General features: G+C 35.3%; 5 protein-coding genes and 1 long non-coding RNA gene across 6 annotated transcripts in view; 3 read left to right on the forward strand and 3 right to left on the reverse strand.

The window, feature by feature from the left end:
• Positions 1 to 1,265: 1,265 nt before the first annotated feature.
• On the reverse strand, positions 1,266 to 6,459 carry LOC120336319 (small glutamine-rich tetratricopeptide repeat-containing protein beta-like). Its single transcript, XM_039403980.2, has 7 exons — positions 5,740 to 6,459; positions 4,543 to 4,703; positions 3,491 to 3,595; positions 2,740 to 2,881; positions 2,182 to 2,253; positions 1,871 to 2,019; positions 1,266 to 1,760 (listed from the first exon to the last, which is right to left on the reverse strand). Exons 1-7 carry the CDS (start codon positions 5,941 to 5,943, stop codon positions 1,643 to 1,645), a joined length of 951 nt encoding a protein of 316 aa, XP_039259914.2. The 5' UTR covers positions 5,944 to 6,459; the 3' UTR covers positions 1,266 to 1,642.
• A 14,211-nt stretch (positions 6,460 to 20,670) lies between these two features.
• LOC120336441 (uncharacterized) lies at positions 20,671 to 30,802 on the reverse strand. The gene is made up of 17 exons (XM_039404124.2): positions 30,651 to 30,802; positions 30,174 to 30,365; positions 28,938 to 29,101; positions 28,327 to 28,501; positions 27,378 to 27,767; positions 26,892 to 27,043; positions 26,637 to 26,784; positions 25,833 to 25,952; positions 25,452 to 25,583; positions 24,967 to 25,134; positions 24,349 to 24,533; positions 23,898 to 24,124; positions 23,560 to 23,773; positions 23,260 to 23,395; positions 22,941 to 23,115; positions 22,389 to 22,579; positions 20,671 to 22,060 (listed from the first exon to the last, which is right to left on the reverse strand). Exons 1-17 carry the CDS (start codon positions 30,730 to 30,732, stop codon positions 21,843 to 21,845), a joined length of 3,069 nt encoding a protein of 1,022 aa, XP_039260058.2. The 5' UTR covers positions 30,733 to 30,802; the 3' UTR covers positions 20,671 to 21,842.
• Positions 30,803 to 35,158: 4,356 nt separating this feature from the next.
• Positions 35,159 to 38,272, forward strand: LOC144419927 (uncharacterized). Its single transcript, XR_013474381.1, has 2 exons — positions 35,159 to 36,133; positions 37,581 to 38,272. It is a non-coding gene; the product is annotated as an uncharacterized LOC144419927 (long non-coding RNA).
• A 941-nt stretch (positions 38,273 to 39,213) lies between these two features.
• On the forward strand, positions 39,214 to 45,328 carry LOC120336313 (cell division cycle protein 20 homolog). Its single transcript, XM_039403973.2, has 12 exons — positions 39,214 to 39,394; positions 39,695 to 39,804; positions 40,336 to 40,461; positions 40,982 to 41,142; positions 41,587 to 41,695; positions 42,505 to 42,701; positions 42,850 to 42,944; positions 43,287 to 43,368; positions 43,668 to 43,802; positions 44,148 to 44,273; positions 44,491 to 44,622; positions 44,958 to 45,328. Exons 1-12 carry the CDS (start codon positions 39,258 to 39,260, stop codon positions 45,132 to 45,134), a joined length of 1,587 nt encoding a protein of 528 aa, XP_039259907.2. The 5' UTR covers positions 39,214 to 39,257; the 3' UTR covers positions 45,135 to 45,328.
• Positions 45,329 to 50,562: 5,234 nt separating this feature from the next.
• On the reverse strand, positions 50,563 to 54,265 carry LOC120335582 (calcyphosin-like protein). The gene is made up of 4 exons (XM_039403116.2): positions 54,018 to 54,265; positions 52,282 to 52,459; positions 51,549 to 51,758; positions 50,563 to 51,226 (listed from the first exon to the last, which is right to left on the reverse strand). Exons 1-4 carry the CDS (start codon positions 54,152 to 54,154, stop codon positions 51,125 to 51,127), a joined length of 627 nt encoding a protein of 208 aa, XP_039259050.1. The 5' UTR covers positions 54,155 to 54,265; the 3' UTR covers positions 50,563 to 51,124.
• Positions 54,266 to 56,913: 2,648 nt separating this feature from the next.
• LOC120335309 (EF-hand calcium-binding domain-containing protein 7-like) overlaps positions 56,914 to 72,089 on the forward strand; it is a 21,781-nt gene continuing 6,605 nt past the window's right edge. Inside the window, exons 1-9 of the mRNA XM_078110174.1 lie at positions 56,914 to 58,648; positions 58,906 to 59,071; positions 59,256 to 59,321; positions 61,645 to 61,790; positions 61,896 to 61,982; positions 62,698 to 62,821; positions 65,619 to 65,830; positions 66,515 to 66,659; positions 68,242 to 68,348. Coding sequence (XP_077966300.1) covers positions 58,915 to 59,071; positions 59,256 to 59,321; positions 61,645 to 61,790; positions 61,896 to 61,982; positions 62,698 to 62,821; positions 65,619 to 65,830; positions 66,515 to 66,659; positions 68,242 to 68,348 — 1,044 coding nt within the window. The 5' untranslated portion in view covers positions 56,914 to 58,648; positions 58,906 to 58,914. The remainder of the gene's footprint in view (positions 58,649 to 58,905; positions 59,072 to 59,255; positions 59,322 to 61,644; positions 61,791 to 61,895; positions 61,983 to 62,697; positions 62,822 to 65,618; positions 65,831 to 66,514; positions 66,660 to 68,241; positions 68,349 to 72,089) is intronic.

Raw genomic sequence — 72,089 nt, forward strand, 5'->3', positions numbered from 1 at the left:
TGATCCAGCCTTGATGTAAGCTGCTGATCGTGCTGTCGTTCAGAAGAGATACCAATCTCTGGCGAATTTTTCGGTTGTTTAACCTGTAATGTTTTCCATTTCGTTGTTTTGCCAGAGAAACTTGGCTTGTCATAATCTTTCTAACGTCATCTTCAGTGACATTACAGAGGATAAATAAGTGCTTACTCACCTCTTTGATTTATCCAGAGATAATAGAGACTCCTAGATTCCAATGCAAGAAGAAGTAGAGGTGGTTGAATAGAGATCCTAATCTAATTTTTCTGTTTTTTGTTGTATTATAGATGGTATTTCAAGACGCATTGTCTTTAGTATTGTAGGCTACTCGTATTGAGACTAAATTGAATATATATGTTGTGTTCTGATAAGTTGGATGCTGTAGCAGTACAGGCTGCTTGAAATTCAGTGGGTCTTTCACGCTTTGGGGTACAGGAGGGACATTGCTTGATCTCGAATATGGCATTTAGCATCTCCTTGAGTGCAGTTTTGTGTTATGAACATATGCTAGCTTAGTTGACAGACTCAAACGCAGGTGATTTAACATTCCAACACCAGAGTTTTTATTGCAGGCTATGATATTATTTAACTCTAGTCAGCTGCTGGTGCACTTCTTGAATCAGATTGGGTACAAAAAAAAGTTCAAAACATTCAAAAACTACAATGAACTTTCGGGCGTTACTACTTGAAATTCCAAAAAAGCTTTTTCCATTCTCGCCCGAATGCCAACAACATACCTTTCTGAAACTAGGGTTTTCTACTCCGGTAACAATAACAAGATGGAAATTTAACCAAGGACACATATGCACCAATGATATGGGCATTCGAGTCGAAGCACATTAACCTTATTTTGGGTGTAACGACTTCCGATGTCGACTGAATTTTGTTATCCAATGGTACATTGCGGGGACAAGCGTTTATGCCTTGCGTATTTGCTCTGCTCCTGTCAACAGGTTTTGCATACTGAAATGTATCCCGTTTAATCAGGGATCGCGCAATGTGGCTTCGGCACATTTCGGATAAGCTTGAAGTGACTACATCGACCTATGTTTTTATGAAAAATGGAAGAAAATGAGCGTTTGCGGGCGACTCTTTTTTTGAAAACCCTTCACGATTTTTCCACCTAACTCTAATTCTTGTGCCTCCTAGATTACTTAAACAGAATATTTACTTTTGAAACTTTTCATGGCAGGACATGCGAATTATTGAAATTATTAGACAGACAAATAGAGATGTTTCACATGAAAAAATTATTTTGGAATCCAGGCACATTTAATTGCAGCGTATGATTTGGTGCAGAAATTCAAAACAATCCATGGACGAAAACAACTAATGAAACAATCTGTTAACAATAATCTTTACACAGTAAAAGATCACATTCAAAAATTTATCAACCTAACCAAGGCCAGCCAACTGGTTGACTGATATAACAGGAGAGCATAAAAGGTTCATCCAATGACCTGAGAAAACTTTATCATAAATACTCTTAATTCAAAACAAGTTTGAAGCTTATTCACCATAGAACAAATTTATATTATTACGATTATCCACATTGCCACACTGAAGTAGTCATAGAATAAATCTTGGAAGGCAAGAACCATCAATCTCTGCAAGACAGTCCAGCTCTTCAATTTCCTTCACTCTCGGTATTATCACTAGAACCTGGTGGTCTATTCATTTGATTTCTCAAATTTTCAATCAACTCTGGATGCTGTTGCGAAACTTGGGAAGCAAACTGCTGGCCCCTATAACAATAAATAACAAACTCTTGTTTATGGTTGAATTAAGTCTTAATATTCATCCAATAAATGATTTTATCAGGAGGAGGTTAAGAAATGTTCCGTAATTTACTCACATTTGCAGCATATCTGATATGTCAGGTACTGTCTGAGCTGAATCACCGCTTTGTTGTGGTTCTGCACTCTGTTCTTCACCTTGTCCTCTTCCCATAAAGCCACCCATCATATTCATTGCCATTCGTTGCATGTTTGGATCGCTCATAACCTGAGAGCATAATTTAAAATTAGCTTGTGCACGATATACGACAACTTACTGACTACTAAATGTTGAAATTAACTGATACATGAAGACATTTCAGTACAACACGAGACAAGCAAACAAAAAATAATAGCAGGATAGAGAAAATATCTTGGGTTCATATATTACCTGTTGAGCCATGTTCATCAAAGCAGGATTTTGGAAAATTTGTGATAAATCCGGCATACCAGGTCCAGAAGTCTAGGAAAGAAAACAGATAAACTAAGAGATTTTTTATGTAAATTAAGGGTATCATAAAGAGCAAAACTTTCAATTTGACACCTTGACGATGCCCCCTTTCATCGATAAAATCATATCAAGTAGCACCGTATATTTGAATTCTGTCTGAAAGAAGCTACAGAAGGTTACAACAAGGTCCTTCAATTGCCCCTAAAAAGTATGCAGGTAACTTAATACAATTTTTCATGGCATATGAGAGTGATATTATGCCACAGTACTTGCAACGAAATTTATATTTCCATAATTTTGGTATCAAGTCCAGGAAAATCAAAATTAAATGACAGGACTCTTAAATGAAAAGATTGAAAATTTAAAAACAAGATCAAACTGATAAAATTGCTTTCAATTAGGTGCAGCTGCTGCATTAGCTTAAACTCAGGAATGGTTCAGTATTTGAAACAATTCATATAAATTTTGTGAAATGTTACTTGCCAAACCCATACGTACCATATTTGATTTGATTTCATCTAATTTTTCCTTTGCTATTTGCATATTTTTTCTGTAACCTTCATTTGTGGGATCCAACTTCAATGCCCTTTCATAGCATTCAAGAGCTTGTTCGTAATTTTCCAGTTTAGAATATGTCAGTCTGAAGAGAATTTTGTGTATATAAATCACCTGTAAGATCAGTTGGTCATCCAGAAAAGCTGCCACTCTCGATAGCAGTTATACCAAAAATGAGGCTTCCATAATTTAAGACAATACAAACTTCTCTATTTACTAAGAAATTCTGTGAGGGTTATTTCTCATTTGCAGAAATCCTTCAATTTCCATAAACACCAGCATTTGACATGACGAAGATTCATTTTTTAATCATCTACATGGAAAATTATCTGACTTGAATGAAACATTTGAACTAAAAAGTTTTTCTCATTACTAGTTACTGCATAGGGTGAAATTTATATGGATTGTACTGCTAGAATAAAGGTTACATTCTGTGCAAGTGATGCGTGCAACAATTTTAAGTGAGCCAGCTGCATTTACCTATGTCAAGTTATAACTATGATTAATAATAATTATCAATTTTTAATTATATATTTAAACAAGAGAATACGTTTTTAAGGATAAAAATACAAATGACAATTAGTTTAAATAGCAGGATGATATTCAAAATACATAGCGGAAATAGTACTAACCATCTATAATAGAATACAATTACTCAGAGAATGAATGCATCAATAGATTGAAGAATATTTACCCCATCCGACTGTAAGCTTTGCTGTATTTACTATCAATAATTAGTGCCTTCTTACAATCGTTTAAAGCAGATTCATGGTTTTCTAATCCAGTATATGCAGCTGCCCTGAAAGTATTGAACGCCTTGAATTAGTTAATTAGGCTATTGATTTTCAATATTTCTAATAATATGAAAATAACATTAAAATGCATAAGAAAAAAAATTGTATACTTATATATATATTATACTATCAATCAAAATTTTGGTTTCTGACCCAGTAAACGCAGCTGCTCTGGAAATATTGAATGGCTGGAATTAGTTACCATATTTCCTGGTGAATAAGTCTACCCGGTAAATAAGACTAGGCCCTGCCAATAAGTCGGGGTAGTAAAATCGCATCAACATCGGAATCTCAAATTACCATGCAATGTCTTTTGAGCAGTCGCCGCGTTTGCGCATTGGTTGAACTAGCTTATAATGACGTTTTCTTGTAGCGTAATATTCTATCCATAATAACTACGGAAATTCAAACTGTCTTCAAATTTTAATCTAATTGTGTTCAACTCGCGATTGCGTCCACCATGAAAGAACATTACCTAACACATAATAGGGCAACACCAAAAAAATGAAAATTAAGGTACTCGCCTGATAAGGCGACCCCCCAAAATCAGGTCAAAATTTTGGGTCTAGAAAAGGGACTTATTCGCCGGGAAATACGGTATTTATTGATTTTCAATAAATTTACTAATATGAAAACAACAATTAACATCAATGCACAAGTTGATCATTATCACAAAACTACCATAATACTATTATTCAAAATTTCAAATGTTAGAGTTTCATTAATCATAAGATTCATTTATTTAATTATAACTTTTGTACATAATCATGAATCGGAAGTAGTGAAAAGCAATAACATGACTTAATCATACGACGAATCCTGGCTTCTGTGGAATAGTTTAGCAATTCTTTGCAAGCAATTATTTACTTACAACAGGACTAGTATTATTAGTTAAGTATAACATTAACAAACTAAGTGAAATTTTTTAATAATTTAACAATGTCATTCTGACCTATTGCAGTAATATACTGCATTCATAGAATCAACATCAATTGCTTTGGTGTAACTTGCTACTGCTTCATCAAACATTTCTTTCTTCATAAACTCATTTCCCTGTTGCTTTAATTTTTCTGCTTCAGCTTTTTGTTCTTCAGAGATTGGTTTGATTTCTTCCTGAAAATCAATATCAACTTGAAGCAATTTAGTTATATCTGAAATTCTCCAACATGCACAAGTAATTATACCTATAATTTATGTTCAAATGCAGAAATTAAATGACTTCCAACTACAGCAAGGTTTATAGACTTCATAAGCTCCTTTTCCTGTCTGCAGCAAGAAAGAAAATATAAAATAGCAAAATAAAACCGCAAACTGCACCATGTTATTGTTTTCTGTAAAACTGTATACATTTTATGAAATGGTGTCAAATCGTCAAGACTATTTTCTGAAAATATGAGAGCCATATGCAGATCTCACACAAAATCACTGCATTTGGTGGTAAAGTGCTGATTAGATGCTGCTTCTTGTCGGCTGTATGTCACTGTATAATGTACGTGTTTGTACAATCAACTGGTTGATCATGCTAAAGATGTTAGATAAATGCAAACTATAATCAGGCTTGAATATCAATGAAGAAGCAACAAAATATAAAAGGGTAACAGGGTGGTGTCTTATAAATAATTTATGATTTCATATATTATCACTCTTCTATGAATTCTGAACATAAAAGCATCACAAAACAACTCAATTCTTCAAATCAGTGCTTCCCAACCTTTTTCAGTTCGCGACCCACTTTTATTACCATATTTTTTGTGCCACCCACAATGAGATGTTAATTAATATATAAGAAAAGAGACAAGGTGTCCCCATGCAATTTACTATTATTAAATGCGAAACTTGAGCTGGCATATTGGATTTCATGAGATCAAGTCGAGGCTTGCTATTTTGCTACCTTTTCTTTTGAAAAAATTATCCATTTTGTGGCTTACAAGAATCAAACAAAGTTAGGACGTAAAATAAAGTATATTATTAACCCTGTTTAACTAGTATTTAAATTATATTCTCATTGGCCATAAGATTACCAATTACATGAACCGACATCTTTGCTACTGTCTACATGAATTCAACAAATTACCAAGTTCTAAAGTTGGGAAGCACTGCTTCAAATCATTGTGCTGTCCAAACTCTGTAAGATAATTTTAGCAGTTACCTGTGGGACAGCTTTAATATATATATCGAGAAGACTTGGCTCATCACTGTCTTCCTCTGTAACGTCATAAGCCAATCTTAAACATTGAATAGATACTTCTAAGCTTTCCGCTTGTTCAGGAGTGACTTTATCCAATTCATCTTTTAAAAATCTCAATATTGAGGATACAAGTCGTGTACTACGATTTGATAAGGCAGATGCCATGATACCAGTATATTTTAGACAAAGACGTTGATAATGATTTTATATTAACGTTAGACTATATTCAATTGAATAATTAGGTAACTGTAAAGGGTTTTGTAACCAATGCAGCTGCAATATCATTAATTAAAGAATGGTGAAATTATTGTTTTCCAAACTAGCACCATAAGGGTACGATTATAACATTTCTTGCAAAATTAATTCTGGTTCATACAATTCTAAAAAATCTGTTTGCATGTGTATTCAGAGTAAGAAGTGGTGTAGTTTCGTACCTCAAGTACTTCTAGTGGGCGTAGCATAACAATCCTTACCCCCACCTGACTGTGTCATCCAAAAATTACCCCACTACAACGTCACAGTGACGTAATAAGGTCCTTTAAACTATACAAACTGCCATCCAAGTCGCGAAGACGATCACCCAAAATAGAGCAAGCTATTTCTCTTGTTTTCTCGTTGCAATGATCCCGATGAGAGATCGCTGCCGTTAGTGAGTTCTTTATCGTCGGTGCAAATGCCTTCAGGGCTTTCGGGCAACCGTAGGTATACTTTGGCAAGCTCTGACGTGATTGCGATGTAATTTTTGTAGTCAGGTTGGGTTAAGATTGATGGGGCAAAAATCGTTATGCTGCACCCACTATTAGTACTTGAGGTACAAGAGACCCAGAGTAACTTTGGTGACCATCATGGTCTATATTAAGTAACACAGACAAATACAAAAATAGCACAGAATATAAAAATATCATCAGTAAAATACCACAATGATGTGAATCAAATTCATAGTAAACCTCATAGGACTGAAAAAAGGGTTCCTCATAGCTCACAGGTCCTTTTTATATCAAGAGAACATAAGTGAGAAAGTATGGAATCGGAGATAACCTGTCATAAACAGTATCTGGGAATCGAATGATGATTGTAACAAGATGTTGTTTGAATTTCTACATCTCCTGATAAACAACCACAGATTTTTTTTCCTATTGAGTGCTTCGAATGAGGGAATGTTCCCAGATATCATTCTTTGACGGACATTCTCAGATCTAGAAATGCACTGAATTATGCAAAAGCATTATTGTATGAAATTTTAACTTTTTGTTATAATTATGATCATTGAAAAACTGTGGTAGTAAAACAATTGTAGGGGAATCGAGCTATAAAATAAATTAATTTATATTGACATTTCAGGTCAAGATCATCTTTGAGATCATTGAAAAGAAAAAACCAAGATATTTAGTGGATGCAATGTATACTAATACAGAATTACAAAGTTTGATATCAGGTAGATTAACCGGGTCTAGTGTAGTTTCGTACCTAACGTAATCCTGGTGGTCGTAGCATAACAATTTTTGCAATTTACATAGCAACGGAGTAATAAGGCCCTCAAAACAAAACAAAACAAAAACTGTCATACAATACACGCAGACGATCACCAGATATCGAGCAAGCTATTTCTCTCGCTTTCTCACCGTAACAATCCCGATATAAGAGAGACCGGTGGCGTTAGTGAGTTTGTTACTGTGGGCGCATTTCAGACGATCGTAGCTATAATTTGGCAAGCTCTATGATGTGATTGTGATGTCCTGTTGACATAATTTTTGGATGACATAGTCAGGTGGGGGTTAGGAATAACATGTGCGAAATTCATCATGCTACGCCAACCGGAAGTATTTGTGGTAGCCTATTAAACTATACTAGACCCAACAATTATACACATCGCTCTTTTATTTCCCACTGGATAATATTTAGAAAGTTGAAAAAAAAATATTATCTTCATTATTTGTGGCCCGCGTCACATTCGAAGAGTAATCGAAAAATCGCATTTGGTGTTGTTTCGTCATAAAATAAACCAGAAATATCACTATAATGTCACTGAATTGACTAGTGTCAGAATGTTATGGCTAGCTAAGGCAACTAGCGAAGTTGAATGCTTGACACGTTGACAGTCTAAATTGTTGTCTAGCTTTCTATTTTTTTGGTCGGGAATATATGCTAACAATTTTGGCATCATGGAAAACAAAAAATAGAATGCGAATTCTATTAGCCTAGATTGGCTATGCTTGATGACTAAATATCAATGTTATGGCCTAACAATAAAATTCACGCTGGGTTTTTTTTTTGCGAACAACCTAAACAGTATCAGAGTATTACAAAAAATGCTGCCTATATGTAAGAAAGTTTAGTAATTACCGTACCCTCCTGTACCTCACATTCGGTAATCAATCAATCTGCAGTTATTTTTGTTTTAAGTTATCAACAATAACATGAGTTTGAAAAGAAAGTTGACAATGCAAACAGATTTTCAACTGGATGTGGGAGGGAAAATACCATAATGCTTGTTTGATATGTCGGCAAGTTGTGTCGGTAACAAAAGAATTGAATTTTAAAGAGCCTTTCAAAATCTTGTGTCTAACTGAGTAATGACAGAATGAGCTTAAGTACTGGAATTGGTCTGCTGGTGCTGAAGTAACGGTTAAATACCCCCAAACACAAATATGGTGTGAAAATGAATGCTGTAAGTGCTCAAATAACGCCAAACCAAAATGTGATGTGAAAATACAACCCAAATTTACGCCACTAGTGGTCGAAAATGACCAATTTTAGAGCACGAAACCTCTTTCTATTTCAGGAAAAACGGAAGCATATGGGGAGGTTAAAATAAAGATAGAGCCGTGAAAATTGGAGTGGGAACAACTTATATTCTCTCCTATTCGTCGCCGGAGTAATGAGTCTCTATCTTTATTGCATCGCAGATAATTCCACGTGTGAAAAAGGGCGCTCGCGATTTCCACTTTGGTCACATTTGCGATCAAGTAAAAATGGTGACCGTACATTTGAACCCATGTACATTTGAACCCATGCGTATATCCACAGGTTCAATCTATATGCGGGTGCTAAAACCCATGGGTTAGGGTTAGTATGGGTTTAACTATCCGTGAAACAAAAAAAAATTCCATAGGTGCAATTGTCATGGGTTCAAATGTACGTGGGTTCCAATGTAATGGAACCAGTAAAAATGTATGATCGAGACCCGAGTGAAAGCCCATTTACTTCGAATGGTGTAGACCAGTGATTCCCAAAGTGGGCGATATCGCCCCCCGGTGGGCGAAAACGATACACAAGGGGGCGAAAAAGTTGAAGGGGGCGATTTCGCGTAATCTGTTTTTGTTCTGCGCATCGTGCACTTAATTCTGTACTCTGTGTGCATTCGCACGCTTGAATCACGTGGGCGATTATCACACGCAAAAGGATTGCTGGACTCGTCATCGCAGTAAGGTACGGTAGTTTGCGTATCCCAGTGGTCGGTAAAATGATTTGGCCCGGATGATTCACTGAATAGACCTTTCCCCGACCTTTGACCGCAGAAAATTTTTCGTATACTTTACCATTTTAAAATTTTCGGTGCTTAGTTTAAGAGTGGGTTCGCGAGTTTGGTGCCTGTAAAATGGGGTATTTGTTTCAAACTATCCTCTAATTCATAGGTTCTCAAAGTGCTCCGTACGGAGCCCCAGGGCTCCGCGAGAGAAACCCAGGGGCTCCGCGAGCTATTCGATTACTTTTCAAAATACTGACTAATTTTGTAACTGTTCAAAGAAGCAATAACAGCTTTGATAAAATCTGACAACAATATAGCCTTGAAATATGGCACAGGGGCGGAATTTAAAAATGACATTATTTATAAGCAGGAGCGCAGCCAGGATTCTTAAGAGGGAGGTGGTTGAAAATTAGAATCGAAAATTTCCGCGCAACATTCGCGATTAAAAAACGGATACCGGGATTTCTGTTGCGTAAAATATTCAATCCATGACCGATGCCAGCATTTAAAGTGTCTTGTCGTTATAATGTAATTGTGTTCATTTTTACTCACCTTTGATTCGAAATTACTATTAGGATTACTAAAATGAAAGAATACTATTCTAAAATAACATAAAATATGTGATAAACTGCCAACTATAAATAAATTGGAGTCGTATTTTTGCGATCTTGGGGTTTGTCAAATTTGATTTGTTCTTTCGCACTTGAGATTATATTTAAGCAAGATATCGCCGTTTAAAAAAACACAATGTCTGGGCAAAATACGAACAATTGAAATCTATTTTATTGCATTCGGCTCCATCAGTAGTTTTAGAATGAAAATGGTACATCGCGGATCGCGCGCACAATTGATTGCGTGCGGTTCCGTCGGCAGTTTCAAAATGGGAAAAAAAAAATACATCGCACGCACCATTGACTGTGTTTCGATTTTGCAGTTACTACGATGAAAATCTAACATAACAGCAAATTTTGTGATTTACGATGTCTATGAAAGCGTTTTCAATCTACGGTGAGTCTGCTGAAACCAAACGTGTGATCTTCCATTTTAAGTTTTAGTTTTAATATTTTAGAATGCCGCTTTTCAATCAAGAAATTTGAGTTGCGGAATTACCTCTTAATTAATTATTATTTTTAGCAGTTCGTCGCCGATGACTATAAAATGGTAATATATTTTTCACATTGAACTAATAATTCCCCACGAGAACAAAAAAGCAATTAACGTCGTCATTGTGTAACAATACATGTATATGCCGAGGGAAATTTTTGATTTAGGGAGAATAAACAACGGCGTAAAGATGTAGGTTCAAAAACACGCCGCCATGCTGAGGAAAAAAATCGGCGATTGTAACAAAATGCAATCGCGCACATTATTAGCGGCATTTTGGGTCTTCCAAAAATGTCAAAAGGGAGAAGATTCGACCCCTAATTTATTAGTATGTTTGTCAAGTGTGAAATTTACAGCTTTAGTATATATAATTTATGTTTGAAATTTAGATTTATTTATGACTCGTATTAACCCTATCAAAAAAGGTTCAGCATTTAAATTGAGTAAAGTACTTTTAACTTGCTCAGGAATATTAATCAGGAGGTAACAATTTTAACATTTATTTTGGGGCTCCGTGAATAATAGTCAACAATTTCAAGGGCTCCGCGACACCAAAAGTTTGAGAACCCCTGCTCTAATTCATACCATTCAACAATCTGTTATTTAAAAGTATCGAAAAGAATTCTTGCAATAAGGAAATAAAATTCATATTCTATTCGAGAGATTTATCACTGCTTTATTTTTGTATATCTTTATCAAAATTTCAGAAACCATGCAAAAACATTCACTTCGATGCTTGAAAGTACATATTTGTGCGAACAATTATTTTCAAAAATGAAAATTACAAAGAACAAGCAAAGAACTGGGATTAGTGATGCCCATTTAGAGAATGTTCCAATCTTGGCGTGTAAAGCTATCCAGCGTGATTAGCAACAAGACAGTATCATAATAAATGTCATTGTAATAATTTTTTAATAAGACGACTGAATTGAGTTCACGAATTGTCGCAGCTTTTGCGCTGTCCCGTTTTTAACTTTCAAAATATATATGGGACCCGCAAAAGACTAGCAACTCCAAATTTTTTTTACGAGCACCATTTGTAATTATTTAAATTCATCAGTTTAGGAGTTGACATAGACTACTTGCAGAGCACATTGGGAGTCATCGAAAATATAGGTTTTGCCTCTCATTATATTGAATATCAGACTCATTTGATTACATTAAGTATAAAAACACTACTTCTTGGCATTTGTAAAGCGATAATTTTGAGCGCAGAAATAAATTTGATAATATTGTTATCTGCAATGTAAACATACCGGCTTTCTACCGAAAGATTAAGATTTTTGTACACATCGCCGTGATGGGGTGAAGAGATGTGCGTAATTAATCATATGACAAGACAAGGCTGTTTTTCCAGTCACCCACGGGAATCTGTTCGCCATACTGCAAATGTATACACATGTTGATTGAATACAAACCATCGTCCTAAGTACCTACCTATTGTAATCATTAACAAAAAAAGTAGGGGGATTATTATCGGTTTATCAAATGGACCAAGGTTGAGTCGCTATGCTATTCAATTTTATTTGTCCCGTGTAGAATCAAATACAGTAATCGGGTTGGGTTGGTGAGATTCGGTTGAAAAAAAACGTTTGTAATAAGCTTGTCGGATGACAGTATTCGCGCCAGGCGTCAGCACACCAAAAAGCTGATTTCGCAAACATTTTCCACACCTATGTAGGGTCTAAAACAGGAACGTCGGCGCTCGGATTGGCGAGATTTTTTGTGATCGCAAATATACGTTGTTGATCGCAATTGCCCCACTGACATGGTGAAAGTAGAGGCGGTATAAACGGTTTTCCGGTCACGGTACCGGCATGATTTTAAGGGAAGTGATTGAGATGGATTTGTAGAGTATGTTAATGAAAAAATGAAGTGTTTTCTGTGAATGCAAAGCCTATTAGAAGCATTTTGGTAAAAATGATCGCATAACGGGGAGAGGACTCTATATTATATCTCTGAGCAATATGAAATACTTTCTTATTATTAAAATTATTATGCCAGTATTGTTTTTCATACAATATATGTAATTCTTTTCTTGTAGGAATTTCTTCAAAATAAAAGGGATTGAGAACATCATTTACTACACTATCATAGGAATCTGGTTGCAATAATAACAATTTCCATTCTATTGGTAAAACCACTACTATACACAGTATGACATCGAAAATTCTTCTCTCCTACACATTTTTATCATCAATAGACAATTTGTTCCACTTATCATGACCAATAAAATGCAGCAACATTAACACAATTTTTTTGAAAAATGTCTCCAACATAGATGATATTTCCGTTTATCTAATTGCCTACATGTTCTGGGTGAATAGACAATGGGATAAGAGGATTCCACCATAATATTTTTCATTGACTATTTGTTTTTCATCAAATACAGCTTTCCTTGAAAAGTTCAAACTTTTGAAATGATTCACAATGGTTGTATAAAATTTAGGTAGGCTAGTTTACTATTTTCAACAATTATGAATAGAAAGATGGAGCGATTCTAAATTTGATGTTACCAGTCGTTTATCCTAATTATGTATGAATAGGCTACTCTTGCTCTAGATGCCCATGGGACTCTACTACCTTTTAGTAACCACAATATCCATTGAATTTGAATATTTTTAATTTGTGTTTCCTTATTACCGTACTTACTTCTTAATTACTTTTTTTTATTTTATTATGTGTTAATATAAGAATACAATAAGGTTCATCACATTACACATCATCATCCAATATGATCCCTATCATCCATCATCATTGTATGTTCCATTCATCATTATTATCATCCAATTTTTTCAAATACGTATTATTAATATAATCAAATATTAAGATAGTCTATTTAATTCTCCTTTAATAGTCTTCTTAATTACTTATTATTACTTACTTACCTATTACTTCCGGTATTTCTGTACCTAAAGTCTGAAAGTGGCAGCCCTGACTGCACACCTCAATGCTGGAAACATGGTTAACGTTTATCTACCACATGAATGTTTCCCCGACCTTTGACCCCGGAAAAACTATTTAAGAGTGGTTGGCGTTGCGCGGCTGGTTTATATTTTATTCCAACCATTCAACAACTTTTCATTTTAAATTACCGATAGAAAAGTTTATCCCTAGTTTAACACACCTATTTCTACACAAATTTTTGATTACTGCAATTAAACTCCTAAGAAGACAAAATCACCATCGAGTTATTTGATTCGTACCTAAATTTTCGAAACACAACTAAGAACTAACAAAAAGCATGCCAAAACTCGAAAACAAGGTTATTTTTGCAATCATGCCTGAGTGACAAAAGTGTCTGAGAGGCTTCTAAAACGCGTATTGTCAAATCACATTTTGCATCTCGCTGATTAGCTAATGTTATAGAAGTAAACAATGAAGTCGATGGTCAGGGGAAACGTCCGTGCGCAGTGTATGTATGTATGTTTATTCGTCTCGTAATAGTGATAAATAAATAAATGAACAATTATTATTATTTAAGACGGGATGCATGCACAAGATCGTACTGGCCTAAAACACAAATGTGCGGCATGCACCCTTTTTGACGAATATAAAACAAAAAAAACATTAGATTAAATATGTATGATATGGTTCCTTATATAGACAGTTGTGCAAGGTGGGGCAATGGGTCGTTCGGTGTGGTGAAAGTGGTAAGGGTGGAGTACAATAAACTGTTTATACAGGGTAGTTTATAAGACAAGACAATATATATAAATAGAGACAACACAAAACCAAATAAACATATAGCCTACATAACATAACAATGAAATCAAAATTTAGGCTCAAATACAGCGTCTTTGAGTGGTGAGACCATATAGTATGAATGGGCGAAGTATAAGAGATAAATATGCGGTTCTTGTGCCTATATGGTATGCGTCACTCATGGGTGCTAGTAGAGTCTTTGATAGAATATATCTATTTCAGCAAAAATGTCAACCATACAGATTTTGGTGAAATACTTCAGTTCGTGTGTCAAATTCTTAGGTATTCTTGTTTTATTTATAAAATTGAAGCCGAATGTGGTAAGAATTGAAAGAAAAATAAACTTAATGAAAAGCATTTCGACAAAACCTGTCATGATTGCATTTTTGCCAGAAGAAAATAAATGTATAAATGTAGGCTACTATTTAATTAAGGCTAATATTTTATAAAAAGAAGCATTGTTTCTATGCCATGGATTGCCCTAATTGTATTAGGATCACAATAGAGTAAAATATAGTTTCATGGGGTGAGGGGAGGGAGGAATCTATTTGATTTTGTGCGATGACCTATATGAGAAAGAAAGGGCCCAGCATGCTACTTTGACAACGAGAACTGTTTCTATTGATGGCTGGATTCAAATTTGATGCGTCTTCTGAGTGTTCCGTGGAAAAAGAATCAAAAACACGTCTAAATTGGTCGCCACGGAAATCTAGGGATCGTGAAGTTGTCGCCCAACATCGCGTCACCGTCGGCCTAAAGCGGAATAACTAGGGTAGGGGCAATTTCCTTGACCATCGGCCTAGCTTTTTGACTGTTAAGTTCATTATTAAGTTTACAGCAATCCTTTTGGTTTTGCTATGGGCAAACAAGTAGGTCTAAAGAATAAAGGTAAAAGGTCAACTCTTTTCCTTCCATCTCTGCCTGGTTTTACTTTGAAATGCTGAAAAAATTACTCATGTTCGCTAAACTCGATTCAGCAGATAAATAAACTGCAGGTCTGCAGTTCGCGAAATTGCAGCAAGTACTTACTATCTCAATTAGACGTAACATTACAGGCAAACACTACGTAATGGAAAGTAACGACATAGAAAGGTAAAATGAATTTATTGACATATGCACAGCATTTAAATTTAGAAACAATAAAACATTTATAATAAATGCAATATGTAGAATATTCAATCATATTTTAGGCAAGTTTAACACAATTCTGTTAGTTTTTGCGGCGCATTTGTCAACTCGCCACGACAAACCCATTGGATTACACATTACACTATGTTTCTTTATCAATTTTACTCATTCATTTTTCATTTCAAGTTCCGCTAAGCGAGATAATGATTGTAAGTGTTCCGTGGCCGAAAAAGTTTGGGAAACGCTGCTCTAGTAGCCCATCTTAGTAACCGAATTTCCTAGAAAAAATAAACTCCGAAACAGTAATATGTGCAAAACAAAGATTTTGGTTAATATGATGATAACAAATGTTGCATAAGTTTGGAACAAAATTCTGAGTTTGATTTTGATTTTTTTAATTAATTTTAGTTGCCCGTTGTAGCTAGAGAACATCATGCTGCATAGTTCAAATTTAGCTAAATCCTCAACACGTAGCAGCTTATACTCTTTAAATATGTCATCAACTTTTTTTCGATTCCCTCTATTGGAAACTTTTCTAATAAAACGGTTGCATACACTTTGAGAATTTTTTTGATAATTGAAGTTTGGCGACGAACATAAGTTGAAGCGCAATATCGAATATGGCTTTCTATTAGTGAGTGGTATAGGGATATTAAACAGGATGTATTCAAATTGTTGGCTATTTTTGTAATAGCACCTAGAGATGACCTTGTTTTAGATAGAATCAGGTTTGTGTGCTGTTTCCAACACAATTTGTCATTAATTATTACACCGCGGGTGGTTAACCCTGGTAAAAAGCGCGTCTGGTTAACCCTTTCTATATTTATTCCATTCAATTCCAGATTTTGTTGCGGTGTTGGACACTTTTGCTTTGGCGCGCTAAATACCATATATTTAGTTTTTTTCCAAATTAATAGTGAGTTTGTTCGCAGACAACCAAGCTTGAATATTTTCCAAGTTAGTATTTGCTTTAGTCAAAAGTTCAGGCAAGTCTTTGCCTCGAAGATATGGCGTTGAGTCATCAGTGCGCACTAATTGATCGCGGTGATTGAATTTCGTTGGTTGAAAGTGGAGTAATTTGTTATTGATATTTGAAAGTTCTCCCGGGTTTAATATCATTATATTAAACATTCATAAACATAATATTATTATAATCACATTTCCTATCTTAAAATATTCACAAATAAAATAAGACACAAATTACGTACATTTACGTAATCACGTACAAGTTGCAATTATGAAAATAAACATACTAGGTGAATTGCCTTGATGAATTCCCTTTTCCAATTTGATTTTAAAATTTAAATATATATTCATCTACCAATATTCTAGATTCAAAATTTGTTTATAATTCCCTTATTAAACTTAATTTTTTTTTTCAAATCCAAATTTTTCCAACACTTTATATAGTTAAATCAAATCTACGGAGTCAAAAGCTTTCATGAAGTCCAGTGACAATAACGCATTTTCTCCAATAAAGTTTTTTTGTTGTTGACATACATCTTTAATAATACTGAGTATTTCACTCATTCTTCTTCCTGGTATTACAGCTTGGTTTTTATCTATAGGTAGTGAATTTTGAATCTTATTTACTAAAAGATAGTAATAATTTTGTAGTCTGAATTTAATAAAGGTATCGGTCTATAGTTTTTATTTTTTATTTTATCTCCTGCTCTCTTTTTGTGTATCGGTGTTATATAACCCATTTTCAAAGCAATAGTTATGTGCTCTTTTTCGTATCTTTCTTTTATTACCATCGTGAACTCTTCTTTTAGTATCCCCCGGCATTCTTTTAAAATTCTATTCCCAGGCCATCTGGTCCTGGAGTTTTTCCTTCTTTAAAGCTTTTATTGCTTTGAATTATTTTTTCTGTTTCTATATTTTTCTATATAATTTCATTTTCTTCTTGTTTCAATTTTCACCCTGTTGTTGTTACCCTATTCGAAAATATATTTTGTAACGTCTCATTACAATCAACTTTACTACATAGTTCTTTGTAAAAGTCTGTACCAATATTCATTTTGTCCTCAAATTATATTATATTGCGCCGTTTGTCTTTCAATTTTCTAAATTTTGTTTTCATATGCCTGTTTTCAATTGTTTGAGAAAAGATTAAGTACATTTTTTGTGATTGTCATATTTTTCTGCAGTGTTCTAGATAAAAAGTTGTTTTTTATCTTTTTTTTTGTTTTCTTGAATATTTCACTTTTCTTTTCATTTAACAAGGTCAAAACTCTTTCGCTATTATCCAACTTTTCTTTAAGTTCTTGTTATTTTTCATATGTTTTTATGCTCTTTTTTCTCCGCTCTTGACACATTTACGAAGAATTCAACTACACAGTGTTTTATTTTATATTTAATCTTCATTCACCTTGACGTCTTCAAACAACCATTGTAAAGTTTTCCGGTTCCAGTTTTTACAAGGAGCATATATATGTAAATTAACTAAATGTATTATTTCCCACATGTATTTATATCTGTAAGAGGTACACTTCCCTCCCCATCCCATGAAATATATATTTTCAAATTTATGATGCGTCAATTTTGATTTCAGTAATATTGCTACACCACAAGAATTTGATAGACCAGAATTTCATAATGAATTTCCTTTCCAACCCTTACTCCAATTATTTTCTGGATCATTAGTACTATACGCGTCTCTTGAATAAATATAATGTCTGCATTTTGATTTCCATAATAATTCCATAATAATAAGAATTGCATAATGAATTTCCTTTCCAACCCTTACTCCACTTATTTCTGGATCATTAGTACTACGCGTCTCTTGAATAAATATAATGTCTGCATTTCGATTGGATAATTCCAGAAATTTTTTTTTCTGATCATCGCGTATTTCATTTACGTTTACAGTTAGCATTGTTATGTATATCGCCATAACAGTCTTTTTATGTGATATTTTAATAGTTTGAAGATTTTATCTTGTTTCCATATTTTCATCTGATTCATTCTTTTGTTGTAAGTTCATTATTTGTTCTCCTTGTTTTTGTTCTTTTGATTGTTTTTTTTAACTGGGCTATGAGATAGCCTACATTTTTTGTTTGTCATCTTCTACATTTATATTTTCTTGTCTTAAGTATATTGTAAAAGCTGTATGAATTTTCACAATCTGTTTCTTCATTTTGCTTCAATTGTACTATATCTTTGTTTTGGCTGTCATGGATACTAATATTTGACAAATTTCCAAACATTTGCGCCCTTATGCATATTTTTTTTCCTTTTCTCTTGTGTTTTCATTTTGTGTGTGCTGTCCATCATTAGGTTTCATTTTATCTGGTTTGTGCTCGTTGGTTTCAATAGGATAAATTGGTTTTTCTTTATAACTTGAATTACCGTATTTGGTGGATGATTTAATCACTACATCTTTTTCTTTACTTGCCGAATCAGTGTATTCAGAGGAAGATTCACGCAATACTCCATTTACTGAATTGTTATACTCGGTTGACGATTCGTTTACTACATCATTCTGTATCTTTATCATTCTAAAATTAGCTATCAATACTTTTAAATAGCACGTGGTCGTGATGTTTCCTCTACTTTTGGTCCATAAAAAATTTCGCCTACAATACCTTTGCCCCTAACAAATTTTCAGTTCGTTTTTGATTACGGCAAACTGCCTGTCATGTTTGTTTTATGTCACCTCCATTGTTTTTATTCCTGACAAATAATGGATTTGCTTTGATCTCCTTAGTTAAAAGAGTATGCTAATTTGTCTTACCATTTACTTCTGTGAAGCCAAGTTAAAAAAAAGATTTTGTCCTCTTCCCCATCTAAACTTTTAGATGTATTATGTTCTAAATACCAGAGAATAGGATACAAAATTGAAACTGGCAGATCAGTTAACATTGGTATCATTGCGGACCGGTAAAATTAAAAAATGCACCCGCCAGCAAAATATTAAAAAGAAGTTAACATAAAGCGTTCTTTACTAAAGATTTTCAGCGTCACAGGTCCATGTAAACCTTAACGGATACGATTATTCGCAATTTCGTGAAATTCAATTATCGACTTATGATCGCCGAGAATTTCATGCTTAAACTAGCGTTCGTTTTGGACAACTACGACCATTTGAACCAGCAATATAAGTAAAAATTTTATTGAACAAGTGAGTATTATTGAATACATATTATAAACTGAAACAACAAAAATAGTTGCAACAACTTACGATGTTTTCAGAGTCATCAATGATGGCGCCAACGACATTACAAAAAATCTTAACAATCAAATTTTATCACTCCGTAATCTCTCTATTCGTAGCAGATTGGGTGTTTCAGATGAACATTGAACGAGAAATCAATCGAGTGTTGAACTATTCAACCGTACCTACTCTGAGCTAAATCCAAGATTATAATAGCCTACACACGTACGGACAACACCTAGACCAGGGGTGGGCACCCCTGGCACGCGTGCGGAACTAGGCAAGCGAGCCCATTTATTCGGCACGCGAGCGAGTCCTCGGAAACGCGTTCACTCTCCTTCTGATAAAAGGTTTCAAGACTCTGAATTAACTGATGAAACTCGGTGTTCGTTTATTCATTATCGTTTAACAAAACGGTATTTATTTAAACCCTTGTTGTCCTTTCATGACATATGGCTACAAAAATACATTACGAAGTAACAAAGTTCATATGGCTACATTCTTACATAGGCTAAATATTGTTCGTCTGTGTCATCCTTTCCTTCAATTATGCTTTTGAAGTTGTGAATGTTGGTTAGAATTACTTGCTAATTTACGGTTAAAAATTAATTTCGAAAAAAATATAAGCGATTAGGGAAGGGAATACAAGAAAGGAGTGCAAAAAACGAACTATTGCGTGATTGGGATGTCAGTCCTGAAAATTTTTCCATCTCCTAAAAACTTTGCAACTGCATTACCCTCCAGTAGGGCTGGAAATGGATATTCGACTTCAAAAATGATTACGTCATCTCAAATTTATCTCCTGTGGCGTTTAATTCAGAAAAATATCACTAACTGTATCTATGAGGACACAATAATTGTAAAAAATAATTGAAGTATCAAGATTGCCGATTATGAAAATCGACAATGATGAATTCAGAATCAGTTTTTCTTTATGATATATATCTCAAAGCAGAATCTGCACATCGAGCACTGAAAATTTGAAACATAAATGACATTTAATGACGGGATCGGGTTTTAATAACTACTTCCATGGGTCCGAACCAGTAGAGCGATCATGAAACTACCTCGATTCGGGAAGAAGTTCGAGCAATACCGAAATAAAATCACGCGAAGAACTTTGGAACCATTGTGACGTAACAAGAATAAATTACAAATTATTGCATGGAACGTTAAGCTGCGGTTAACCGGTTAATTTTACCCGGTCTACGGTTAAAGTGTTTTCCCTGAAATTCCTAGCCCTACCCTCCACGTTTTCATCTACATATGCTTGTGAATCTCGGCTATCAGTTATGAACTTTATGAAGTCTCGTAATAGTAGCCCAAAAGATGGAATCGGTAAATCGTGTGTTTTTTCGAAAGTTACAAAATATAAACCTAATGTAAAATCTTTATCAGCGCCAATGCAGCAGCAGAAGTCTCACTTATATAGAATAAGAAAAGTAATCAAATACATATTTGTCGAACTCATATTTTTCCGAATAGTGGATAGGATAGGATAGGATTTACATATTTATCCTGGGGGAGAGGAAAGCCGATAAGACGGCGTATCCATACGGCGAACCACGGCCTCTCGTCCGGTTACCATTCCAAGTCGGGTATGGGATTAGTTAGTTATACTGTATTGTTTGTTTTCGGAAGCATGGACTTGGTGGTGGAGGAAGCCGTAACCGACCAGCGGTTACGTGAACCACCCAACGACGACGAGGAGTCCAGCAATCCTCTCGCACATAACCATCCCTGCATGGGAATCGAACCTGCGAACCCACACAGAGTAATTAGAGGTGCGGTGGCGAGCGTATTCCTAACGCTTAACCCGTTGAGCCACACCGCCGCGACCTGTGAAGTGAATCTGTCTGCACATATTTAAAAGGTTTGGTATATATTGTGTATCTTTGCTTTGAAAGTAACAAAGAATTGTTTTGGATTTAATTGGCACGCGGAAGAATCTTGTTGCTAAATTTAGCCGATTTTGACACGCGAGTCGAAAAAGGTTGCCCACCGCTGACCTAGACACAATAAAAGCATCAGAATAAGATAATATTGGACAGTTTCACGGTTCATAGACGGCTTCCCGATAGACTAACAAACACTGCTTGAATTAACCCAGGTTAGAGATATCAATTCATGTTAGGAAATTCAGGTTTACCGCTACACACAGGATATAAGAAATTAAGTGAAATAGAAAGTTCTTTTTCCCTCAAAATATACATATTATCTTCCTGGGCTAAAAGTTGACGCTAACATGAAAAAGTGACATCTTTTCTTTGCTCTGTAAAAAAACTGATGACAGCTCCGACCGACAGAGTATAACCACTTTCTTATATATAATAATAAATATTTTTGTATTTTCATAAATTTCAAGACATAATTAAACACATTTCCATATAAAACTTTTATCAACAATTACTATTGTTTTGAATGTCACGCTAACGTACGGAAATGACAAGAATTCGATCGTTCAGTGACAAAATTAATGTTAAGACTAATGTCCTGCAGTTATTACTGCAATTTTCGCGCAGCCCATCTGGCCTTGATGCATTTTTTGCTACGCCGAGGGCGGCATTGTTGTTTTTTGTTCAAATTCTTAGAAAGTACTATTTTGATCTTTGAGGATTTTAATTTCAACTCGGGGGTAGAAAGCTTGCTCGTTGCTTCTGCAGTCGTTGGTGGCTCCGTTGTTGATAGCAGTCGATTTTTCATCGCAAAATGTTTCAATCCTATGAATATAATATGACAAATATATACAATCAGCTGAAAATAGCTATGCACGCTGAATAGTTATATAGCCTATACATTAAAAGGTAATAACTATATTTCGCTTCAGATAAACAATGTGAAGCAGCGGGTGGAATAAAGCGCTGTGAATACCTTTATGTATTATATATATATACTTGGTAAAGTAATAAATACATGATAGTGAAATATGGTTTATTTCTCGTGTCCACCATCCCAACCGCACAAGTCAACGACGGGAATCAGTTGAATATTGTGTAAAATCGATACCACACGTATCTTTCTTCTATCATAAAATAGTTTAATACATACCTGCTATTGCTGACTGATAGCCGGCATTGTAATCACACGCAACTTCAGTCTCTTCATAAACTCCTCTATTATCACCGTACACGCCTTTCTCATTTGGACCGCCGACGATTGCGCCATACAAAACATAGTGATTAGGTTTTGGAGAATGATACGTCGTCCAGTCACATCTTTCAGGATATGGCGGGCAGTTACTAATAAGCAAAAAAAAATAAAAAATAGATTAGCACCTGTCCACCTCTGCATTTTCCTTTTCAATGTCGAAATGATTAGGATGGCGTGATTTAGATACGGATAAAAGTCAGTGAAAATAATATTGTGCAACAATAAGTCACTGGTTTCCATCATCGATTGAAACTATTAATATTATTTTGCTGGAGGTTGTGTAAAAAACGTTGATGGCAGTCAGTTTCAACTGCCTGTTAAAATATGCCGCATCATTTGGTGTCAAATCTGCTCGTAATATCACACAAACACAAATAATGATTTCCAGAATGCCACGATCATAAAATTCGGTTTGTCGTAGATCATGCGTTTTTTTTTAACATATCCTACCTGGACGAATGATGAGCCCTCTTAGGTGGATTTACTCCGAATCCTACGACATAACTTCTTCCATCGTCACCCAGTATCAATCCTATTTGCTTTTTTGCCCAATTGAGATATGTCTTATGACGAGGAAGTGGAGGGTCCAGGTTTGCGCCCATTATTGCCAATAGAGCCTCATTTGCTGCAAAATAACATATCATTCTTATATCTTGTTCAAACCACCAAAACTTATTGAACCAAACGTGAATATTATTCGAAATATTAAAAGAGTTTTCAAGGAATACCCTTCTGAAGCATTGTTTGTTTAACGTAAATGGAAACATACCGGCATGTCTATTAGTTCCCCATTCGGATAAATATACTAGTCCCTGTGGCGTTCGTTTCTCTCTTTGCATCTTTTCTAAATGCTTTGAAAGTGGGATTCTAAAATCTGCTTTTCCAGTAAGTTTCGCTAACAAAGCCTGAATGAAAGAATTATTGAAACAAAATTACAATATGTTTTCGGTAAATGTTTCGTACCAAATAGCATCACACAACAGTCATCATCATTGTAACATTTTACAGGCATCGTTTATAAAAAAAAATGTCAAATACCGTATTTTCAATACCAATCTAAAAGTGTTACCTGCGCTCCAGGAAGTTTGTTATCCCACGAAAACATTGGAGCCGTCGCATGTTTCCCTCCCATTCTGTCATGAAATTTAATTGCTGCATGGAGATAACTGGTATCATTTGTAGCCTTATATAACCAAGCTGCTGCCCATACTAATTCATCCTGATATCCGGAATATGATTTATAATATCTTGAAACGTCGGGTATAGACAAGTGATAAGTTCCTCTGTAAACATATTTAATTATTTTGCATTCGCGTAAATAGTAATGTGAAGAAAATAAATACGCCAACTATGTATCCCAATGGATTAAATGTTGTTCAAACAACTAATCATAACTAGTGAACCTACCGATACTTGTTACCAAATTCATAAATTTCTTTGGAGTGTTGTAGGGCTTCATTGGAAATGTCGGGATGAGTTGGTCGTAAAAATACAGAGGCTGCTGCGAGACCCGCTGCCACTTCAGCAGCAAGTTCGGTGCCAGGGTTTTTATCCGAAATGATGTATGTTGGTCTTTTTATGTTCATTTGTTCAGATCTTCCCCAATAATTATGGTCTGTCTGTCCGTGTCCTATCTAAGAAAAAGAGATGTTATCAAGGTTTATTCTAGAACTATTCGGGTAAACGGATTTTCTGTGGTTGAATGATAAATATACGAGATGACACAAAAACCGAACCCATAAATTTTCTAATACTTTCAGTTTCAGTAATCTAGAATTCATTTTCCATAAGCTGAGTGAAATATTTTGAAATTGTCCCTATTTAAATATTGACGAAGTTTAGAGATTTTGCTCTTTACCTGTCCGACCAATTCATATTTTGAGATATGAGTTTTAATAAAGTATTTGGTTGGCCATAATATTGCGTTGATCATATTCTCCAGTTCTCCGGCATCTTCGTATGCGTCTCGAAATTCTATTCCTCCCCATGCCAGCACAGTCAACGAATATGCCATTGGAAAGTTGAACTTCACGTAGTCACCAGCTAATATATACGGAATATATATGTGTTTTTTATATAATTATCCATCTTCCTGCTAGAGCATCGGGTTAAGCAGAGTATTTAATTTAACTATGTACGAACTATCTTTCTGTTTAAGGTCATAAAGTTTTTATGGTAATATATGATTTTGATCATCCGAGTGACAAGAAATCTAACATAGCGCCATTTAAATTTTGTCTTTGTTTTTATCTCACGATGACGTAAAATCATTATTGGGTTTATTAAAATGATCTCAGCCATATTGCAATCAACCGCAAATATTCAAGCTGGTCCAGAACCGAGAGAGAAAATTGCATGCAAAAGTCATACGAATACAGTATTAAAAGTATCATATATTTTTGTTCGGCCTCAAATTCTAGAACATTTTCTTCGCAAAGTATCTATCTGATGAACCATTGATATTACTTCTACTTACCATCATACCATCCACCAGTAAGATCTACACCAATATCGCATCCATCTTTCAGGGCTGAATCGCCACGCCACGGTATTCTGTTTCTATCTGGAAGCTCACCAGATCGCTGTGCTTCGTAAAACAATATCGACTTGTGAAGGAGCTCGTTGTAATTGTACTTTGTTTCATCTGGCAAAAATAATAAAGGCAAAAACTGATGATATGGGGCTAAAACAGTGAGTCAGTTTCTTTGTCAGCAAAATCGAAGACATGCATATTGAATAAAATTTACTTGAAGCCTGCACTATTAAGCCCAACTAAGGCCAATGATCACCCGGAGCCACTCGCCTTTAAAGCGATGTGCGGTGATTCACATTCAAATAACACATATATAGCCTACCCCGTTTAAATGCGTATGACAGACATATATATATTATATAAATATACTTTAAATATCATCTTTCAAACAAGGGTATAATATTTTACACCGCGAGTTGATGCATTACCATTGTTTTCTTTGAAATTCAGTCTAATTTGCTCTGCCCTCTTAACCGGGCGACCATTTGGAGAACTGGGAGAGCATCTTGCTGATGGACGTGTTGCTGCAGTCGTCTCGGTAGTTGTCGTCATCGAAGAAACTATAATTAGGAGGTAAAGCATTATTAATGCAGCATTATTCACGTAATTATAAAAAAGTGATTTAGAAGCTCATTCTGCAGATAATGGTTTTCGCGTGTCGTCTCAGATGAGCGATAAGGACACCTTTGGTGACAATCGACCGTTATTTTTACATTTGTCAACTAAAAGAATAGACAACTAATGGCTAGCCATATCAGTTAGGCTACAGCAAAAAGAGCAGAAGAGGAATAAGTTGACTAGTTTCTTACGTGTTATAAATGGACTACGCGTAGTTTCTTCCATATGAACTTCTGCAGCAGGCTTTTTGTTGGGACTTGACATCACAGCATCGCCAGATGTAAACGTGTTTGAACAGAGGTAAACTTGGGCTATAAATACAGAAACAAAATTCATATGTGCGTTACAAAGTTACAAATATGCAGGATTACCATCTCTCTTGAGCCAAAAATAAACACGGGTGTCAGAAGGTTATTTTTTGTGGGTAACAACGGCAGAAACACTGAATAAAAATGAGAAAGAAATTATAGTCTATATTATAGTCTACCACTTATAATTATAGTCAAATACGAGTCACTTCCGCACCCCCAATTTTTTATTCATTCATGTTTTTTTTTATTAGAAGTCGCTTCGAATAAGGTTGTATGTAGCATGGAAATTGGAAAAAGCCATGGAAAGTCACAGCCACGCGCAACTTCTAAAACAGTGGTTCCCAACCTTGGGCCCGTGGCTCACCACGAGGATTTCACATGAAACTCTCCGTTCTTCTTAGGTCCATTACTTGATAAGGTTATTTCACAGGGTATTTTCACTTTGTTGAGCATAAAGTGTTTGAACACAATGGGATTAGGAATCTATCAATCAAAGTAACTCTCTAATTACCACTGGAATGATGCCCAAGGGGGCCATGAGTGTTAAAATCCTCCAGAAGGGGGCCACAATGATCTTAAGTCTCATCTTAAGTGAGTATTAATCCTCAGATGAATGGATTACAATTCGGTGAAACAATGGGGAGTATACATTATATGTATATATATATATATATAATAACATACCGTTTGGATTATCAACCGTGGAATACGCCTGTGTAGCAATAAATCTGATATCGCTTTCTCCCCCATATAACTTTGTATTCCATGGATGTGGCCCAAAGGTCCAAATGAAACCATCTTCAGAATTATCTAGAACACGACATGCCCAGGTCTGAATAAGTAAGATTCGAATCGCATCAATTAAAAGAGTATTTGTTGTCAAACTAACTATTTTAACGCATTTTTAATTGGCCATCGTTAGTTAAGTGTAACGCTAACCTCAATTTTATCCACAACCTCCTCGAAAACAACCACCATAGACCAGTCATCTAAATCGCTAGGAGATCGAAGAGCAACGTTTCCACTGAAGTAGTTTTTCCCACCGTCTTCCCAACTATCGTCGGTGATGTAACAGGTATCGTGAGTTTGTACTGAAAAAAAAAATATGATGAAATTAACAGAATATTTCGAATGGTAATTATTAATTCGAATAGCTTATAGGCCTATAATAGCTTAAACAAGATCAAAAATGTCCATTGTCTTAAAACGAAGGCGCAAATAGTACTTCTACAAACGTTTCAAGCACCAGTGACACGATAAGAGTTATAGGCTACTCAAGTTGCAGAAAAGAATTCATTAGATTAGAGAACAGACAACTAGGTTTAGCAGCCTTGCCCGTGATCTTTGAAATATTTATCTGCAAACCGCGCAAGGTTCATATCATTAATGTTGATTGCATACGTTTATATCACACAAAATACTTACAAACGCAAAAATCCCCAACAGGAATTTTAACTGTGGTGATAACAGGAACATTTGTCGATTGAGTAGTTTTAGACGTTAAGTCCGAGCTGACATGTGTAGTTTCTTCATTGGTGGCAATAATAGCCGCCTTCGTCATTTGATTTTCGGGTTTTTGAGTTGTTTTGGATGTTACTTCAAAATTTGGCTTGGCGGTTGTAGATTTCTCGATTGCATTTGGTGTTGACAGTGGAGTATGCTTGGTGGAGACGACTGACTTGGTTGCTGTTGACTGTTCTATTTTTACAGGTTTATTATAAGCTATTGCACTATCGATTCGCTGTATTTGCGGCATTTTTGACGCAGCGAGGCAAGTTGCATCTTTCACTCGTTTCTGATACATTCCAACGTAGGCTGCCAATTAATTAAGAAAAATTCATAAGGGGGAGTAAATGGGTAGTAGTTGTCATATAGAAACACGCAAAGCGTAAATTAATTTTTTCTCATAAATCGATACAGTAGATATTGCAACATTCTTTATTCTCCTTCCATAAATAAATATAAATATTAAAACAATGGCTGAAACATTAAGTCAAAGGCTTTCTATACACACGTTGCCGAACTTTGTCAAAGCCACTGAAGTCTGCAAGAGGCTCTAACGATGCATTCTGCAGACTGTGTTGGGTAGAAAAATTGTCGAAGAAAATATTTATTCAGCCAATGAAATTCTATTATTATATAAACTATGGACTTTTCGATAATAGTGCAGCATTTAAAATATGTTTTTTAACTAACCGATGCTCAATACCTTCATTACTGACGTATCAAAGAGTTTTTGATTTTAAGGCACTAAATTAGCGTTATGCTTACATCTGAAAATTTTGAACCTCATTAAAACTTGATACGTCTTGTCTTGTGTTTCTATAGTAATATAAGTGATGCATCACATTCTAATGAAAAAATCTTTACTGACCTGCTTTGGGGATGTTGCCTATCACTTTTTGTACAACGATAAGAGCTGACAAACGATTATCTTTTGTGACAAAGCTTGATAGCTTAGTATTATGTTTCGCGTTTACAAAAGTGAATGCTTGACCGTCATATGACGCAGATGTCTGCTCGAAATTCCATGTCATCACGGTCGCTGTCTGCAAAATGAGAGAGGAAATCATTGAGAAAAATGGTTGTTTGAAAACAGTGAATTTTTTTAAGAGGATGCAACACTAAAATTTGCCTATCTATAACTGACTTCTAAATGTAAATAAAGCATCGTTCGTTAAAAATTTGTAATGCATTAGTGTTCTCGCTCTATCGTTATTCTGTCTGTTACCTCTGAGAATGTCAACAAAAATATATCAACTTTTACTTCCGCTAGATTTGAAAAGTCATGAAAATTCATTGTATCAAATGCCTTTAATGTTTCTATTACTTATTATATTTATTTTCTGCCAATTTCTATCAAAGCATATCTATGTCATATCATATTAAGAGCATTGTAGATGGTTGATTGGAAACCGGAAGTGCATTAGCAAGTTTTATGTCCTCTAAACTAAAATTCATTAAATGACGCTAGAACACATATACCTCTCCAAGTGGTTTATCAAATATGACAACAACCGACCAACCAAATTCAGAATCTGGAGTTGAAGAAATATTGTTGAATTGTATTAAACTAGCAAATCCATCATCCCAAATATCAATAAAATTCATGAATCCCGTATCATCATCAGGAACTTGACATGCCGTTCCTGAGAATAAGACAACAAACAAAAATTCTAACTATAACAAATAAGGTTAGCGCCAAATTCCTCCAAGTAATGAAATTGCATTTATATACTTTTGTGCTTATGTATGGTGGCTCATCGTTGTCACGCGTAAAATTGGGAAAAAAATAATAAAAAATAAAATAAAAAACTTAAAATAAAAGTAAAACAAAAAATAGTTGTGAAAAAACATAAAAAAAAATTTGAAAAAAAAATGCAAAAAAAGAAAAACGAAAATAAAATAAAAACGGAATAAAAAAAAGCAAAAAAAGAAATTGAAAAAACAAAACAAAAACGTGAATAAAAAGAAAATGAAAAGGTTGTCACGCGTTTCTATTTTGAGAAAATTTTTCCTTGAACGTAATCCAAATGATAAATTAACTCTAACAGTCGAACGACGTCAATCAGTGTTCATAAAACTTAAGACTTCTTAAAAAACTCACCGCAACACCACACGATTGATACTTATTTCATTTTGGGAATTGAAAGTGACGCGGCGATAAAGTCGAATTGTGGAAAAACAAGTTCCGTGGCCACTTGTGTAATGATAATTCGTTATTACATGATAAAACACGTTGAAGTAGAATTGAATAGATTACGGTCCTTTTTATGACCTCCCGAACTCAGTAACTGGACACAATAAATGTACTGGACACAATCTATGTACTGTACTCAAATACAGCTTCTCAATTTAACCTGAGCAATGGGGGATCTTGGTATACGACGGAGAATTTATTTGAAATTGAGTCGCTTTTTGAGCAATTCTACGCAGACAAACTTATCTGATTAGATGTGGTAATATATAGAATTAGTTGAGAAATCAGATATATATATATAACTTTAAAAGTAACTTGAAAATATGCGCCAAATGCGTTCTTAATTAACGTTTATAACAAAATATAAAAATCGTTTTCCTTCCATTAAATTAAACTAAACAATTCAAGAAAATGATAATCTTTCCAAGTGCAAACAAAAATTACTTAGATTATTTTTTGATTAAATGAGTCACATTCTGTAAGTCGTTTATCTTTCCTATTAATGTCCAGTAACCACTTACGTTCACAAGAAGCTCTTTTTCCTGTCCACTTGCAATTTCTATTTTTACACCAACACATCATGCGCGATGGCCCTTTTAATTTGTATCCTGGTTTACATTTTGTTTCACAAATTGATTTATGATACATTTCATTTGAGCAGTCAGAGAATGCATAGCGTCCTGGATCGTGTGTTGTACATTTGGCCGAAACACCTACATTGAAAAGACAAAACAAATGACTTATTATTTTATATATATATATTTTTGGGTACTCCTGAAGTATGCGCACCAAGATGTCGCACAACTGAATCCTAACCTGGTACACAACCTGAGTTCAGGTTGCGCGCATACTTCAGGAGGTCCTATTTTTGTAACTTACTTTCATTTAAAAACAAACGCGTATTACGAAAACATTACAAAAATTAACATCTCAGATTTCTCTTATTGTACATACAATGTGCAAGATAAGAGATACCTTAAAAACGAAACAAGACAAACCTTCAGAAAACGTAAAAAACGTTGTTTCTATGACAATGGCAGCTATAAAAATGAACTCGAGGAGCCCTGGCGTCGTCTTCATGTCGGCTGACCTGTCGCAAAGCTGTGACTGCTAGAACTGATACACTAAACGCAATAATCGACGTCGAATAAAATGAAAACACAAAGCACGCGTTTGGCCTGAGGGGAACAAGAGCATTCGCAATGACGACTTCTAATTAAACTTGATAATTTGTGATGAAAAGGATGATGCGCTGATAACTCACTATGAACTCGTAGGCGTAAATTTGCATTAGGTTGAAAGGCAATTGACGCGTTCTGGTTCTGATTCTGAACAGTAGGCTATGCTGGTTCTATTCACAAATATATATACCGTCTTTCCCGGCGAATAAGTCGCTTTACTAGACCCAAATTTTTGGCCTGATTTTTTTTGGGTGGAGGGTCCTCTTATTAGGCGAGTATGATAAATTTCATTTTTTCGGTGTCGCCTTATTATTAAATCCGGACAATAAAATATCTTCGGCGATAGGCAATAGCATATCCCCCGCATCAGGTTAGTTTAAATAAATCGACATTCTCTCGATGTGAATCTGGAATTTCAATGCTGTGATTATAATATTTGAAGTTGCTGCATTTGTGTTGCTATTACCGATACACGTGGGCTTGCAATTTGTGGAAATCGTCAATTGTTTGTGTCATCGTGATGTCTTATTTGAGCCGTAAACATCTTTCATTTCAGCATTTATTCTCCCTAAGTCAGAAATTTGCAGCGAGGACAACGATAATTACTTAATTGCTCTCAAGCAACCATGTTACTTGTGTGTTGTGAGATACGAAATATCACATAATCATGTGTGACAAGATGCTAAGATGAATAAAGGAGTGAATATGTGACCCAAATTTTCTTTATTACATTATCATGTGTGACAGCAGGCTAAGATAAATAAGAAGTGAATACATATCTCAAATTTTCTTGATTTAAAAGCTGCATTATAAAATACTAAAAATAAAACGGAAACACCATTTAAATTTTATTTTGGAATGGCCCGTGACAGATTACAGAGGATTTTTATGCACTGCAAATCATAAAAACATTTTTTGTTCTACAATTACCGACAGAGCCAGACGCAGATGCAGTCCGCAGATTGTCGTGTTATATTAGATCGGTAATGTTCTTGTATGGCGGACGCAATCGCGAGTTGAACATAATTAGATTGAAATTGAAAGACAGTTTGAATTCCCGTAGTTGTTATGGATTGAATATTAGGCTACAAGAAAAGTCATCATAGGCTATTTTACCCAATGCGCAAAAGCGGCGACCGCTCAAAAGGCATTGCAGGGTAATTTAAGATCCCGATGTTGATGCGATTTTACTACCCCGACGTATTGGCCGGGTATTATGCATTAACCCATTTTTTCAGGCTTAAAAACGGGCCTCGTCTTATTCGCCGGGTAGACTTATTCGTCGGGAAATACGGTATATATATATCGAATCGCATGCGGGGACAGTTATGTGCGAGAGGATTGCTGGACTCCTCACCGCGGTTAGGGTGGTTCATGTAACTGCTGGCTCGGCGGTGTAGCGCATCGTGCTAAGCGTTAGGAATACGCTCGCCACCGCACCTCTGATTAACTCTGAATCCCCAGAACGATGCTACTCTCTCACCCTGTCCTCCCACGGCGTAGCATCGATTTGACGCGTTAAAAAATTGTAATATCCTTAATTTCAAATCAAAATAACTTCTTAACCATTAGATATCAGATGATCTGTAATATGTCAAATAAAAGCTTATCTAGTCTTTTATTTTTAACTGCCATTATTTTTCACGAGATGTTTTGATGAGATGTGTAAGCCTATTTTTAGCCCCATCTACTATTTGTTTGTATTTTGGTAATATTTAATACATTTTTTAGAAATGTATCATCAATATAAGTAAAATTTTGAAAGGTATACAAAATTACCTTTCGGAGAATATACGGATGACTTTCTTAACATACGCATAACTCATTTTATTGCAGAATTTGTACTATCGATTCAAATGGTTTGCGAACAAAATTGATCAACTATTTTGACGCCAAGTTTGCTTAACGACGCAAAGGGCGACGACGACATGGTCGTGATTACGTTCAAGCGACATTTCGTGCGTAACGCTTTGCGTGAGGTAGATTGCGCAACTGCACATCTGGTCGTTCACAGCTTGAGTTCAGATTGTATCATCATTGCATCAGTATCATATCCACGGCCGCAGATAAAACCCTTATATTCAGACGAATCTTGATCGAACATAGTAAAATTGCTAGAATATAAAGGCCATTTTATATACGTTTATTATTTGAACATGGAACGAAAATAAATGGACAAAGTGTAATATTTGATCCTTATGCATTTATGAGGTTCCGCCGGAAACATCAAGGCTAATTATTCACCGTTGGATATCATGAAAATTGAATAAAAAAAAACTGATAACGGGAACGCGGAAGACATGGTGGCACCAGTAGCTCACCTGGTCAGTGTTTTAAATTTTGCGGCCTCATTAGATTTTCGAAATTACTGCATATACGCTACATTCTTGATATCTCTATATTTACTATGGATTTTAAACGAAAGCTTTGTCCAGATGAAATATTGGATAGTATTAATCTATCGGAGAAGAAAATATGGCACAATAAATCTCAGCAATGGCGCTAAACAATGCATTCATCGATATGTTCCATCATTCCGTTTTAGAAATCCTTATTTTTGCTATTCGTATTTTTCATATCTTTATGCAATTAAAACGGCAATAACACTGTGTATTGTGTGTTTTAATCGAACAGATTTTGGTGCTGGATGTAATGCGTAAATTTCCCCGTGTATCGTTTACAAGTCGTTCGGTTAAGGTCGTTTTTAAGGTGAATTCAACACTGAAAAGGAGAACCTTACATGATTTTGATTGGACAACTATCAGGAACCGGTCGAAATCTTCAGTCGCCATAGAACAGATGGCAACTTCAATAACTCCACAGGATTCCTCTACCCGGATTCAACATGAAACAATGGACTGATTCAATAACTAGCACACCATTCTAATTTCATCACCATGCTTAAATAATCAGACAAAGAAACAAAATTTAAATGTAGCAAACAATAGGGACAATGATCACTGTTAAAGTAGCATGTTGCTTTATTCAACTTCATTCCATTATTCTCGCCCAGCACCAAATTAAACAATCTCAATCCTTTCTTTATTCTAGGATATCATATTATTCAATTATATTATTGTTTTTATTTTATTATCAGCACTAAATCGAACAATCCTAACCCTTTCTTCATCACAGGATATCATATTTTATTATTATTTTAATTCAATTTGGAAATTCCATGACATGGCAAAATGATATTCTTTATAATTTATTGTTCTCTATTTCAATATACTTTTATACCTTTGAATTGTCTGGCTGAAATGTGATCATGATAGGTTTTATGGAAATGCAACCTGAATATCCTTTTTTTGAATCCTGATCTTTTTTAGCGGTATTCAGAACTATAAAATACAAAGTTCCTTAAAAAGCGTATAACTTGACAGAACTTATTACATTGCATTTCCCCAAGCCTGGAAGGAACGCATTTTTGCTAGATTAGTTATTTATTACTTAAGACACTCACCCTTGAGTGGTACTTACCATATATGCACATTCTCCTATAAAGTTGACTATTTCTCCCATTTATAGTATGTGGTATCATTATTCGAGGGTGCTATATGTCCAAATTTTATTCTAATGTATATATATATATATATTATGTATTATATTTCATGTTGTATTGTCTCTATTTATTGATGTTGTCTTGTCCTACCAACTTCTTTGTACAAACAGTTGGGCATACTCCACCGTTACCCATGTTGCCTAATCCACCCTCCTCGCACAACTGTCTGTATGAAGGACCATATTATACTTATTCGATTTATTGCATTTTATGCTTATCATAAGGGGTGTATGCCGCACGTTCATGTGTTTTAGGCCAGTATGGTCTTGTGTATACATCCCGTCTTCAATGTTGATATTTACTAACTCCTGTGTTTTTGCTTTTACGAGACGAATAAACATACATACATACATACATACATACAGTCGCTTCACGAGTACGAACTTAATTAAGTAAATGACGTTACGAGCATGCGAGGAAAAGTGTTTCTCGTATGAAACGTAAACGTGCTACGTGCCAACGTAATTGCTTAACGTCGCTGCGTAACGGCGTAAATGTGTTAAGTCGTTATTTACGTCACCTTGACGTCGCCTCGATCTTGCGACAAACAAAATCACGAATAAATATGCTTCTAAAATTTGAATGGTGCAACATAAATTCAATCTAATGGTATCACTGGAAAGCTACCTTCAAACTCTACAAATTTTGTCGATAATGTACCAGGTTTAATCAAAAACAAATTGAAGCTAAAGCGGCTTTCAGCGTCAGAAGACTTTCTCGGGAAAGCCGCTATAGCGGCTTTCAGGGTTCAAAGAGTTAAGTGCAAGATGATTGCTGGACTCCTTGCCGCCGTTGGGTGGTTTACGTAACCGCTTGTCGGCTACGACTTTCTCCGTCATCAAGTCCATGATTCCGAAAACAAATAACTGGCCAACTAATCCCATACCCGACATGGACTGGTAACCGGACGAGAAACCGTGGTTCGCCATATGATTAAGACGGCTTATCGGCTTTTCTCTCCCCTGGGATAAATAAGTAAATCCTATCCCATCCTAATTTATGCCGCCGCTCAGACACTTCTTTCGCTCAAACAGATATTCTAGCGTGGTTGTAAACATTGCCTCTTTTTAGTAGTTTTGCGTGTTATTTGTCAGTTTTTAGTTGTGTTTCCAAAAAATAGTTGTAAATCAAATAAATTATTTGTTGATGTGTTTTCTGAGGACCTTTAGCTTAGTCACAATAATAAAAAATTGATACCGCAAATTCTGCGATAGACTAGCATAAAAGTTAGCTATCAGTACCTATAAGCGGCACGTGGTTTATTGTTTTTAATAAAATAGATAGTTTTCAACATTTGAGCCAGTTTCTAAGCGCTAAATCGACAAAACACTTAAAATCAGCGTTGAAAATTTTGCAATGATGAAGTATAATGGGAATTTTTCATGGGTCAAAGGTCGGGGAAACGTCCATCCCAAAGCTATCACGGGGATCTGCTCAATGAACCTAATCGTCAGATTTAAGCAACCAATCATCGACGGTCAAGAGGCCCTTTAAAATTTAAGCCATGTGAAACCAAAGTGACTATAAACTGTAGTCACTTTGTGTCAAACATAGCGGATCGGTCCGCATTTTGCCTATTCAGCTACCGGTATTGTAGAATTGCTAAACTGCCGTAAGACTTCGATCATGTTCAATATCTGAATACCGAATACCAGAACCGGTACGGTACCAGTAGTCCACAGTACGGTGTGTTAGATGCAGTAGATGGGGTGTTCTGTTAAGTCTGTACTGCTGTACGGTAAGTTATAATTTCCATTGTCAAAAAAACTTGCGGAAAATATCAGATTTGAAGGTCAAAAAATGCTCTATACCGATACTGCTACGATGTAGCCTATACACATTTATATTATGGGATACCATCACTCAAGAGTTTTGTATTTATGTCCAAATGCTAAATTTTAGTATTATTTATACATGCAGTTTATTTCGTGTTGTGTTATGTTTTATTTATGCATGTTGTCTTGTCTTACAAATTCCCTTGTACAAACAGCTTTGTATACTCCACCCTTACGGTACCCCTGTTACCACACTCACCCACTCCTTGCACAACTGTCTGTCTGTATAAGGGACCATATTATATGTATTAGATTTATTTTTAACGTTATATAAAACTTTTCAAAAGGGGGGCATGCCGCACGTTTGTGTTTTAGGCCTGTATGGTCTTGTGCATACATCCCGTCTTCAGTAGGGTGGCTTACCCACTTTGCGGCCATGACCTATCTGCGACCATCACCTTCATCGATTAAATTAATGCCGAAAAAATTAACGAACCGCGCCGATATTTCTCACACGTTATTATCCACTTATCCCTCGTAGCTCTACGAAATTACACTAAAATGCGGCCACAAATAAAAAAGTTACGATCGAAAACCTGACCGAAGAAAAAAAAAAAGGACCATTTTACCATGTCGCCAACTACCCATTGTTCCTTCAAAAAAGGTTGAAAATCCATACAAATATAAGAGATAAAGAGATGAAACTTGGCAAGTGGGTAGAGTTGTGTTTCTTTTAACCATCTTTAAAGTTTCGCGTCTCTACCTTCAAAGGAGGGGGAGTAGGGGAATGCGCATTTCCAATACGTCAATAATATCTTTGTCAACTAATTTGCGACCACCGTGTTTTTGTCTGTTTAATTGCTGTGATGCGGTGTTTGTTTATCATTTGAAGAATATTGTTTGAAATAATCGTGTTTTTAAAATATATGACGGTCAGAAATGCAATTAGAAGCCCATTTTTTCACGCATGGCTGCGTATGCCCTAGTCTCGACGCAGCAGAAACGATGTTCAAGGCTCGAAATCCGTGGTCGCACACTGGTCGTTCGGTCGCAAATACGTCTTCAGAGTGTCGTACTTTGGTGGTTTGTATAGCTTTAACCCCTGGTCGTAGAAAGTTAATTCGAAGTTCAGCGTGTAGAATAAATGCCAAAGCACCTACGGTGAAAAAATTAACGGGTTAGAAATATTGGTTTTTGTTTTATAGCGGTTTGAATGAAATCGTCCGCAGACTGGCTACACCACCCTATTGATAATCTATCTACGCTTTTGTTGCTTTTTACGAGACGAATATACATACATACCCTGATACTGTGATATGGTACCTGTATACCAGGTACCGTAGGTAACGTCTTACCCTATATATTTTCCTGACTCTTTGGATTTTGTTTTACATTTGACTTGGAAGTTAGTTAACCTTGCAAAGCCAAAAAGGTGTCACCACGATATGAGGCAAACGCTCGCACAGGAGATAAAAAACAATCAAAGTGGAAATCGATGGAAGATTTTCTTATAAAACGAAACACCTCGTTAACAGCGAAAAGTACCGGTACCGTATTCTGTTCGGAATTATTCGAAACCCAGCCGAAAAGGTATTCGAACACATTGATTTTCGAATACATTCGATTCTTTTTTGACAACCCTGTTTCCTGTTTGACATGCAGTGACGGTTTTTGCCAGCCCTATTTTGACATGCAGTATTTGTATTTTGCCAGCCCTATTTTGACATTGACAATATTTCGCCAACAGGCATGACAGGCATTGACCTTATTTTCATAGTCCTAATTTGCAAGTAGTGGCCGTATTTCGTCAGCCCTATTTTGACTCAACGATCCTATTTCTCCAGACCTTATTTGACATGCAATAACCGTATTTTGCCAACCTTATTATGAATTTTATGCTACCATCTCTATAGCAGTACAGCACACTATCCAAATTCCAAGAATTTCCCTCCATTTGCTGATTTGACTCTATAAAACAAACACTCTATGTGACTCACAAACGAGGGGCGTCTGGGACCACGTCAGATGCGTTATATCACACCATGCTTGTCTCAATAATAATCTAAGTTAATCGCGGCCGTCACATGACCAAAATTGCTGTTTTTTGCTAAAAACTCTCAAATGCTATGGTAAAATTTTTTTTCCTTTGGTAAATCGGATTATTTTCTTCATTATACTGTATTATTACCGATATTGAGGGACAACAATGTACAGACGTAGGCCTATCCCAAAGGAGGGGTGTCCGATCATCTGTAATAAGAGTTTCTCTGAAACGGGACAATGTCACTCAATTTGTATAGTGTGCCGTACTGTATAGCCAGATTGCTGTATCCCATACCTACATGCCTGGTTTTTGCATACTCGAGGGAAGCCAGAAGGTGCATGTTCTCTGTAATCAGTCAGTTTCAATGTTAGAATTTTCGGTCTTAATAGAGACTTTTCGGTCTTTCAGTCTTAATTGACACATTGGCTATGTCATTGCCAAACCATATAAGCTCGAAAGCTTTTATACAGCAACATACTGTCGCTCCTTCCATCTACACATTGTCTTTTATTCTTCATTCACCATTACAAAAGTTTGGTTTTTTACTCTTATTCTCTCTTTATAATGTTAAAACTTACATTGAGATAATTATTCACGAAATAGAAGAGCTATATAACTCCCGTATATTTGTAATTTTACTTAGTCTCATTTCAATATATTTTTTCTTCTTGTAAAAAAATAGCAGTAGCACCAGTACAAAGATGTCACATTTGGTTTGAAACTAATTAGGAAGAAATTTGGCAGATGGCCTTCAACTTTATGCATACTGAACAACTTTATCAATGGCAGAATTTTATTCTAATTTAATAATACCATTGGGTTTCCGCTGTAAAAATATACAATACAGATTTTCATATTCAATCTCACTATTCACTGCCACCATTTGAGAATTTGTATTCAATGGAAAATGTGTGGAATATAAAAAAATATACTTACCGTATGGCGTTTACATGCTAACATTTGTATATCTGAATTTGTTTAAATTTTGATATCACTAACAGGTTTCGTTGTTATTATTTCACTTTAATTTATCTTCGAATGTGATGACCTCACAATACGACTTTGAAAATGAAGTCAATAGCTTGCTCAGGCTGGATGCTCCAATTAAAAGTGGACCAATGCCGAGGTGGCAAAGAAAAAATTTGAATGTGCCAGGTTGCAACTCCAGTGGCAATACAAGGTGAATAATATTTATGTTTACAAAACCAACCAAATGTTATATGTTATTGCACTGCATTATACTACGGTACTTATTCTGCATTATTTGTAATATACAACTAATATTTTTGTGTGCAATTATAAATATTCACTTCCAAATTTGACCAGAAACTTAGTTGGCGAATCATCAAATCAGCAGAACTTTGTAAATTCATTGATTGAAAATGTGAATTCCCTGTGGTCATTTTATTACTATGGATGTATGGCTAAGAATTTTCTTATACTTGTCTTAAAATTTTTACTTATTAATAAATTAATACAGCATTCCCCTCAGTCCACTGAAGATTTCCAATCATTCGCTGAGTAAAAGCATCATCAATTCTCCAAGTTCATTTCTCACACCTAGTTCTGCAAAATGTAAAACTCCTAGAGGTGAAGTATTTTTATTCATATTTTTTGCAGCATATAATGTAAGTTTAGATTGAGAGCATCAGCATTAGAACAACATTTTTCTTGCCATGAAAACATAATAAACGAACAATCACAACTTGTGTTAGGAGATTTTGAATTAATAAGAACAGTCTGGAATATCCATAGTTTGCTCAAATTTCAAAGTGTCTCAAGCAAGGTAGGCCTGCTTGAAATTGACAACTTTTATTAAATCAAGTAATACTTGATAGCAGCTTTTTTAAATGCCATATTTCATTTATGCTTGGGCATGTCATCGGTCAGTTTCCAAATTAATTTGAAATGAGTTTGCTCTACTTGTTATAATTTACAAATTCTGAATTGCTGTATGATTAATAATATAAATGTTGATTCAACATGGATATTTATGGGAGATATGTAGCATAGTTTCAGTAGCAGTATTTGTATATACTGCAAATGTACATGTAGAGAAGATGAATTGGCAGAATTGTTTTGATACTCGCAGATCTTTTTATGAGGTTAATTTCCTTACAGCAAAATCGAAAACTCCGACCAGGGGTTTGAGCCTGAATAAAACTCCGAGTCGGGGAGATCGATATATCCCTAACAGACAAGCAACAAATTTTGAACTTGGTCAATACAAACTTACATCCGAAAATGGTATGTTGAATTCTATAAATCAAAATTTTGTAATATTGTAAAGTACTGCTTAAAACCAAAACAGTATTGTATTTTTTTCTGATACCAATTACCAATCCAATATCAACAACAATTCCTATATTGATTTTTTTTGGCGTATCTATTTGCTGGTGTTACTGATTTGAAATGGAAAATTGTCGCATAAATGAGAAATTCTAACGGAAATTGCCACATATGTGAAAAATTCGAACACAAATTTATTTTATTTCTAGTACTCACAAAAATTTATCATCAAGCCCTCTAGAACATTTTCAAGGTTTGGGCTGAGTGTGCATGACTGCTTCTATATAACCTATTTAACATATTTCAACTGATGTGCATCACTGAAACAACATATGAAACAGATCAGCTGTATGTATAGTTTTTTGAATTAAAATAGGTTCCTGAGACTGTAGTTTCCTGACCCTATATTTTAGATGTATAACATTTTGTTCCATTCAACATTACATTATAATTGATGTGTTCAATATTTCTGTGTCAGATATACCCAGTAATCATGCTGATACTTCAATCTCTGAAGAATATAAGAAATTATTAAAAGAAAATTTGAAACAATTACACCAAAGCAGTGCAAATGAAGATAAAATTTTTGCATTCAAAGATAAGCCAATGCACGCGGAAGGTTATCAAAATTCGAGCAAGGTTGGTTATTTCTACATTGTAAGAACGATATGTCATATTCTAAAGTGAAATTTTATAATATATATAATCAAATCAGAGTATGGCCCTCATTTGTTTGAATGGTTTAATGTAGCTTCAATTTAGAATTTTTAAAAATATTATGTCCGAGTTTTGTGCGGATTAGGGCATTTATAGGGTAAAATGGGTTCCTACCTATGAAATTTTCAATCAAAATTCTTTAGGAGCTGGTATTAATTAGGAAATGGGAAGGCTTTGTCAGATTATGCTATTTTTTCATCTACTCATAAATGTCTAACCATAGCAGCAATGTCTGTTGTTATCCTTTTCTGTATTCGTGTATACATGTATAAATGTAGGTTTTTTCGCATTCAACATAACTTCCTTAACTTGTTTTCTTTGCAAAACTCCATTTTATTATTCATAAAATTACTCTTCAACTTTTAGGTGTTATACAGTTCAACCAAGAAAAATCCAACAAGTAGAAAAAAAAATAGATACATTCCTTCAACATCAGAACAAGTTCTTGATGCTCCTCAGTTGTTGGATGATTATTGTATGTTTTTAATTGTTTTATTATGTATTACAAAGTTGAAATTTAAATGATATTCATAAGTCGTTTATTCGAGACTGTTTCATCATATCAGAAGGAAAATAGAGAAAAGCAATAGACACTCAATTGATTCATTCTAATTAGAGATCCTGATAAATTCTGATAAACAACCAATAACATCAGTCACCATCGGTACAATGATTGGTTATCTGGAATCAAGAAAATCTCAGAACTTTTTTCAAACTAGGGATGTCTGTATTCAAATAGTAAACGTATCTGGAATTTTCCTGGAAAAACATTTCGAATATCGTTTAAACTAGATTAACAAAGTCAAAACATTGCTGCTTTAGTGTTTGAATCACTTCATTTCGTAATTCGTACCGTGAGTTGAAGGAAAACATGACGTGATACACATACAATTTTGACAGTGCGAGGCCCCCCTCCTTAGGCTTAAAGAGCTAAAAATTGTGCAACGCTTGGAGCAAAATACTGCTAATAAATTAAGTTTGGGCATTGTGTATTGCTCACCTCACACAAATGAGTTCCGAAATGAAGCGTGAACGGGATGGAATAGTGACAGTCTTATAATATAGATACAGGGCCCTCCTCTTCTTATGTCTGTTATAAAAAACTGTGAATGGCATCATTCATTCCTCAAGTTCCATTCAATAAAAGAAAATGAGACTTGAAACTGTTACCATTATTTTTTTTCACCAAGTTTGACTTACTGAAGCCCGTGCTGAAATTGGAAGAGAGTACTGATGACTGATGAGGTATTGTTCTTTAGAATACTAACTTAATTCTGTCAACAGATTTAAATCTCATCGATTGGAGTTCAACAAATATACTTGCTGTGGCTTTGGGTGAAAGTGTTTATCTATTCAACACAAATACTGGTGACATCCAATTGCTATTAACAATGAATAATCCAGAAGATTACATATGCTCGTTGAGTTGGGCCACAGATGGACGACACATTGCAGTTGGAACAAGCAATGCTGAAGTTCAGGTACATGCATGTATGATTCCAAATTGTTTAATTTCTAGTTTGCTGTGTTTTAGTAATTGCTATCAATGTAGTTACATGTGTTTGCTTGAAGTTATATCTAATGTAAGAGTATTTATCCTCTTATTAATAACTTATTCTTTTTATTCAGCTCTGGGATGTCACTGCTACTAAGCGTCTCCGTAACATGACAGGTCATGCTGCCCGTGTTGGATCTCTCGCTTGGAATGAAGCAATATTAGCCAGGTATCAGTGTTGATTTTGTAAAAATAGTAAGTGACCAAAAATCAATTACCTTAAACTTTCTGAGAAATTAAAGTCTAATAAGCTAATTTTTTTGAATTTGTTTTCTAGTTTTGATTAGATTCTTACAACAGTCGAGGAAAATTGATCGGAGTTCAGTTGTTTTTCTAATATTAGTGACTAGTAATTAAAATTCAGTATTTAATTCAGGATTGATTTGTCACAAACTTTGGTGATATTCTTGCGTATAGCAAACTGATAGTGATATAAATAATAGATATTTGATGCATGTTATTTACACATTAGTGAAGATAAATTTCCTTGTTTGCATTTTCATTTCTCTAGTGGTTCAAGAGATGGATTCATTCATTTTCATGATGTTCGAATTGCAAATCATTTGGTTCATAGTAATCAGGGTCATGCACAGGTAATAAAAAAGTGCTTCATGTATGTAATTTTTTGCATAGGCAGTGGTTTGCACCATGACCTTAATGTCATATTTGGTCATGGTGTTCTTGACCAAATTGTTCAATTGTTGAACGAGTTGTTTATTTTTTAATCAATGAATGTCAAACTTCAAGTGAAACCTTAACTGCAATATATTCTGGCTTATGTCATTAAAATCCTGCTTTGAGCAAAATATTGGTTTGTTGTGCAAAAGAAGGAAAGTATATCCTATAATATTGTGGCCTTGCGGAATTGTCATGGTATTCCACCTTTATACAGGAAGTGTGTGGGTTGGAATGGTCACCTGACCAAAAATATCTTGCTAGTGGAGGAAATGACAATATGGTTAATGTTTGGGATGAAAGAGCTATACAACCTCTATATTCATTTTCGGAACACCAGTCTGCTGTGAAGGTTCGTTGTAATTTAAAACTTTTGTCAAATGTGTGGGTGTGGTTCTCGTTTACCTAGCAAACTACGGCCCGCGATGCTTCACTGAATTATAGTACCAAAACAGCTGTTTCGACGATTATATTCTTTACATAACAGAATTTATTTGAGTGAGTACCCCATGCAGGCAGTATTTGAATTATCATGATTTCTTACCCAATACTTTGACAAAAGGCATAATAAATTAGAAAAGAGCGGCTAATTTCATGCTAAAATAGTGGATCATACATGCTGCCATGAACAAAAACTAGTCAAATTTATTACAAGTCGTGAAATATATGTAAATTATGATTTACATAATTTTAACAGGCTATTGCATGGTGCCCGTGGCAATCCCATATATTGGCAAGTGGGGGAGGAAGTGCTGATAGGCACATCAGATTCTGGAATTCATATACTGGATCAATGATAAATGCAATTGACACAAAGTCACAGGTATTGAGAGTATATTATGAAATTGTATACAAATGGGAAATAAGATTCCATAGGCTGGACAGAAAATTGTGTGCCATGCACCATACCTCCCGTCAGTCATACTAGGAACAAGTTGATGAGTTGCAGTCTTATAAAATGTACAGTTTTTAAGAGACTCTTCAAATCTTTGTTATGGAGGTCTTTCTGGTTTTGGTTAATTATACTATATTTTATTCAGGTATGTGCATTGAAATGGTCATCAAACTACAAAGAACTAGTTTCATCCCACGGCTACTCACAGAACCAAATCACAATATGGTCATATCCCTCAATGCGACGTGTGCAAGATTTATTGGGTCATAAAGAGCGGGTAATTCCTTTTATACATTTCAACTAATCTATTACCATTGAAATAGTAATGTGAAGTTCTCGTAATTAAAGATTCATAGTAACCCCAAGTACAGACCACCCAATTCTTCGTTATTGTGAAATTCATTTAACGATTCACAATACCGGCAGTACAATTCCGTCATAATTTTTCTGCTCTTCTCTACTTCATTGTTTCTTCTACAATTCTAGCTTATATAGATTTTAACATCTCATTGGTAGCTTCATTTCTCTTTCCACATGCTTAAATAGGTTTTCTTGCAATCTTGCAGAGAAAAATTATGTGAACAAATATATATATTTATTAAAAAATTTCAGGTTTTGTATCTTGCTATGAGTCCTGATGAAACGACTGTATGTTCTGGTGCAGCGGATGAGAGTTTGCGAATGTGGAAATGCTTTGCTCCTGAGGAGAAATCAAATAAAAAGTCAGTTTTGGAACCAAGTTCAACAAAAGGGAGCAGCAGAGTTGCCGCCTGCATGTCTATTCGTTGATTGGTCGATCACCATTGCTCACCTGACTACCATGGTTTTAATGGCAACTACATGTTTTTATCATTGTTATATACTCGATCAAGTCACTGGGTAGTTTCAACGCAGAAATGAATAACAAACTAATATTAACTCTTATATGTTACAGACATTTTGGTGTTTTATGTACAGTTTTGCAAGAAATAACCAGAGTGTGATTGTGTAGTGATTAATTCCATTGCTTCCATTTCTGTGGGGTGTTCAGTTTTCATTCTCAGATGGAGTGGTATTTGAAATGTAGATTGTCAAGCTTATAAAACAGGTATGAGGTATAAAACGCCTTTCGCAGTACTGATGGCCAGTCTTCTTTTATGACTTTACTTAACGGAATGAAAGTTGAGCATCTTTTTCACATAAGACTGACGGTCGCTATATGATGGATAATAGTTTGTAAATCAATAAGTATGATTTCAATTTTAGTTTCATTGTTGGTATTATATTGTATGGTAACCTGGCTTTTACAAAGATATAATGCACGTGGGTATTGTGCTAAAATACTGTATTCGAAGCATTTGCAGAATCTGGATGTCGCTGTTTGGGCTAAAATGGGGAGTAAAGAACTCATGTACTTTGACAAAAGGCGCGGTGTTTGTTCATTCCTGAAAATCTAAGTTTTCAACCTGCGGTAATTCGTTTAATTGATTTGATATCCAGTAGTGCAGGGATGGCGAACCTTTTTTTTTATCAATGGGTCAAAAATTATATTTTCATCACCGCACAGTAGAGAGGGGTTTTATTTTTTCGTCAACCAAAATAAAATAACCTCCTTGGTAATAATAATAAATTAGTTGGGTATAGACAGGTGGAGTGATACGACCAGACTGTCATCAAAGTTAACTCCATAAAAAAGCCTGCGGACCCATATGTTTTCGATCAATGAGAAACTTGTTGCGTCTTGTCATCGTTGCTTGGTATTTTGTAGTTGGAACTTTATATATGCCGCAATATAGGGAATGAGGCGGTTTCCGGTACTCGATTTTATGAAATTAGTTTGCTCAAGCACTTTTCCGGGTGCATATAAATTACGGAAAAACGTTCATGATGCTAGGGCAAATTCTTTTTTTTACTGATTCCATGAGTTTGGAATGGGATGCATGTCTAGGCTAACTATTTTTTGATCGGATCTGCAAAGCTGCTTCAGATTTCTGTTTCGTTAATTAATATACATTACACACTACTCCGGAAGAGAACCTGTAGCAAGAGGTAGCTAGAAATGAACGGATCTATTGCATTGTTATGTAATATCACAACACTCGGTAAAATAGCTTGCAGTATTCCTCGTATTCAATGTACGAAATCTTTAAGAATTTAATTCTTGTAGTCAATTTCCGCAGATTCACAGAATTCCTTTAGCTGGGTAGTAGTAGTAGCCTTTCTAAACCTTTTTAATTAGAGCTTATTTGTAAAAAGAATCTATTGACCGTACTGTTAGCTTACTTTGCCCTACTACAATACTCTACAGAATCTCAAGTTCTAGATTATTTTCAGCATAATATGACTCAAACAAAATCGAATGAAAGTTATTATGCCTTCTCCAACTCCAAGCATACCTAAAATGGCTTCTAATGCAGCAATTGCTGTAGTTTCATGGAAGTCGATAGAATAATGACGCAATGAAAGTCACTCATTATTCCCTAACTGAAGAATTTCTCAAGCTGTGCGCGATATTTTACTCAACCTGATAAGCTAAAAAAATTAAGATATTAAAACAAGCTTCGAGTTAAAGCAAAGTTGATTTTGAAAATTTCACTAAAGTAAAATTCTGTCCCGGTTAGACCGTGACGTATGGTAGGTCCATCTATATGAGACTTGGTGTAAAAAATATCACTTCAGCGATCCATACCCTATCTCCATCCTTTCACACCGGAACCTGGGATATGGACGTACAATAAACTGACTATTGTACATATCGCCGTTGTGCCGTACCTTTTTGTCTGTGTAAGGTTTTAAACATGTCTCCCGTATCCTCTGTTTTACTGTTTAATTATTATGCAGATACTGTTACAATTTTGACGCAAATAAACATAACACCAATAAGGTCTCACTAATTGAAATCATTATCTCGGACTCGTGAAGAACTTAGTCGGACATAGTAGATTTATTCTTGTATCATAATACTTCCCCCCAGTGGCGGCGCGTGGTCATTTTGACAACCGGGGCAAGCTACTGCGGGACCAAGTCACCCCCATCTACGGGGACAGGTTGAGCGCTGTAAGTTCTTTCATCATTTTATGAGTATAAAAACCATTCCATCGGTAACAACCAATCGGCAAAAGCGACAATTTTTAACGATAAGAAAGTGTCTTTAAAACCGGTCCAAGTCGAGGGATTAATAAATATAGACATAGTTTATTTTGAAACCTCTTTCAAAAGGAAAGGCAATATTTACCCAGATAAATACAATTTCGGGAAAGCAGACAAAACCTAAAATAAGATTTAAAACGTTACTATGAAGAAAGGAAAGTTAATGCAAAGATAAGGACATGCGTCGCTCACTCATAGATATATATGCTGCTAGACTTCTACTGCTTGAACATATATGCAACACGCCGCGGTTTCTTGGAAGCAAAATGCTCAATAACGCGCTGATTAAAGTCATGCATCCCAGAAATAACGTATCTGTGAATGGATAAAACAGCCAAAGAATTTAATCTATCTTGCTTCAATGTGTTTCTGAGATACGTTTTAATACGCTTCAGCGTGCTGAATGTTCGCTCTGCGTCGGCGGAAGAAATAGGCGTCGTCAAAATGATGTCCAGAAATTTTGCAGACGCCGCAAAGGTAGTTACTAGAGTGTTATCTATGAGGAACCCATAGAGCGCGCAAGTTGATGTGATGTTCAAAAAAGTTTGATTGGTGTATATACATCGCAATTCATTTTCCAATTTACCCACGTTTATCATGGGGTAAAATTTGGAGACAGTAGCCAACAAATGGATGGGAAATTGACGTGCAAATTTTAAAAAAATTTTGGGGTTCATCAAAGAGGAAGGTGTTCAGTGCGCAGACGATCGCCTATTTGATTCACCAGAATGTCACCAGCATTCCTTTGCAGACAAAATCAAACGCTGCATTGTTTGCCCGCGGCGTAAAGAAGCACTCCATGTGTCGTCGTATTTTATTGTTTCCCGGATACGAGATACAGCATTGCAGAAGTCTGAAATACACGACTGCACAGACGCTCCATCCATTAGCCTTGACTGCAATGCGCCGTATAATACATCCACGTGATAGAATATTGTGGAGAAAAAATGAAAACTCACCATCTTCTAGCAGACGCTTTAGACCTGCCGCCTCCCTCACAGAGCGTTCGTCCCAAACCGGAGAGCTCTGAATGCCATTGAAACACTCAATGAGCTCAGACCTAATTTCGGACACGCCCTGCACCACGCGTGATTGGAAGTTCCAACGTGTTGGTGCACAAGCTGGGAGACGGCGGCTACACATCTGGCGAATGGGGGTTAGAGCGCTTCGGCGAAACGGAAATAAATGAAGAAAACCCCGAAACATTTGCAAAAAATATACGGACGAGAGGGGTATCAAGACACATATTTTTAATAACGAGGTTAAATTGGTGTGCATAACAATGTAAAAAATGCGCATGAGGAAAATCTTCTTTTATATAAACTTGAACACCATGTTTCGACCCACTCATGACTGCCGCGCCGTCATAAGTTTGAGCTATCAATTTTGACTTCGCGTTGTAAGGCTGTAACACTTCTTTCAGTACAGCCGATATCCCCCAAGCCGTGCGATCAACGATTGGTACAAAGCTGTGAAATCTCTCGGTAGGTTTACCATCTTTCACAAACCGAAAAATCACAGCCAGTTGGGAAACGCACGTGATGTCAGTTGTCTCGTCTGACTGAATCGAAAGGAACTGGCAATTCTCAATTTCCAGAGCCAAATGTTGTAAATAAATTTTATACATTGAGTCGAGCAAATCATTTTGGATATCCTTAGATGTCCCTTTCGAAACAGTTGCGGCATCAAGATGATCTCTCAATACTGTATCTGGGGATGCGGTGTATTCCACCATATCCAAAAATACCCCTCTATTAGAAGAGGCAGCCCGTTCATCGTGCCCACGGAGGGACAGCTCGTGACAACCAATGAACTTCAAAACATCTATCAATCGACCGAGAACATGGCGGGTTTTCTCGACGATTTGGTTGTGCCGACGAATAGAAACCGCGAGTCCTTCATCCAACTGTGCTGCAATATTAACATTTCCGAATGTTCGGTATTTTACTGCATTGTCCAGATGCTCCATAGAAGATTGATGATCCCTGGCACGCTCGGAAAGATGTTTAAGATCTCTAAAACCAAATTTACACCAACGTGAGTCACGGGCGGTAGCAAAAAGTAGGCAATAAAAACAAAAAAGTGCATTTTTGTCCTCGTTGTAACACAACCATTCGTGTTTTTTATACCAAGTTTCTGCGCAGAATGTACGCCGACGCTTTCCTCCGTCATGGGATTGTTCCAGTGAACAATTTTTTGGTTGATAAGGCCCAAGACGTTGTACCTCTAATTTTTGTTCCAGCGGCAGCTGCGAAAACGGAGTGCGAAGTAATGCATCAACCTTATTCATTATGAGGTCTAAGGCTAAGAAATGCGAAGCCGGAAAGAAGTGAGGAGCTAAAAAGGAATGTGGAAAATCGAAAGCAAATGGACTAAAGGTCTCTAACTGATTCAAATAGTGAAACAAGCGACAAAAACGAAGGCGAGGTAACTATAAACTCTTCAAGCAACCAACGAACGAGAAGGAATGCGTGAATATGTCAACACGTTGTTGTAAGAAACGTCTGCATTGTGTCGTCATAATTTCGGGGGTAGCCCCGATGATTTAGTAAAAGAAACAGGAAACAAACGCGGCGAGTGGAAGATAAAAGAGAGAATACGATATACAATGAGCAACCGGGGCAAAATCGGCGTCGCCCCGTCGACGTTCGGCGAAGGCTTTGCTAGCGAAAAATGAACCATGTCGGGAGAATATGGCTAGTGTAGACAGTCTGTGCAACCGATATTGAGGTATTTTTCGAATATTTTTTATTATACCGAAAAAACAACCGGGGCATTGAATGAGTCACGTCAGGGTAGATGTTTCATTTATTGAAAGTTACACTAATAATAAATAAGCTAAGTAATCATAGGTTGTAATTTCGTCAATATGCAAATGCACGTACAACAGGCATATTTACCACTGATATATTCATTCTATCGGTTAAGTTAAATTATAACAAAGGATATATGACGCATTATTCCAAATCCTGCTTCATGTCCTAGGATGGTGATCAACTGAAATTGGTAAAATTAACAACAATTGCCTACATATTAGTGCTTAGCAACACTAAAAATTGTTGTGTGATATATAATTGAAGTATAGAAGTTTTGACTATTTCCATATTTAATTAAGAAATTAATTGATTTTCTGAATCAAGTTGCCGTTTATTATCAAGTAATGAGTTTTAATAACTCAAAAAAGAAAGTAGAACATATATTGTGGTAATTAGATAGCTATCAGACTACTCTAATTTATTTAATTATAACATAATTAAAACTGTTAACATTTACAAAGTGGAAAAAAATAAAAAAGGCATATCACACTCAAAGTATATATACATTTTGTAGTTTTAATCAAGCAGTCCTATGATGAACCGAAGAGCAGCAAAATCTTTTTTTTTATTACGCTAAGGTTTTATTGTAATAGTTGCAAATATACATGGAAAGTTATTGAAAGTAAAAATGGAAAGTGCAAAATAGTCAATTTCAATATCATATACCGGTATATAAAATCACTTGAGACAAGTTTGTCACAGTTTTCAAATCTATATAAAAACTTTGAATAACGTGATACATTAGGTAAGATATTCCTACGAATGATTCCGTCCTGATTTTTATCTCCGCCTTTTTGAAACTAATCTTCCATTATGTACTTTCTTAATTATTCGTTACAATTTCCATGCTTTCCGCATCATTACGTCAAAGTAGGCATCATGGTCAATTGAAGCACTCACACCAACATAGTAATTGAAGAATTCATCGTATGTCACCTGAGAAGGCAGGGAAGTATTATTTTGTTTTAAAGGGTTGCTTCAGTGAACCAGTTCATGTTAGCTTGTGTGAAAAGTAATTTCTTAATGTTTTGGAATCAAGGATTTCAGGATCACCTTTAAAAAATCTATGTGAAAATGCTTCTACGCATGAATAAAACGTTTTACTTATTTGCATTCAACACAACAAAATTGCACAAATATAAGCAATTGATCCAAAATCGAACTTTTACACAGGCCGATCCACATTACACAACCTTACAATGTACAAAGGTGACTAACCTATCAACCACAACAAAATTATTAGGAATAGCACAGCTACCTCGCCATCGGCATCCCCTGGTGTGTCAAAACTATCGAGAAATGTTCTAAACACTTGATCTTCAGTCCATTCACCATTTTGGTATTTCGGATGATGCGATGCATTATAAACGCCACGCAAATCTTCTACAGTGATAACTCCATCACCTGTTTTATCTAGTTTTCGAAAAGCTTTCTGTATGAGATTTTTCCTCGCTTTCGAAATAGGTGGCTGAATACAGATGTATGGGTACATAGAAAATCATATACATTTTTTCTGCTACTCATAACATGTTAAAGTGCATTTTTACATTTACTATACAAAATTGATAAAAATGTGCTACTTTGAAATTGAATGCTGTGTCCCCTAATGGACATTTTTTTTTAAAAAGATATGATTTTGATTGAAACATTTTCATACAAATCTCTCCAGGAGTGGTAATTAATCACTTCTAACAACTCAATGTACTTAGATTGCAGAACTTTTTGACTATTCCCATATCAAGAAATATTACCAACATATTGACACCTTAAGTGTAATGTTTTTTATTCAATTATTGAAAACATTTTTCCATGACAGCATGTAGGCTACACATGTGTTAATAAATCATTTTTATTTTTATTACAGTAAGGTATTAATTTGTATTTGTATATTTGATATGAACCTTAACTTAAGTAATACACAAATTGAATTGAAGCCCGCATATCATTTTGATTTCAGTTAGGACATTTTATTAGATATTCCATATACTTACCCTCAAACTCACTAAAAACTCATCGAAATCGATTGACCCAGACCCATCTCTGTCAAAAGCATTGTACATTTCCTGAACTTCCTCTGGTTCAATATCAACTCCATAATCTCGTAAACCCTTCTTAAACTCCTTGAAATCTATCTTCTTGTTACCATCATCATCCATTATCCGGAATGTTCTAATGAGCAAGCAAAAACAATTCAAATGCAAATATTTTTTCAAACAGAAAAATATTTGCATTATGTGTGCACTAGACTAGACTGCATTATAGATAACGATTCAGTGTTGATGAAGTATTCCAATACTTCATAAATAACTATTATACAGAAACAACAACGATACATGTATTTGGAAATGATAGTTCTATACTAGAAGCAAAGAAGTAGTAAGAACACTCAAAATAATAAACATTGCCTGTAAACTACAATGGTTGCAGCTGTTTCAACATACATGTTTACCATTAATATAAATGTTTTATGCTATTGAAAACTGTATCAAGCAATTAACTATCATACGTTCCTAAATAAAATTTTGTATATGATATTATGAAGATTTATGATAGGTGAAATCCAAAATTAAAGTTTAAATAAAAATGTTGAGTTTTAAGAATAAAGATTCGGCTTATGTTGGGGAGAGTCGGGTCCTTGACTCCACTGAAATGACAACACTCAGACTTGACTTGACGATAATTTACAGCCGGTCCAGCAATAAAATTTAGTGAAAGATGATTTATGATGCTGTATTGAAAAGTGAAAAATTCACTAGAATGTTGCAACAGTAAGTAAAAGTAGCCAGATGAATAATATTGATATGTGCTAAAACAGTTTGAAGATCAGAAAATTGTGGTATAACACAAGATGGAAGTAACAACTCTGACTCAATATTGAAATGGTTTAATGTTGTTTATCAAATCTACTTTGACTAAAATTATAACTCGAAACATCGAATAAAATTGGCTTGTGACTTAAGTGTGTGAATTGACTAAAAATAAATTAAGACTCATACTGACCCAATACACAGTTGGCCTGAGACTCGAATAATAATGCTTTCATACAACCCAGAGAAGCTTGTCAAACAGTTTTCAAATAAATAATTTCTATCTCAGCTACATTTCTACAAATCACAACATTGCTCGCGATATATAATCATATCATTTCAAATTAATGATTATAATTAATGTATAAAATTTTCACAGCCTCTAATTCTGACAGTGTACGGTGTGGCAACAAGAAAAAAGATTGCTTGAAGATCAGAAAAGTTCGACGAGGCTATGACTCTTGAAAAATAAGCCAACATCAATAAGATGATAACAGAAATAATGCAGATCTTTATGAAATATAACATAAATTTGGATGAGACCTATCTATCAACAACCGGGATCCTGATCACAATTGCCATAAATATATATATTCAAGGGTTTTATTATATTAGAAAAATTTAGAACAATTCAAAACAACATCTTATCAACAGCTCCCGTTGATTGTTTTCTCCGGAAAAATAACTACCATAAGGCCTTGACTATTTTTGTCAAGTGCTACAAGCAATGATTTTAATTAAAAATTTTTCTTGATCTTAATTCACACTTATGTCATGTGCTTGTACAAAATGTTCTCCCCAAATTTTAAAATCAAACCATTTACCTATGATAAAAGCTTTATATTCTGGTGATTATTGCATCACTGTAAAAGACTGACTACAATTGCTTCTATTTACAAACGATATATATGAAAAGTCACCTTCCCAGTCCTTTGATTCCACTTGATCCACGAGAAAGACACTGAAACCTCAACTTTTCAATGGGATTATTTGTAGTTTTCAGCTGCTGTTCAGCTTTAACCTTCATTTCCCGATCATGCCTAGCAGTTCCAGCCATCTATCAATTTTCTCCTACACCTCTTATAAACTGCATGAAAATATGTTAAACAAGCTTTCATATTAATATTATCATATTATTCTATTCACATGCAGGGTTGCACATGGGGCAAAAATATATTTCAATATAAGAGGTGCAATGATAAGCGCATTTAGGTAGTCTGGTAGTAGCTAGCCAATTGCTAATGAACACATACCGTACTGTCTTTCAGTCTTTGTATATAATTTAATAAGAATAAGTTATTTTCGGACATGTTAAATTCAAAGTAGTCAAATTGAGTTTAAAAATATCTGGTATAGTATAGTAATACAATTATCACATGACAAGAAAATGAGAGCGTTTGACTTTACATGTCATAGGTTGATGCATCTGCGTGTTTTGAACAACGGTCTGTATATTTTGGCCAGCGTTATTATAATGTGGCATAACTTTTGAATGCCATTCTCAGATGAGGGTTAGGAATACATGACATATTATTAAATTGCTGAGCCATGCCCACTAGAAGTAATTGTGGTTCTAACTAATACCATACTACCCACTGTATAGTACCCCAATTTTTACTTATATTATACTTCAACTGTTACCAGTAGTATTTAATAATTGATGTAATCTGGACTACAATTCGGCAATATTTTGGCATGTCCTTGGTGATTAGCCTTCCTTTTCGTGCTCTCAACTTTGGTTAAGCAATTTGGGATTTGATAATCAGCTTGGTGAAATAATTTTTTTGTCCTTATATTAAATACTGTTCACTCTTGTTTGAGAATTTTTATAGAATTATTAAAATGGTGTGGCAATAATTTCTATTATTTATCACATTTCTTATCTTTTATTCTAATTTCCTATTTACGTATTTATTTTTTGCTACCATATACCAATAATTTATCTAAAGCTTCTCTCTTTTTTCCAATTCTATCAATGCCCTATGGGTGCGTGTGTATGCGAGTGTGTATGATTTAATTTAATAGTTTTAGGTGAGTGAACACTTACCACTTCACTACTGGTACACTTTTTGGCAATACATTCCATCTTATATTCTGTACAATTAAAGCCTTATCCAAGATTTTGTTTACTCTCCTGATTTCATTACAGTATCAGTTTTCATTTATTTATTTTTATCAACCGTTCGGGTCTAGTATAGTTTAGTACCACAAGTACTTCCAGTTGGCATATCAAAACGAATTTTGCTTGTTGTATTCCTAACCCTCATCTGACTATGCCATCCGAAAATTCAGGTCATAGGGCTTGCCAAAGTATAATTACGATCGCCCGAAATAGCATTTGAGCCGCCGATAACGAACTCGCTATTGCTGGCGATCTCTCTCCTATCGTGACGGGAAAACGAGAGAAATAGCTTGCTCGATTTCGGGTGATCATCTGCGGGTTTTGGACAACTATCCGCATACTTTGGTGGGCCTTATTACGCCAATGTGACGTAGTCAGGTGGGGGTTAGGATTGGCATATGCAAAAATTGTTGAGCCAGGCCAACTAGAAGTGCATGTGGTACTAAACTACACCAGACCCAACCGTTCTATCGTCGTTTTTGTTGATTATGGAGTCGAAATAAACTTGTCTTATTTATTTTAACTGTCAGACTGCTAAACTGTATTTGTTTCGGCGAGCCTACTTATCGGTACCGGTACTTACAGACTTATTTCACAGTGCAGCAGTGACTTCTGGACTTACAGACCGACAGACGGTATCTGTACTTTTCAGTTGACATAGTGGGGGACGGGCAAGAATGACATATTTGAAATTGTTGAGCCACGCCCTATAATAGACTATCAGGTAAAAAATTATGGTACCGGTATAATATGTACTCAGTCAGTCAGTGGGGCGTGGACTACCGGTACGTACCGGTACCGGTAAAGAATCTGCCTATTTTTATAACCCTATTCATAAAGTACCCGTACCGGTAGCCTACGCTACCGACAATCCCTTTTATTTTTGAATAGTCCAACGTAACCTGATTCTTAAGCGTTGATCTTTCGCTTATCAGACTAGCAAAGAAGTCAGCAATAACCCTTAATCTGTTGATCGTGCTGGACACTGATTCCACGACTGTGCGCATTTTGCATGGCAACAGCTTTGTTTACATTTAGTGCTAAACCATGCGTAGAGAATTACGGTACGTCTTCGTTAACGGCATCGCTGATTACTCGAGCGTATCGAGTTGCTAATGGAGATGATCATCACTCCTGACCGAAACGTTGGCAGAAGATATAACGTGAGGTCGAAATTCACACGAAAAATACGGTACCGGTACAGGTACCATAGCAGTTCGAGATTGATATAAAAAAGGGAAAAGCCGTATTAAATGACGCAAAGACAGAAGTGATTTCATTAGTTCAAATGAAAGATATAATCATAAACCCAAGAATGAAAAACCTCACTTACACCCTTTGTAACCAATTTATTTCCACATCCTACTTTACTTAATTATAGTAATTTTACTGTTACCGGTAACTTAATTACTTATTACAATCTGGACTATAATTTGGCAATAATAGGCTCTAATTTGGGGAATGAAATGGTCTCGCCCACCTCTTCATGCACCCAATTCTGGCAACTTTGGTTGGGCAACTTGGCATTTGACTCCAACTATAATCAGCTTGGCAATATGTTTTCAATAGAATCTTCCTTTTATATACCTAATCAACGATTAGAAGATTGATCAATTTGGCAATGGCAACCATTACAAAAATATCAATATGGTGTGGCAGATAATTTTCTTTTCTAGTATTTGTTTATTTATTTTTTTTGTTTACTGTATAGTATATCCTAAATTTATCGCGTTTCATTCTTACTTAAATAACTTCTCAGTGGTTGTGTGTGTGTGTGGCTGGTGGGTGCATGTGAGCGTGTGTGAAATAACTTGATAATTTTAGGTGAGTAAACACGTACCACTTCCTCTTGGCAAAACCTTTCATCTTATATTTTGTACGTTATAAACCTTATCTAAGGTTTTGTTTGCTCCCCTGATTTCATAATCAGATTTTATTTATTTGTTTTTATCTGTCAAATGTATTGTTATGCTGATTATGGAGTCGAAATAAACTTATACTTATAAGCTGTAAAGATTGTGAGTAAAGACGAATGAATTTCAACAAAATTTTAGAATTAACGTTACGGTACCGTACCGGCAGGTAGTCCATGTCAATTTTTCGATTTAATTTTGGTATTTTGGCGCAAGAATGGCGTAACACGTACCGGTATACAGGTATAGGGCGATTTTTTGACTTCCGAGTTTTGAACGACCGTCAGTACACTTTCTGACTTTAGAGGTCTTTATTTCGCCACTGCAGTCTGCAGCACTGTGATGTCGTAGTGACGTAATTTTTGGTGATATACCGTAGTCAGGTGGGGGTTAGGAATAACATATGCAAAGATTGTTGGTGCAAAAAAATCAAGAGCTTGAAGTTGCATACCGGTATGAAGATATTGGGCGTCTTTTAGGGCTCTTTCTGATAAAAAGAGTAGTCTACCGAATGATATCACAGGTGCTTCTGATGATTGCAACTTTACTTTGGTCATTTATGATAACCATTGTTGTTGCACCATCCTAACCCTATCCCGCAAGTTTATGCAAATTCACTCCCATGTCAGAGAAGTGGGCCAGCGTTCCAGTGGTATTACCAAAGTATACAATAACAGACTGACAGAACGATATCTTTTAAATATTTATTTTGGGTGTCACTATGTATGAATAATTTTTTATATTTTCACTTGTATTGAATGAACACATGCAGACATGTCTGCTTGTAATTACCTACCATGAGCTGAATGGCTACATGTCCTGTACAGCCTTTAAATGTTTGTATGTTGTTTACTTTAATGAGCCATAATTAACAGTACACTTGCCGGTAATTTTTTGATTCTGTTTACATCTCATTCTGTTTCATACTGCAGTCGGGCTTGATCATCAGTGACCATCAACACCAATTTTCTATTACAGTGTTCCATTCCACATCCATAATTTGAGTTTCATGATTTATTCCAGTTCAGCAGTATTTCCAGTTCAGTGGTTTGTTCTGGTTTTTGTTTTTTATTGTGCTGTTTTTCAATTCTTAGTACCTACCGTAATTTTAATACAACCATGTACTCCAATCTATACTTAATCCAACCAAATTCTCCAATTTATATAAATATGTTCACCCTAATTTGTATTATATAATAAACAGCACACATTTTATGTCATATATTATCCTGAATTTCTAAAGTGTCCTTAATGCTGTAAAGTGATATGATAAATTGATTTATGTGGTTTTTATATGCATATTGATATACATTATCCCATATGGCTAAAACTTTTATATGTGAATTTGAATGTTACTAACTTTAGATTCAATTAAATAATCTATAACAACACGTACGTAACTTGCACATAATCTTTTTTATGTATAATATGTATATAATTGATTTTATTCGAATATATATTTAGTAAAAATAGAGGTAAAACTGACTCAGCCAAATGTGTGGAAGTCAAGTAACAGGTAAAATCAGAATGTAAAGTAGAAGTAATTTTTGTGGATATAATTGATTCCTATTTTACCACAGATAATAGGGGTATGACAGGGAGGGCAAAATCAAATAATATTTTTTTTGCTAAAATCGCCAACATTTCTTTATTGAATGTTTCCTAATATCCTTAATTGATTCAAATTGGATATATGCAATGGGCTAGCATACATTCATATATATGTTCAAACATGTGTTTTTAAAGAACTCTTTGCATTTGTATTTTCTCAAGATTCAAATCATGTTTCGGAGTCAAAGCTCAGTTTATAATATATCAAACAAGCAACATCATTCTGATGCGGATGAAGAATTATTCAAATCAGAATGTGAAGCAGCTTATCTTAGTGTAATAGACAGTACAAAAATTCCTATTGATTCTAAAAAGCTATTGAAAAGAGGTATGGTTCCACTTTTATTAATTAACAAATTTGGATGATAAAACAACATAATATAAAACAATTGTTAGTCTATGACTCTATACCAATGTCTACCTGATTGTTCGCATTCATCTGTTAATAATTTTTGCATTATCTTTTTGCACCTTCATTCAATCAATTTTAAGCTTTGTTTTTTATATTTCAGTGTTACAGCAGGCTGGCAGAAATCCTTCGGAAAAACAGATAAGCAAAATATGGACATCAAAAACAGGTTCATGCATTTGTGTTGTTTTAGTTGTAAATATAACTGGAAATTCCCTTAGCAATACTGTTGGTAAATGGTGGGTCTTACTACTTACTGAATACAGCGCGAAACACCGCAAAGAGCGCGAAACAGCGCAAACGAGCTCGAAACAGCGCAAAATAGCGCGAAACAGCGCAAAATAGCGCAAAACAGCGCGAAACAGAAGGAAACCAGCGTAAAACAGGACACCCCCTTCCACGAAGGAACGACGGCGCCTCTCGCCATGATTTTATGGCGCTATTTCCGGTATATTTACAAGGTTATGTACCGGATTATAGGTCATCATGCGAAATTTTATCTACCTTTTTGGTGCTCCAGAAGAATGTGCAGCAATATGTCGCACAACCTGAATCCGCTACACACACACACACATACTATTTTCAGGTAGTGCGCCATCTTGGTGCACATACTTCTGGAGGTCCCTTTTTACCTAACCCTAACCCTAAAGCCAACCATATCCATATGGAAAATGTTCTAAATTATGGTACCCAAAATGTGTCACCAGCAGGGGCAGACCTGCCATTACAGCATTACTGATACGTTGGTTTGTGTTTTTAATTTGCTGCCGTGGTACTCCAACTTAAAACAAGGTGCCCCGAATTTATTGCAAAATTTTTTTCTGCTTCACACTGTTTCCCTCTGTTTTGCGCTCTTTCGCGCTGTTTCCCCACTGTTTTGCGCTGTTTCCCTCTGTTTTGCGCTGTTTTGCGCTCTTTGCGGTGTTTCGCGCTGTATTCATTAAGTAGTAAGACGGGTAAATGGTTAGTAACAATAAAAAATTCAAAGAAAAGTGTAGTGAATAAAGAGTGTTTTTTTACGCGGTTGGCTCATTATGCTAAGCATTAGCAATGTATTTACCAGTAATTGTCTTGTTTCAAATCCTGTAGCAGATAATTATGAGCGAGACTTGTGAAATATTTTCACAGTTTTAGAAGCAGTTTCGCTCACTTTTGTTCGACTACTCAAAATGTTGAGAAGTTTCACAAATATATCAATAAATAAACTCTCCTTCAATAAAGTACTAGTTATAGCATCATTATTATAAAATTCTCTCATAAACATTTCTCTTTTTTAAAATCATCAGTTTATTTATTATTTAGTTCATTAACATTATTTATTCACAATTTACCCAGTATTTATTCCCTAATTTAATAAAAGTTAATGATAATATGGCGTACTAAATAGAATCAGATTTGGAAATATTCGAATCTGAACATTCTAATTTGAGATTCGATTCAAACTTTCCTATTTTTATCAGATCAACTTCTGGTAAGTTCATTTGGCTGTGACGTAGAGATTAGAGGGTAATTTGCATTTTTAAATAACATGCTATGTAGCATGATCTTTAAAAATAGTATGTTGGCATATACCAGAGGTGACGAACCTGTGGCCCGCAAAGACATTTCGTGCGGCCTGCGAAGAATTCAGGCGATTCAGTGTATGTTTGTCGTGATAAACCTTTAGGATATGTACAGAGGAAATGGGAGCGCCAAGGTTATTTATATCCTGGCAACGATAGGCTACATCTATTTTTAACAATGGATCAAAATGACCATTGTCTTATTAGCATAGTTACGCTGTCTTATCGGCAAACCGATAATCGCGACAAGATGGATTCGTTTATAATTTCTGTATCCGAAGGCTTGGGAAATACGGATCTTACGTACAAGCCCACACCACTAATGCAAAAATGTGAAATTTGAGAAAGACACCGCGTCTTGAAATAACAACTTATCGATACTAATTATAGAGTTGTGGTTCGGGTTCGGAACGATTTGGGGATTTGAATTTATTTTTAATTTTTTTTTTACGTTGAGTGGAGGCAGTGGTGTATTTTATGACAGGGGCTTTGTATAATAGATCCCGATATTTCAAGATATCAACGTCAGAGAACTCACTAGATCTGCGATGAAATATCTCAGAACTAAGACTACAATTTCTTCAATTTAGTACAATAAAATTATACGGCACAGTGTACCCAGGTAGTCGACCAAAAAATTAGTGTTAAAAATTCTGCAATATTCGAACGAAATACGGATCTCGATCATTCGGGCCAAGCGGAGCTCGCAGTCGAGTGAGATGACGCCGCACTCAAAACTGGATTTGGTCGTTATAGGTCGAGACTGACAGACGAAAATCTTAGTATGCAGTTGAAAGTTTTCAAATCGCAAGTTCGTCCTAATATAAAGCGCTTAGTGAAGCAAACAATAAGCAAAATATTCATTGAATGAAATTTGAATTTATTGAAAGTAGATGTACATGCTGATTGTTTTACTTTTTAACATCATAGATACTGTAACATATGCTGAGTATTGTGACATACTCAATGAGATGAAATCTCCATCCAGGGACGATCTTTTGAGCGCATTCAAAAAAATTGATTCAAATCGTGATGGCTTCATTTCTCACTCAGAATTACATGAAGTTTTGACCTCGGTGAGGTTTGAGTTTAAATCATGTTTATTTCAGTGTGGTATAGATTAATACAATAGTATCAAATTGATTAGATTTTGAGTTTTTTTCTATATCATCAATTTTTAGCAAGGTGAAAAAATGACAGAAATGGAAGTGAGAAAAATAATAGATGATGCAGATGTAAACAGAGATGGGAAGTTGGACTATGAAGAGGTATTTTGGTTTATAGTAACCAACCTACTTTTTAACAATCAGAGCTTATATCTAGTTTACGCATAGAGCTGTGGAGTTGAGGTAATTTGCAATCGACTCCAACCATGATTTGTCTCTGACTCACTATTAGAGCACTTTTTTTCAAAAACTGCGAGGCAACTTCCCAGTGATTTTTATAGTCTACAAAATCGCCATTTTTTTCATTTTTAGAAGCGAAAAATTTTAAAGTTGACAAATAATTTGCATGCGAGTATAAAGTTGACAAATTAACTGTGCACGAGTAATTTTGTAACCTAATTTTGCATTGCATATTGATATTTGTGGAAATTATAAGCTATGTGGTGCAGATATGGGAGATAAAGCTATCTGAGATTTTGCAATAACGTCAATGTTTATAGTATGGTGTTTTATACAAGCACTTCGATTCCACTTCTCCTGCAAAAATGCATGATGGCATCGGCCTGAATTAGAATGTGACGCCGCATGTTTATATGAACGAGAGTGTTCATGTGACTTAAGTGCACGATTTCCTAGTGCAAAAATATCTGACTAAAATACACAAATAAAAAGCAAAAGTTTTTCAGGTACTCGTTTTTTTTAAATGCTGTGTGATTCGCGGGCATCTATATAATTAAAACTGCCATATTGATACAACGAGGTACTGGGTTTATTTAACATTGCATATTCCATAGTCAATTTGGTTTGGTATTTTTAGTTTTGTACTCTGATGTTGTCTACAAGTCATCGCTGCCAACAAGCAAACTTCAAGCAATTGAAGCAGAAAAAAGCTGATTCTAATCTGAGACCGATTTCAGCAAGTAGTTTTGGAGGAGGAAGAAGTATGTTTATTATGTTATTTTCAACTTAAACTGCATTAGAAATAGAAGTTGCCAAATTTTTTTGTAATTGAATTTATTAACACAAATTTTTGAGTGAAAAATTTACAATTTAATTTTGTATATTAACCCTTTCCATGCGATTTTTATTTTTTATTAAATAATCGTATTTGCTACGCCGATTTTATGCATTTGTACCCCCGCAACTAATCGATCGACTTACGAAAAACTAATGATCCTCTGCTGCCCACTGACGGCTCGTTGGAAAGCTTATTTAAATTTTAAAGAGCTTGCAATTGGCGATTAAAAAAAGTTTTTTCAAAAGTGGTGGTCTGAGTCACAAACCGGATAGAAAAAAGGCATTTTTTTTTCTTGGGAGTTGAAACTTCAAACCGTGATAAAAAATAGAAATATTTGCTAAATCCTTTACTGTTACCGCTTCGTGGTTGGCAAACAATAGCATAATATTGCTGTATCAATTTCGTGATCCAACTCAAAATACTTTGGTAGATGGAAGAGATAATATGTCTTCTATTACCACCCAAAAAACACCGAAATTTGCATAAATTTCAAACACACTCCCTCGTTCCGCCGCAAATAAAATTCCCGTCATAAACGAAAGCGAGATTTATCGTCGCTTATGTTAATCTCGAAGAAGACTTCTTATCAATAAACTAAAACCGGGAAAAACTAGATCAACAGTTTGCGACCGATTGCTAAATAAAACAGTGGAGTACATCAATGTACCCGCCGCAAGCCCGCAATCTAGCGACTTTTGTCGTGGGTACGTATACGTGCCCACCGCACGGAAAGGGTTAGACCAATATATTAATTTCAATGAATTTTATAAAATTAAGTGATACACAAAATCACACAATGGATGGTTGCTCCAGATACCATAGCTAGAGATTCAACTTAACAAGCATTCAAGTACTCTACTCTACTAGCTCTTGCATTGTGGAAATTGAGTATTAGTGTTACGTTTTGGCACAGAAGCGACGTAATGGTTCAATCTTCATCAGACCACTTTAAGGCAATGATTACCATTTTTATGTAAAGTTATGTTACGTTTGATGAAACAGACTGTAATTGGCTGAGTCAAAATTTTGAACATATGAAACTTACAGTACTACATAGTGACCAATGTTCCGATGTCCCAAGCTCAGGTTGGATAGACGGCAAGTAGTTTTGCTATGTATTTCACAACCACTTTGCATAATACATAATATAGGTAACTGTAATTGCATAATATGAATATTTAAATAATCGTGCAATTATTGCCGATTATTGAGATTAAATAATCTTACTATTGCCGATTATCAGTAATCGGTATCAGTTATCGTAAATCAGGGGTGGGCAACCTTTAACACAGGAGGGCCAGATTAAAGTAACTGGATAAAGCCGCGGGCCGGGCCGTGCATCGAAACCCTATCTATGAAAGGATCTGGATACCAAAAATCCAAATCTTCTTGTAAAAATATTGCTTCGTCTAACATAAGATTTTCTACATACGGAAGGCCAAATACTGAAAACTGCGTGTAGTGATATTCGTTTATTTTAGGTTAATTTAAGTTAGTGCTTAAAGAAAGGATGTCCGATTCGAATACCCTTTTTTCATTATAATCAAAGGCACCCGTGTGTGGTGCGGCAATAAAGTATCTGCCATCCCATTGGACAGTTTGTTTCTTGTGGGTTTGTACAATGTGTTGCTAGCAAAATTTAGTGAATATATGGGGGTAAAAATTAAAAAAAATTGAATTTCATGTGTGTCTGCTCTTTTTCGTACATTACGTTCTCTCTCAGCTTTCAACTTTTGCCGCCTCCTCCGACCGTCATCCTCCCACTTTCCGCTGTCTCCGTTTGCCTAGCCTAGTCGACCGATGCCAAAGTTATACAAACGTAGTTTGTAGTTTTTATTCGGTATTTCTCTGTTCTTTCCATTATACTTTTCTATTTGTTATGCCAAAATCTAATTCTAACATGTATCGTCTTTGTTACTGGTTTTAACCATTATTGTAATTCATACATACATTATGTACTAATTTTGCGGGGGCTTAGAACGGATTAGGTTATATACAGACTCAAAAAAGGTTGCCGACCAGGTGACCACTGTTAAACGGCATTGTTAGGGCTCCTTGCAGAAATGTTGAGCTAAAACGCATAAATTGAAAACTGCTATTCAAATTTATTGTCGTCCATGAATACAAATGATTTCAGTGAGAAAAACGTTTTTATAAGATTGTGTTATATGTGTATTTCAAAACAGAATTTTTCTAGCAACAGTAGCTAGTTTTGCTAATATGACAGTGGCACTCAGGTACTGGTATAGGCTTTGCGACGCAAGGAGATTGAAATTGCTTTCACATAGCCTACCATATAAACTAAACTTTAAACTGGTTTCGTGGGCACATACCGTAATTCAAAATTGTCACTCATCCATGGGCCGCACAATTTTTCTTTGCGGGCCGCAGTTTGCACACCCCTGCCCTAAATGATGATATTTTTAAATAACTAAAGGAAATATTATAATAAAGCACTGCATAAGCTTTACAGTAAAGCTAAAGTGCTGCAGAGACTAAATTCTTGATCGTTCATAGTTTACTTGTACTTATCAGATGGGAAAATTTGTCTCATACCAACTTTTGCCATGGTTTCACACACAAACATGAGAGCTTGACCAAGGAACCGATTGGTCTGTTTTTTTCAATTTTGCTAATCTACTTTATGCTTTTTAAGCTGGCATGATTTCAAATTACTTGTCTTAAAATATTGTGATGTCATATCATATGATATTGTTAAGGAACTCCTCGTGCAGCTCAACGTACATTATCTATGGAGACATATGAAAAAGAAAACACTGTTTCTTCTAAAAAAGAAGTCAAGTCAAGTTCACATCCATCATCAGCAAGAAAGTCGTCGACTCCTGAAGTTAAACTTGACAATGCTGTTGAGATTAGGATGGCTGCTCCACTTGACAAAAAATCAAATCTATTTATTCCTAAAGGTTTGAAGGTAATTTGGCACAGAGAGCAAAGTTAATGATAATTGGACAAGACATTTTTTAGAAAGATGGATCAATTTAACCTGATGCATCGAATGATTTTATCAAATGGCCATTATTTGATTTTGCTTTAAAGCTACTACAGGGATACCTTGGTAGTTTAACATAATTCGTTCAAGATTGGTGTTCGTCTACAGATTTGTTTGTGTACCAAAATTTTTTGCCATGAAAAACAATGATAATTATTTTGATTCGTTCCTACGACTTCCGAAATACCCAAAATTAACAAAACTTGTACAAAAATATTTATTTAAATATGTACATAATAAAGATTAAACATATCAAAGACAAAAATTTAAAACATTTTGTATCAGTTGCTGTACATGTCATACATTTTGACCTTCATGTCCATATATTTGACTATTGCTCTCTTGTGGAATGGTCAAAAGTGAGCAGAGATGCGCGTTCGAATACCGAAGCATTTTGACTAGAATTTTTTGGTTGACAACCTAATTGTGAATTGTTCGAGACATCTAGACATGTTGGTATTGTAGTGTGATGATAACTTAGGGTGTATGAAAAAGCGTTCGATTCGAAACACTATAGCTTCATCGTGTCATGTACAAAGCATATTTTTGAGCTAGATGTGCTTTCTCCTATAAACCTATTTTTAAGTTATATTGCATATTTTATAGAACTGGAATAGACTGAAAACTAAAGGATGCTTTTACCTTGATAATGATGATGGAAAAGTACAGTGTCATGAATATTCTCTAGTACTTTCATCTGCTTCAAAAGTTTGGCTAACAATAAAACCATATTCGCTATCTACAAGTCGGGGTAAGTCATTAAAACTCGACACTTTTTTGACCCAAGTTAATGTCTAGAGTCTAGCAAGGTGGTCCAGGGTTGTTGTCTTGTTGGCTTCGAGAATAAGTAAACAGTGCAATACAAAATGAACACTTTCATTTGTGCAAACACATTAATCAAGCTAAAACATGCAAAAAACACCAAAAAAATCACTGAATTGTGCAAAGTTTTTTTTATATCCACATTTAGTGTAAGATCTCAAACTACTCTTCATAACTGAAAAAAGTAAGATTCTCAAAGGAAAATCCATCAAAATTTGGAAATGCTAACATGATTGCAAAATGCTGTTTTGGATTATATTAGCCAAAAATGCTGATTGATTGATTTCCAAATTTTACCAAATGTGAGGCACAGGAGAGTAATTACTAATTTTTCTGACATATTGGAAGTCTTTTTTAATACTGTTCAGGCTGGTTGCAAAAAATCGCCGGAAGGAATTATATTGTTAGTTAGGCCATAACATTACTATCATATTTATTATATTGTTAGCATATATTCCCTAAAATCCCAACCAAACAATTGATATCCAGTGAACAATTTGAACTAGCCAAGCACATTATTCGGACCTCGCGAAGTATGCGCACCAAGATGGCGCACAACCTGAACATATTATGTGTACCAGGTTAGGGTTCAGGTTTTACGACATCTTGTTGCGCATACTTCAGGAGCACCCATTATTCAACTTTGTTAGTTGCCTCAGATAGCCATAGCACTAGCCAATTTAGTGACATTAGTGTTGTAACAAGATGTCAAAAAAATTTTTTTTTTTTTTTATGATGAAACAACATCAAATGCGATTTTTTGATTACCCTCCCTCTAGCAATTGTGACGCGGGCAACAGATAATGATGTTGCGGGTCACATACGAGCCTGGGTTTGGACCACCCTGGTCTAGAGTGTTGCTATCACTGTTTGCAGTGTCTTCTTGCTTCCACTCTTATCTGAGAAACTCAAATTACCCAAACTAAACACAATAAAACTCATTTCACAAAAACTGAAATTGACTCAACTTGACCCGATATCTTTTTCTTTTCAAGAGCAAATTGAAGATCATTAACTTCACTGAACCCAGTTCGAACACAAAGCTGGATAAATTTGTATTTGTATACTGCCATACAACAGATGTGTACTATTATATATGTATTAATAACTCCAGCAGTATGGATATTTTTTTAATGATGATATGAGAGAATTTTTGATAAATGTGGGAAGTAAGCCCTAATTATCTAATACCCTAAAGCAGGGTGGTTCAAACCCAGGCCCACGGGCCGCATGTGGCCTGCAGTATCATTACCAGTGGCCCGCGTTGCATTTGCTGGAGGGTAATCAAAAATTGCATGGTTTTATTTTGTCATTAAAGTAACCAGAAAATTTTGTGGCCCTCGAAGCCGACAACTGTGGACCACCCTGGCCTAAAGAATTAATTCAAGCAAATAAATATACTCTTTAGGCTCTTAAAATTTTATTTATAATGCAATAGATTGTTAGATCCACATTTTCAAATATATGAGCTCTCAAATTAAACATTCAAGTCATGCTTTATTTTCTTGTAGAGATTCCTCGCAATCCAGTTGATACGTGTATGATGATTTTGAGGCGGTCAACTATGAGCAGTGAGAATACTGAATTAATTGGATTAACAGATTTGAGAAATAATACGGTATAGTGTTTTTGAATGAATTTTAGTGGATTTTTCAATGTGTAATGAGACGTTATATTGGCACGAAATCATGCGCACGCAACATAATGTATCAGTTGGATAGGATTAGTAAACATTTGTTTTTGTCAACATCGATAGTAGCCAAATCTTATGAGTTTTCTTATTGAACACCGATATTATTAGCGTCGGTGCACAATGCATCTGAATTAATTATTGCATCTAAATCACAAACATCAATTTACTATTATCTGGAATATCTCATTTTCAAGCTGAAATAATGCTCACAGACTATTGTTTGACTACTCGTCTGCCCTGCACACGTGAACTTAATGTAGTGAACTTAATGTACGGTAATAATTACCGGCACATAGTATCGGAACATCGACTTCTTGAAATATTGGCGTATCGATAATTCGGTATCAGCGTTTTTCGTTAGTATCGGATCGGTATCGACGACAAAAGTGGTATAGCAATATCAGTACATCTGTAATCCTGATATCAGTGCATGTTTAAAAATTAAAACTACACAATACCAACCCCAGAATTATAAGACTCATAGAATAGATGCAACATCAAATTTCTCATTGATTAAATATCTAGGACCCACAGTCTTTTTTCATAATAAGAATATAATTTCCGACCCATTCATTAAAAAAGGTTCGCCATCTCTGTACTGTACTGCACTAGCAACTGGCTGAGTATTAGTCTCACATTCATCTGTGTAGCAGCTACATCGAAGTTTAAGCTCCATCAGCTCCATCCATTAAGCTCCATCAGGCGCATAGGGTGACAATTTCCATTTCGATGTAAAATTGCAGTACATTTGAATTTGATGAAACTGTCGGTAAGAAAATTCTTCAACATGTAAAAGCAAATATTATAGACAAATATTTAAAAAATCAGCGACGAATGCTCTAAAGCCACAACTATTAGGGCACCAAAATCGATTCTGTAGTCAAGTTTAGACATAAAAATGCAATAGGCTTGCACGTAATTGACAAAAGTCAATTCCGTAATTACGGCCAAATCGATTACTTAATGACCCCGTAATTGCGATATTTTTTCACACATTTAAACCTATCATAACAACCAATTGAATCCACTTCATTTTCGATTGGGACATCGAGTTTGGGTTTTCATATTCCTGGCAGTACTACACGCCGGCGACAGATGTTAAGACAAGAGTGAATTCAAATTAATTTTATTCTGATTTTTATCTTTTGTGCTAGCTTTGATTCCCTTTATCACCTTCGCAAATTAACCGTCCCAATTTTATGCGATCAATTTTATCATTACCGACACTGGTATACGGATATTTATGAAACGATAGTTGACTTTTGAAAATCGTATTAAAAAAAAATGGTGACCGTACATTTGAACCCATGTACATTTGAACCCATGCGTATATCCACGGGTTCAATCTATGCGCGGGTGCTAAAACCCATGGGTTAGGGTTAGTATGGGTTTAACTATCCGTGAAACAAAAAAAATTCCATAGGTGCAATAGCATACAGGTGCAATTGTCATGGGTTCAAATGTACGTGGGTTCAAATGTAATGGAACCAAAAAAAATGTCGGGTTTCGAATTTATCAATGCCACGACGAGCGTATTCTCTCGTTTGATTATACTTGCGCTTGCCTCGCGACGAAGACTTGTTATTGCATCGTTTTTAACATTATTCGACTTTACTACCTAGTCAGCATTTTATGATAATTATTGATGCCGACTTATTGACGTTATTCCGATTACCATGCTTCATTTTACATTAAATCATTTCGCGGCCTAAATGTTGTAACATTATTTGCGCCAAATTTAGATCAAATATTAAATATTTGCGCATAATTTAAATACCGTACTTATATGACATGGCTTTGACGAAAATACAAAGTTATATCGCACAAAAATGCATATTGTGACATTTATTTTGCACTCACGAACGATCCTACCGGCCAAGATTGACACAAATTTGGTCGAGTGTCGGTGGTATTCAAGAATCAAAATAAGTTGCCGCATTTGGTAAAGACAGTTAATCTTATTTGGCCGAAATATTGCGAGGCATTGTGGAAAATATATTGAGCAAGGACAAGTCCGAAATGACATAAAACGATAAAACCGGTAACAGAACATCAAGGTTTTGTAATTGAAAATGGTTCTCGCACAGAATAAACACACTGGCTCATACTTGATATTTGATAGTAGTTAAATTGAGAATATTAAACTGTTAAAAACAAAAAAACGATCGTCGAATTTCCTAAATCTCGTTGCCTTGGTTAAATATAATCCAATGATCAGAACATTTTCAATTAAATACTGCACAAAGATTGTTATACATTAAACATTTACGCTACAATTTAGCTTTTTTTTTTAAATTTCAATCATGCATTGTGGTGGAGAAATCCCACTATTTAAATACGGGTAACTATAAAAATAGAATAGAATTCTGGATTCGATTTGAGTATTCTGAAACAGTGGTTCCCAACCGCCGGTCCGCGGACCGTTAACGGTCCGCAAAGGTTTTTTACCGGATCGCGGGAAATCCCGTCATATTGTTGTTTCTCTGCCGTCTCAATCGCTTTACCGATGCCGAAAAGACGAAGTTGCGTTGGTTCATTACGCAAATTCTCTTCCGTCGTCATATTGTTGATTTTTACCGGATCGCGGGAAATCCCGTCATATTGTTGTTTCTCTGCCGTCTCAATCGCTTTACCGATGCCTAAAAGACGAAGTTGCGTTGGTTAATTACGCAATTTCTTTTCCTCGTCATATTGCTGTTTAAGCGCGACAATAATTATCACGGTGACGTATTGGCAAGAGAGAGAAAAGTGAGAAAAACGGCTGCAAATACCGAAGCTCTAACTTCTTCCACTTTTTAAACTTTCACTTTTTACAATCAACGGAATTGACTGATTTGAAGAGAGCTCGTTTCAATCGCGAAAGCGCTCGACCAATAATTACGACTTTACGTAATTCGTATAACTTCCCTTCCGTAACTCGAAATAATTCCGTAATTTCGTAAATCTGTAAATTACGTGCAAGCCTAAAATGCAATATGTATATGTATTGATAATTCCATTCTTATAAATTTCAAACAACATTATTTTAATTAGGTGATATTTTTGAAACTGATATAGAACTGATCCAGCATTCATTTACGTCCTATACGCGTTTTCGAATTTAAAAAGGGTACTGTGTGATTAACCATGAGTTCTACAAATTTTGTTATCTTGTTTGGAAGCTACGCTAATTTCCTATACAACAATGTAAGAGTGAACCGCATATGACATTTGGAGGTGATAAAATGTCGCCTACATTTCGAGCGCTCACAAAGTGTTGCACAAAAACAGAAAAATGCTCCAATTGTTAATAATTTCTCTTTTGCTTTTCAATGCGCTATGATTTGTATTAATAAACGTGATGGAGTCGGGAAAAGAACGTTCTCTCCTTTTGAGCGCCGGTAACGGCGGTTAAATTCGTTTCATGTCTGTTTGACGGAGAGGAAGAAAAATACGCCTTACGGAATTGCAATCAACAATTATACATTCTTATTTATCATTATCAGCGCTAACTAAAAAAGATACCATATCATAAAGACGAAAAAAGTTTGTCGGTGTCAATTGCGATTAGGTATATAACGCACAGAATAATATCGTTTTGATCGCGAAACCATGATGCGCGACCGGAAAACGACGATGTTGCTTTTTTGTAAATAAAACTGGTGGCCCCGCTGGCCGCGCCCCTGG

The sequence above is a fragment of the Styela clava genome, chromosome 2, assembly GCF_964204865.1.
Source record: "Styela clava chromosome 2, kaStyClav1.hap1.2, whole genome shotgun sequence".
NCBI lineage: Eukaryota > Metazoa > Chordata > Ascidiacea > Stolidobranchia > Styelidae > Styela > Styela clava.

Excerpts from the sequence above, each read along its gene's own strand:
- LOC120336319 (XM_039403980.2), bottom strand. The coding sequence starts at position 5,943 with ATGGCATCTGCCTTATCAAATCGTAGTACACGACTTGTATCCTCAATA. Across the intron at positions 3,596-4,542 it reads GCAGTATATTACTGCAATAG|GGCAGCTGCATATACTGGAT; the intron begins GTCAGAATGACA and ends CAATACTTTCAG. Across the intron at positions 2,020-2,181 it reads TGATGAACATGGCTCAACAG|GTTATGAGCGATCCAAACAT; the intron begins GTAATATATGAA and ends TTATGCTCTCAG.
- LOC120336441 (XM_039404124.2), bottom strand. The coding sequence starts at position 30,732 with ATGAAGACGACGCCAGGGCTCCTCGAGTTCATTTTTATAGCTGCCATT. Across the intron at positions 30,366-30,650 it reads GTTTTTTACGTTTTCTGAAG|GTGTTTCGGCCAAATGTACA; the intron begins GTTTGTCTTGTT and ends TTTTCAATGTAG. Across the intron at positions 24,125-24,348 it reads AATATGAATTGGTCGGACAG|ATAGGACACGGACAGACAGA; the intron begins GTAAAGAGCAAA and ends TCTTTTTCTTAG.
- LOC120336313 (XM_039403973.2), top strand. The coding sequence starts at position 39,258 with ATGACCTCACAATACGACTTTGAAAATGAAGTCAATAGCTTGCTCAGG. Across the intron at positions 43,369-43,667 it reads GTAATCAGGGTCATGCACAG|GAAGTGTGTGGGTTGGAATG; the intron begins GTAATAAAAAAG and ends ACCTTTATACAG. Across the intron at positions 44,274-44,490 it reads CAATTGACACAAAGTCACAG|GTATGTGCATTGAAATGGTC; the intron begins GTATTGAGAGTA and ends TATTTTATTCAG.
- LOC120335582 (XM_039403116.2), bottom strand. The coding sequence starts at position 54,154 with ATGGCTGGAACTGCTAGGCATGATCGGGAAATGAAGGTTAAAGCTGAA. Across the intron at positions 51,759-52,281 it reads AGTTTTTAGTGAGTTTGAGG|CCACCTATTTCGAAAGCGAG; the intron begins GTAAGTATATGG and ends ATCTGTATTCAG. Across the intron at positions 51,227-51,548 it reads CAGGGGATGCCGATGGCGAG|GTGACATACGATGAATTCTT; the intron begins GTAGCTGTGCTA and ends CTGCCTTCTCAG.